The sequence below is a fragment of the Panulirus ornatus genome, chromosome 9, assembly GCF_036320965.1.
Source record: "Panulirus ornatus isolate Po-2019 chromosome 9, ASM3632096v1, whole genome shotgun sequence".
NCBI classification, from domain to species: Eukaryota; Metazoa; Arthropoda; class Malacostraca; order Decapoda; family Palinuridae; genus Panulirus; species Panulirus ornatus.
Window position 1 is genome coordinate 6,148,527 of NC_092232.1, and position 72,089 is coordinate 6,220,615.

General features: G+C 45.0%; 1 protein-coding gene across 1 annotated transcript; it reads right to left on the bottom strand.

Annotated features, from left to right (window-relative positions):
* Positions 1–1,065: 1,065 nt before the first annotated feature.
* Positions 1,066–38,606, bottom strand: LOC139750187 (uncharacterized). Its single transcript, XM_071664594.1, has 7 exons — positions 37,918–38,606; positions 18,869–19,008; positions 17,948–18,159; positions 7,516–7,651; positions 7,054–7,280; positions 3,107–3,263; positions 1,066–2,246 (listed from the first exon to the last, which is right to left on the bottom strand). Exons 2-7 carry the CDS (start codon positions 18,936–18,938, stop codon positions 2,179–2,181), a joined length of 870 nt encoding a protein of 289 aa, XP_071520695.1. The 5' UTR covers positions 18,939–19,008; positions 37,918–38,606; the 3' UTR covers positions 1,066–2,178.
* Positions 38,607–72,089: the final 33,483 nt, after the last annotated feature.

Here is a 72,089-nt window from a genome sequence, read left to right on the forward strand (position 1 = left end):
TGTGTTTGTGTAGGTGTGTGTGTGTGTGTGTGTGTTTGTGTAGGTGTGTGTGTGTGTGTGTGTTTGTGTAGGTGTGTGTGTGTGTGTGTGTGTTTGTGTAGGTGTGTGTGTGTGTGTGTGTGTGTGTGTGTGTGTGTGTAGGTGTGTGTGTGTGTGTGTGTGTGTGTGTGTGTGTGTGTTGTGTGTAGTGTGTGTGTGTGTGTGTGTGTGTGTGTGTGTGTGTGTGTGTGTGTGTGTGTGTGTGTGTGTGTGTGTGTGTGTGTGTGTGTGTGTGCTTAACTACAACTAACAAAAGTTTTCGAAATATTCACCAGAGTCTCGGTATCTTACGCACTTCGTTTTCTAAACGCGAGGAGAAAAAAAAAAATATCGAAAACAAATGGTACTCGTCTTGAGCTGGTAATGTATGCATGACCCAGCGGACAGCAACAGGTTAATAATGACGTGGCGATGACGTCATGAGATCGTTGATGACGTCGTCTCCCACTCGACGTGTGGAGAGACAGTGTTACCAACTACAAAATATTTTTTGTGTGTGTCGATACCCTGATATCCTCCGCAGTGTTGCCAGCACATGAGCGAATGTTCTATATGTGTTTATTTACTTTATATGTAGAATATCGCCTAAATCCAACTAGATATTTCCTTAATTAGGAAAATTAAAAGAGAAAAAATATCGAGTCGCTGGCCAGACGTATTTTAAGGACAATTTTTGTGGTTTTAAGAGTTAGGTTATAAAGTACGAGGACATGAGACAAAGAGATAGGATAAACGAGGACATAGAGAGATAATGGGATAAACGAGGACATAGAGAGATAATGGGATAAACGAGGACATAGAGAGATAATGGGATAAACGAGGACATAGAGAGATAATGGGATAAACGAGAACATAGAGAGATAATGGGATAAACGAGAACATAGAGAGATAATGGGACAAAAGGTGTCATTTTGAACGTAACTATATGAACATGAAATATGGCTTTGCCTATACGTAAGTGGAAGACACAAAACGAAAGAAAAAGAAAAGATATATTTTTTTCTGTGGGTGGTGGTAGGTGGGGGAGGGGGAGGGGGTGGAGAGGAGGACACTGGTATGTCAGCAGGTGGAATTAAAAAAATAAAAGAGTATCTACTGCGAGCTATGAGAGAGAGAGAGAGAGAGAGAGAGAGAGAGAGAGAGAGAGAGAGAGAGAGAGAGAGAGAGAGAGAGAGAGACTTTCTCACACTCAGACATGTCCCTGGCAGGAGATTTAATGGAGGAAAAACAGTAAAAGACAGGAGGTCGGATTCCCATGGAGATATCTCATGGAGAACTGATGGATCTTGGAGGGACGGTGGAAGGCCCTGAGAGGAGATAGATAGATAGATAGATAGATAGATAGATAGATATAAAGATAGTGAGACTGGGAGTCCCTGAAGGGAGATATAGATAGATAGATGGATAGATAGATAGAGATTGGTAGGCCCTGTGGGAAGATAGAGATAGATAGATAGATAGATAGATAGATAGAGAGAGAGAGAGAGAGAGAGAGAGAGAGAGAGAGAGAGAGAGAGAGAGAGAGTATTATTTTTTTATTCCCATGACGGCCATGGACGACGAAGGTGGTACTGGGAAAAGAACATAATACAGGAGGCGAACACGTCTTGGCTGACCCATGGTGACCTTTCTTCCCTCTGCTAAGGTCACCAGACCAAAGAAAAAAAAAAGAAGAAAATTTAATCATCTGTAGCCACACTGATAATGCACCCGTCACGCCGTCACAGCTCAGCGTCACGAGTGACCGTCACAGGCGTCACGTTTGACCACATATTTGTCGGCCCGTCGCCGTGACATTGCGTTACGGAAACGTGTTACGTTACGTTGTCATTGTCCCTTCGTAACACTAGTCCTCTCATCGTGTTACACAGCGAGAAAGCGTCACAGTAGCTGCGTCACAGCAGCTGCGTCACAGCAGCTGCGTCACAGCAGCTGCGTCACAGCAGCGACGAAGCAACAACAGCAGGAGCGGCGGTAGCAGCTGTGCGTCACAGCAGAAAGGTTGATTGCTGCAGTGTTACGGCGTCACACCAGTAGGTTCACCGCAGGGGCGTTACGGCGTCACAGCCGCAGGTTGACCGCAGGGGGCGTTACGGCGTCACATCAGCAGGTTGACCGCAGGGGCGTTACGGCGTCACATCAGCAGGAGGAGAGCAAGATGAGTGGGAGGAGGAGGAGCAGCAGCAGGGAGGCCCTCTGGCACGATCCTGCAGGAGGAGAGACGTAGGATGACCACAGGTGGGTGGTGGGTGGCCAGGCCCCACGATGGGGACCTGGCCATGGACACATGCTGGGGACCTGGACGCACGCTGGGGACCTGGACACATGCTGGGGACCTGGCCACATACTGGGGACCTGGCCACATTCACACTAGGGACCTGGCCACTTGCTAGGGACCTGGCCACATACTGGGGACCTGGCCACATACTGGGGACCTGGCCATATTCACACTAGGGACCTGGCCACTTGCTAGGGACCTGGCCACATACTGGGGACCTGGACGCACGCTGGGGACCTGGCCACATTCACACTAGGGACCTGGCCACTTGCTAGGGACCTGGCCACATACTTGGTACCTGGCCACATACAGGGTACCTGGCCACATTCACACAGGGGACCTGGCCACATACAGAGGACCATTAGATATTGTTCATATAACTTCATCAGATATATAACGTTAACACCATGATGAACAGTGAGGCAGGAACCTCCAGTGACCCTCCCAACAACCAGGGACCACCAGGTGACCCTCCAAGAGGCAGGGGTCACTAGGTGACCCTCCAGGTGGCAGCATGTGACCAGATGACCTCCCTGAGAGGCAACAGGTGAGCAGCCGACTCCCCTGAGAGGCAGCAGGTGGCCAGGTGACCCCCACAAGAGGCAGCAGGTGGCCAGGTGACCCCCACAAGAGGCAGCAGGTGACCAGGTGACCCCCACAAGAGGCAGCAGGTGGCCAGGTGACCCCCACAAGAGGCAGCAGGTGGCCAGGTGACCCCCACAAGAGGCAGCAGGTGGCCAGGGAACCTCACAAGAGGCAGCAGGTGGCCAGGGAACCTCACACACTCACCTGAGGAGAACCAGTCGAAGCCCGCGGTTCTCGGGTGGTCAGCGTGGATGAGGGTGACGTTAGCCGTCTTGTGGAAGACGGTGGAGAGGCGGGCGTGGCAGGTGAGTGTCAGGGCCCCGCCCCTGAACCACGCCTCCCGTACCTCCACCGTCACCTCCTGGAGGAAGGAAATTACGAACCTATGTCAGTAGGAGTAAGGCCCACATGTGCGGGAGCCGTAAACAACACGGGTCCTCTGTCATGTAAATGATCAAGAAGAACACATGGCTCACAGAGATAACGTAATGGGTGTAAATGAGAACGCATCTCTCTCTCTCTCTCTCTCTCTCTCTCTCTCTCTCTCTCTCTCTCCCGACCACCGAGGGAGCCGAGGTGGCCATGATGACCTGACGGCTAACTGTGGGGGTCATGACCCCGTGTCTCCCTCATGGTCATGAGTGATAGCCTTCATCATCTTCGTCTCATGGGATACCTCGCCTCACTCTGTCCTCACGTATCGCCGGGAAATGACACCCGGAAGGCTCCTCTGTGATCGTGGCCATGCGTCTGTCTTCCTGAGGAGGTCAGTCAATGGCACGATAGATGAAGCTCGTTATTCTACTGTCCATTTCTAGTTTATGAACCCCCTCCCCCCCACAGTCAGTCCAGTCACCGATGTTTCTGTAACATCTGTGTGGCGTCTTGACGTTTCAGTAGATCGTTTTTTGTATCTTTATTAAGCAAGAGTCTTCTGAGGAGACAGACACCTTCCCGTGGCGTTGATCGTGAGGGAAATTCTTTCTTTTACCGAATCACAGAATGTGTGGTAGATAGTGGTGGTGGTGTGGTAGATGGTGGTAGTGGTGTGGTACATGGTGGTGGTGGTGTGGTAGATGGTGGTGGTGGTGTGGTAGATGGTGGTAGTGGTGTGGTAGATGGTGGTGGTGGTGTGGTAGATGGTGGTGGTGGTGTGGTAGATGGTGGTAGTGGTGTGGTAGATGGTGGTGGTGGTGTGGTAGATGGTGGTGGTGGTGTGGTAGATGGTGGTAGTGGTGTGGTAGATGGTGGTGGTGGTGTGGTAGATGGTGGTGGTGGTGTGGTAGATGGTGGTAGTGGTGTGGTACATGGTGGTGGTGGTGTGGTAGATGGTGGTGGTGGTGTGGTAGATGGTGGTAGTGGTGTGGTAGATGGTGGTAGTGGTGTGGTAGATGGTGGTGGTGGTGTGGTAGATGGTGGTAGTGGTGTGGTACATGGTGGTGGTGGTGTGGTAGATGGTGGTAGTGGTGTGGTACATGGTGGTAGTGGTGTGGTAGATGGTGGTGGTGGTGTGGTAGATGGTGGTAGTGGTGTGGTACATGGTGGTGGTGGTGTGGTACATGGTGGTGGTGGTGTGGTAGATGGTGGTAGTGGTGTGGTAGATGGTGGTGGTGGTGTGGTAGATGGTGGTGGTGGTGTGGTAGATGGTGGTAGTGGTGTGGTACATGGTGGTGGTGGTGTGGTAGATGGTGGTGGTGGTGTGGTAGATGGTGGTAGTGGTGTGGTACATGGTGGTGGTGATGTGGTAGATGGTGGTGGTGGTGTGGTAGATGGTGGTAGTGGTGTGGTACATGGTGGTGGTGGTGTGGTAGATGGTGGTGGTGGTGTGGTAGATGGTGGTAGTGGTGTGGTACATGGTGGTGGTGGTGTGGTAGATGGTGGTGGTGGTGTGGTACATGGTGGTGGTGGTGTGGTAGATGGTGGTGGTGGTGTGGTAGATGGTGGTAGTGGTGTGGTACATGGTGGTGGTGGTGTGGTAGATGGTGGTGGTGGTGTGGTAGATGGTGGTAGTGGTGTGGTACATGGTGGTGGTGGTGTGGTAGATGGTGGTGGTGGTGTGGTAGATGGTGGTAGTGGTGTGGTAGATGGTGGTAGTGGTGTGGTAGATGGTGGTGGTGGTGTGGTAGATGGTGGTAGTGGTGTGGTACATGGTGGTGGTGGTGTGGTAGATGGTGGTAGTGGTGTGGTACATGGTGGTAGTGGTGTGGTAGATGGTGGTGGTGGTGTGGTAGATGGTGGCGGTGGTGTGGTAGATGGTGGTGGTGGTGTGGTAGATGGTGGTGGTGGTGTGGTAGATGGTGGTGGTGGTGTGGTAGATGGTGGTGGGTGGGTGGGTAGGTGTGGTGGGGGGTCGTATCTTAGGTACTGATTGGTTGGTTAGGTTAAGGTGGTGGTTCTAGCGTGTATAGACGTATGGTGTAGGTGTAGTAAGTATGTGAATGGTCAGCTGGACGTGTGTTTTTGCTGTCTTTATGCATCTGTGTGTGTGTGTGTGTGTGTATAGCGTGGTGTGGCAGCGTTGATCCAGAGTAGGTGTTAGGTAAGCCAAGCTGAGAGCTTTTCATTATGTATATTGAAGGATGACCGGAGCTTATCTCAGGGCTGTGAGGCTTGCACGGGAGGTAGGAGTGTTCCACCAGTGTGGTAACAATTCAAAGACATTCATATTGAAGACTGAAAAGCACCGTAGATTGTTCATGTTGCTAAGGCGATACAAAATAATGTCATTCGTGGGTTTGAGAGCAGTATTTGTCAAGTATATTCTTATACGTATGTGTGACACTTCTGGAAACACTGTGATTGCTAAATCATTCCATAGGGTAACCATCCTGTTGAGGAAAAAGTACTTTGCCTCATTCGAGATAAAACGTTTGCCCCACGAGTTTGTATCCATCACTACGAGTGGAATCAGACGAACCAAGTCTTGATTAACTTGGTAGATCAAGATTATCAAAACCTTTGATGATCGCAACGCATCGCAACGTTCGAATCCAACTGAATCCGACTTTTGCAAATATGTTCAACTGTTCGTGTCGAGATTTCTTTTCTTTCGAACAGTTGAGTCGAAAGCTTTCTGATTTATCATCTCTCCCAGTTTAACTTCCATACTCGACCCCTTTGCCCTACGCCGCAATGTTGATTCACTTTTCCTCTTCTATACTTATCAATTTGTGATTTGCTCCCTAGAGCTGGCTGCTTGTGTGCCCCCACCACTAGCTAGACCACACAATACTCGGCAAGCTGCTGCGTCACATGATTATTGTGTGGCCATTGGTAACTCAGGAGTGGGCCGTTTTGATAACTGTTTCCTTCCCTACACCTCGACGCTTTGGAATTCTCTACCTTCACATGTCTTTCCCAATAACTATGACCTGGCAGTTTTTAAAAGACAAGTTTCTCACTTCCTCCAGAATTCGTAAACATTATTCCTTGTATCTTCTTTTTTCCTTTCATTAACCTCTTTAAATTTCATGTAAGGTCCGGCTTTGATGGGGATTTTTGTCCGCGACCGGAGCCTCCAACGTAGGAAAAAGTAAATTACTGCTAATGGTCAGGTTTTGTTGAGATTAAACGTCTGTAAAGTTAGAGGGATCAAATTACTGCACGCGGTCAGGTTCTGATGTCTGTCTATGCATCTGAACTCATTGTTTACCTCTCGAACCAAATGATGCATTGCTTCCCTCCCTATTGTCCGGGCTGGCACACCCCCTCCTCACGGTCTGGGCTGGCACACCCCCTCCTCACGGTCTGGGCTGGCACACCCCCTCCCTATTTCCTGGGCTGTCACACCCCCTCCCCATTGTCTAGGCTGGCACACCCCCTCCCCACGTTCTGAGCTGTCACACTCACTTCCCCATTTTGACTGATCTGTCGTGCACCAATACAGACCACTGTTGTTTTCCTTCTGAAATGCTCAACTCCTTTATCCTCAGTTCTCAGCCTTGTTCCTTCTCTGTGCCTTTTTTGTAACCTTCATTCATCGTATCATCATACTCTTTGCCATCTACCTCTGCCTTCGTTCTCCCTATTCTAACATTACTATTGTGTTTTCCTCTTTCGTATATACTCTACGTCTATACCAGTCGTCTCTTTTGACCTGTATTCTTTTCCTCCCATCTTGACCCTCCCTCAGCCCTTCCCTCGTCACTCACCGAGACCTGAACGCGTCGGCCAAGCTTGTCTGTCTGTAGGGAGCGTTGGATGTGCGCGTGAGGCGGCGGGCCCATCGAGTTGAGGGTCCAGGTGATGTCTGCTGGTGGGTCGGACTGGCCCAGCATACAGCGGGCACCGACCTCGTCCCCGGGCCTGACCCTCGACCCCTGCGTCACCCCAACACCTTGCACTCTGCTCCTCACCTCAGGACCCCACAGGGGCACATCTGGTGGCCAGAAGGAAAAAAAGAGAATCGGAATTATTACACGACAGATAATGACTGATGTTATCTTTATATCAGGACTAGGCTTAATCTAAGATAAGAAAGGCAACCAGATAAGAAAGTCTTGAGGATTAGTCTTTGGTGCAGGATGTGTCCTGTGCCGTGGCCACGACACGACGTGGGAGAAAGAGACAGAACCTTGTCTTTCCGTCTGTCCGTCTCCTGCTGGCGCACTCACCGACCACCGTCATGTTGACGGCATGATCGTCCGTCTCGAAGTAAGGCTTGTCACCCATGACCTCACAGCGGAAGGTGCCGGAGGTGGCCCGCGTCACGCCCGTCAGCCGCACCGTGGGACCCGAACTGCCCAGCTCCTGCAGAAGGACCACACAACTGATGTTAATGCTCCTGCAGAAGGCTTGCAGGAGGTGGCCAGCCACATCGCCAACCACAACATCCATACAGTGACGACGCTCAACTCACAAATAAACAAATTACACACAACAAACACATTCGAAATCTCATCCACAGGATTTAACCCATTTTTTCCTCCCTCACTATATTCAACACTTACATATATACCTCCACCAGCTGATCTTCCAGATACATTCCCCAGATATATCTGGGGGAGTGTGCTGGTTATTTTCTATGGCTATAGAATCTAAGGGACATCTCTTCAACACCCCCGAGATGAACTCCTCATTAATCAACCTCACCCTCTAGATATCCTCATTGATCAACCTCACCCTCTAGATATCCTCATTGATCAACCTCACCCTCTAGATATCCTCATTAATCAACCTCACCCTCTAGATATCCTCATTAATCAACCTCACCCTCTAGATATCCTCATTAATCAACCTCACCCTCTAGATATCCTCATTAATCAACCTCACCCTCTAGATATCCTCATTGATCAACCTCACCCTCTAGATATCCTCATTGATCAACCTCACCCTCTAGATATCCTCATTGATCAACCTCACCCTCTAGATATCCTCATTAATCAACCTCACCCTCTAGATATCCTCATTAATCAACCTCACCCTCTAGATATCCTCATTATCAACCTCACCCTCTAGATATCCTCATTAATCAACCTCACCCTCTAGATATCCTCATTAATCAACCTCACCCTCTAGATATCCTCATTAATCAACCTCACCCTCTAGATATCCTCATTAATCAACCTCACCCTCTAGATATCCTCATGAATCAACCTCACCCTCTAGATATTCTCATTAATCAACCTCACCCTCTAGATATCCTCATTAATCAACCTCACCCTCTTGATATCCTCATTAATCAACCTCACCCTCTAGATATCCTCATTGATCAACCTCACCCTCTAGATATCCTCATTAATCAACCTCACCCTCTAGATATCCTCATTAATCAACCTCACCCTCTAGATATCCTCATTAATCAACCTCACCCTCTAGATATCCTCATTAATCAACCTCACCCTCTAGATATCCTCATTAATCAACCTCACCCTCTAGATATCCTCATTAATCAACCTCACCCTCTAGATATCCTCATTAATCAACCTCACCCTCTAGATATCCTCATGAATCAACCTCACCCTCTAGATATTCTCATTAATCAACCTCACCCTCTAGATATCCTCATTAATCAACCTCACCCTCTTGATATCCTCATTAATCAACCTCACCCTCTAGATATCCTCATTAATCAACCTCACCCTCTAGATATCCTCATTGATCAACCTCACCCTCTAGATATCCTCATTAATCAACCTCACCCTCTAGATATCCTCATTAATCAACCTCACCCTCTAGATATCCTCATTAATCAACCTCACCCTCTAGATATCCTCATGAATCAACCTCACCCTCTAGATATTCTCATTAATCAACCTCACCCTCTAGATATCCTCATTAATCAACCTCACCCTCTTGATATCCTCATTAATCAACCTCACCCTCTAGATATCCTCATTGATCAACCTCACCCTCTAGATATCCTCATTAATCAACCTCACCCTCTAGATATCCTCATTAATCAACCTCACCCTCTAGATATCCTCATTAATCAACCTCACCCTCTAGATATCCTCATTAATCAACCTCACCCTCTAGATATCCTCATTAATCAACCTCACCCTCTAGATATCCTCATTAATCAACCTCACCCTCTAGATATCCTCATTAATCAACCTCACCCTCTAGATATCCTCATGAATCATCCTCACCCTCTAGATATTCTCATTAATCAACCTCACCCTCTAGATATCCTCATTAATCAACCTCACCCTCTTGATATCCTCATTAATCAACCTCACCCTCTAGATATCCTCATTGATCAACCTCACCCTCTAGATATCCTCATTAATCAACCTCACCCTCTAGATATCCTCATTAATCAACCTCACCCTCTAGATATCCTCATTAATCAACCTCACCCTCTAGATATCCTCATTGATCAACCTCACCCTCTAGATATCCTCATTAATCAACCTCACCCTCTAGATATCCTCATTAATCAACCTCACCCTCTTGATATCCTCATTAATCAACCTCACCCTCTAGATATCCTCATTAATCAACCTCACCCTCTAGATATCCTCATTAATCAACCTCACCCTCTAGATATCCTCATTAATCAACCTCACCCTCTTGATATCCTCAACCTCCACGACAACCATATCCAGAGCAGACTCACAACCTCACCACCTTCCAACAACCAACCTCATCAGACATTACCCTGAGCACATAGCATATAAGGACGACCTGACACGGGCTGTGTGAACTGTACGTTAACCAGTTACCTGACCCGGTCACAGGTCAACTACAGCTTACAACACACACACACACACACACACACACACACACACACACACACACACACACACCATACAGTCTCACATCGCAACAACACCGTAAACCAAACCAGTTAATAAAAAAATAAAACAAGACATGGAAGGCAATTGAAGTTAAATTTTTCTCAAAGTTTGTAAACCTCATATACGCAGCAGAGAAACAGGATGGACAGCAGGAGAAACCTCAAGTGTGAAAGAACAACACCATCACTATCTTCAAACCAACAGTAACTCTCAGCACTTCCTTCCCTCACCACAGTGAACCACAACACCAGGAGCACCCGAGGCTGGCGAACGAGTTCGACATCGACACCTTCCGCGTCACACAACAGGTCCTCTCTACACGAAGGATCACTAACACCAAGCAAGAACGCCCTACCTCATGGAGGAAACATAAACATACTCGTGGAAACAGTATTTGGAATGAGTCACAAACCTGCCACATCACTTGGCGGGACAATCGTGCAAAGACCAACACAAGATCCAGCAACAGACCCTGACAATATGTCAAAGTTCCACGTAAAAAAAGAGATTCGACCTGAAGTCTCTTCACGTAACTCGCCGACATCTTCATCCCTCCTGACTATATAACAAGAACTCACGCGGCTGGAAACATGTCGACTTAATACTCTTCCTAAGATCCTCTGAACCCTTTACTTTCCCTTCCTCTTATTGCATCAGATCACTTATCCTCCGACTCCAAATTGTTCATAAAACTTTTTCGCAACACCCAACTAGCATCCCCCAAGCACAACCATATACCCAAGCACTCTTCTACCACCACACTACACACACACACACACACACACACACGCACACACACCGCACACAACCCATCATAAACGGCTTCAGCCAACTGCACCTCCCGCCCTTGCATAGTATTAGTGGCGATTGACATGAACAAAGCATTCGAAACACTCCTGTAACATATTCTCACTATCCATAAAGACAAATAAAGGGTTAACCTGCTCTATACCCGGCCACCAAGCCAAAGACTCAACCCATAAAGGCTACGTTTTTGAAATTCTAAAGCTCTACAATGGAGTTCCCCTGGGAGCTGTTTTTTCTCCAACCATTTTTTTCAGTCTCGTTGTACATGACCTCTCTCTTTCCACTGCCAACCACAGTGTGAATATAAATTCATATGCAATCGGCCTCCACTTTTAGACCAGTACCCTAGTGCTGTACTTGTGATAGTATATAGAACTATGATATATCATGCAATAAAACAATAGGTTTACTCATATTAGAATATCTGCATCCCCACAGATAATTCATTGTCACCTTCTTAAACCCTGACAGACGTGAGTTCAACCTGTGCCCTCATGCCACCTTCAGTGATCAACCATCCCATTCCAGTGTGACATACGATACACACATGACATTCACTTTTCACATTGCAAACATGAACGTAAGAGTCATAGATCAACTGCCCTGAGAACACCTAGTGGCATCCAATTCAGACAAGAGAAAGAAAATCCTTCGATATCCTATACAAACAATACATTCGCTCCATTCTAAACCAAGCCTCACCTGTATGGTTTCACCACCTTTCCAGTACAAACATAGAACACAAAACAGAATACTCAGAACAATCAAGGAGCTGTTTAGTGATCACCATTCAACACCAGCATAAAAAAAGTAGAAACACTTCCAACACAGTCCAATCTCAACGTTCTCAGCACCCAGTTCTGTGTTACCCCACATACAAGCTGCTTCATAACCACTTACCAACCTTCATGAAGAAGTGAAATATTCATCCCATCCTCACACTTTACTAAGCCTCCTGCACCCTCAGATTATCCCACTTCCAGCAAATATCATATTTGTCAAAACCTTTAACCCATGATATCCAGACAAACAATAAACAGCTGTCTCCCCAGTCCAGTTTTGAGCTTCACTCCACACGATATACACTCATCTTGAACTACACTCTCCAGACAAACACGGATTACGTTTCTTATTTATGCTCTTGACATCATCCACGTCTTCAGCGCCACAAACATCGATACAACACACTACAGAATCCCTTTGGCCAAAAATGCAACTTCCACGTCGAAGATTATAATCACGTATCCCTCATCAACTCTGCACATACCCTGCCATGGCAAACACGCAGCCCATACACTGTGACCTGTGGCCTGTGATGTGGCTGACTTTGTGAGAACTGGTTTTGATGTCTCTCACTATTCATCTCACTGGTGAAACAGAAGTTATTTTCATATTTTTTTCTATCTAATGCGCTCAGTGAAGAAATCCTTTGGATACATATAAATTATTCTACAAGAGGCAGAGCTATGAACCTCCTGTAGAGAAGGGCGAAAAGGTAGTGTAGGGCAGATAATGTAGGAAAGTAGTGTACAAAGGACGCGTGGCTGTAGAAAGAAAGAGCTAGAAGAAGTGTTGAGGAAAGTAACCAACCATTAACGAAGACGGACTATCATATCAAGTGACGTATCTTCATGCGTCAGTTTCGGGTCCTTCATGTTGGTAGATCGAGAACTCACACACACACACAGCACAGGTCGTGTGAGGGTCCCTCGCTGAGTGCCGTTATGATCTCGTTGTACACGGACATGTTAAGAGGCAGACAGTTTTCGTGAGAAGTATGGGAAGGTGTTCTGTATGGCTTCGTTATGTTGATGATGACGTGTTAATGGTGGTTCTAGAAGACACCAGAGTGGAAAAACAGACTAAGGAATGTTAAAGAGTGTGTGTAGAAACATCCAGTTCAAAGCAGAAATGGAAGAAGGGGGGTAATCTACCCTGCGTAGATACAGTAGATACGGTAGTTCATAAGTGTGAAGGACAGCTGAAATTCTCGGTGTATCTCAAACCCATAAATAGAGATAGTATCATCCATTACCTGTGTGTAGTGAAGGACCCAAGTTTAGAGTGAGTGATGGGTGTCTTTCTCCGAGCTGTGCGCGTCTGCAGTGAAGAATATGTAAATGAAGAGTTCATTTACATTACGGAGGCGTTAGAGGAGTAAACGTATCCAGTGGGACTGTTAAAAGATATTCAAAAAACAAGCCAGGGAGACAGATGGGAAGCAAAGAAACACAGAGAATGGTAAAGATGAATACGTCACGATATCAATTTCACAGTTTGCTGTAAATGAAGACGGGTTTTGGATGTTAGGTGGGAATGAGAATACCTCAAGCGTCAGACACAGAAATCAGGGACTTGGCGAACAAGATGTGTAGAACTGGTAATATGATCAATAAGAGTGTCATCTACGAGATCCCGTGCAACGGTTGCTATGGTGAAACATGAAGCGCAGAGGAAGCAAGAATTAATCATCGCAAGAACTACATAACTAACCTTATTTCAAACTCGTTAGTGTTGTACATAGACAGTCATGGCTCCTTCCCCGACTGGCGAGCTGCAGAAAATTTGCATATGGGTTTTGAACAAAAACAAAAAAGGAAAAAATGAGAAAGACGATGGAGGCTGCTGACATTGCCACACAACACATCCAACCACAGAGGAGGATCCATGAGTCAAGCCAAGGTCGTTGGGTCAGCGGTTGGTCAGCGCGGCGAAGAGGGCGGAGTCAGCGAGGGTCATCAGCCAATCAAGAAGACTTATGTATCACCAGACAACCGAAGAGATGGTCCACGAAGGGGGATGGGGAGGTTGAGGGAGAGATCGGGGGTTATATATACGAGCAGCTGTCCATCGTAATTCTGTATCATTATTAGCACCACCTTACCCACATTGATAGCAACGTATAGGTTATTCTCTATGGTTTATCTATATACCTTCTAACTTTTACCACATTCATCTGTGGGTGTCGTCTGATGGTATATCTTCCACTGTCACAAACACCCTCGAAGGCACCCAGTGGTCTGCTGCTGTGTGAGTTCCTTCCTTCCTGGCCCGTTCGAGGTGGGCGCGCGCACTGATTAGAACCACAAGCGTGTATTCATGGTTCATTCTGTGTTTCTTTCCCACTGTGTATTCCTCTCGTATATCAAAGTATTGATGTCAGTGGAATACTTCGGGAAGAAGACTCAAATATGAAAAAAAAAGGGTAAATGAGGTTGAATTAACGGTTTTGAGTAACAGATTATGATCTTCACGAACAGAACTCCTTATTGATAACTTGTAAAAGTATTTATTTACACGTGATTTTAAGTTAGTGTTTGTCTTCGCGTTGTAAAGAGACGGAGTTAGTTTATTCCAGTGTTCTGTAATGCTACACACGGAAGATCTATGGCCCAGTTCTTACTGCATCTCCTTACTTTTAGTTTCATTGTTTTCTATCTGGTCGTCGCAATATATATATATATATATATATATATATATATATATATATATATATATATATATATATATATATATATATATATATATATTATATATATATATATATATATATATATATATATATATATATATATATATATATATATATATATCGATGAGAAATCGTCTTGAGTTATCGAAATCATTTAGCATTTTACAAACTTTTATCACATCTTCGAAGTTTGTAATATTTCAGTTAAATTCACCAGATATATACGAGTTTCTTCTCTCGTCATATTTATTTCTGAGGAGAGGAAATTAGTTTTGTTGTTGTTGTGTATATTATTCATTTTATTTATAATTTTTTCCTCCAATATGATGACCAGAAATGAACGGCGTATTCTGAATGACGTCAGACTCAAGTTACGCTGTGTTATGCGTATCTTAGGTCATGGCTCAGTATCTCGCTAAAGGTTTTTCATTCTTACTCCTAATGAAGGCCTACTGAGTATCCTATAATCTGAGTATCCTATAATCTGAATATCCTATCATCTAAATATCCTATAATGAGTATCCTATCATCTGAATATCCTATGATCTGAATATCCTATAATCTGAGTATCCTATAATCTGAATATCCTATAATCTGAATATCCTATAATCTGAATATCCTATAATGAGTATCCCATAATCTGAATATCCTATGATCTGAATATCCTATTATCGTGATGAACAACATTGTTGTTGCCAGAATGCACATCTCTACATTTCAAGTGGGTACATCATTCCCCTGACCACCACTTCAACTCATCTCCATCATCTTGGAACAAGACTGAAGCCAGAGGTTACCAATCACTTCGAGGTGATTGCCCAATAGGACTTACCTGAAGGACTAGTGTCAATATTGGAATGTTGTGGGGATACACGCTTGTTGCCACACTCGAACGCACTCGACCTACATTCTGACTTTCACTTGTTTTCACTTGTTTACCAAATGGCGTCCTACCTACGTTTCTTCGTTGTATATCAATTGACTGTTATAATTCTCTCTTGTGTCTCCCCTGATGATGTGATTATTACACGAAAGTGCGCTTGGGAACTTATCTTGTTTCATTTTCCCCGTGGGCTCGTACTAATATATATATATATATATATATATATATATATATATATATATATATATATATATATATATATATATATATATATATATATCATGGTCCATTCAGACGCGATTATAGATTGACTCCCAGTGGCCCACCGGTCGGGAACCAATCTTAATCAGTCTTCCCTTTGAAGTGGGTCGTTAATTCCACAATTTCGTGTCATGGCCAAAATTCTGCTGATGGCACTTGTCTCTTGATCACCGACACACGTAGTCAAGTGTATAAGGTCGGTTGAGAGGAGGAGACACTGGAGGATGTTGCGGAACATAAGGAGTGTACGAGGACAGGAGAGAGTGGATGAGATGGGCTGGGAGGCTGGCGGCCGGCCGACACACACACACACACACACACACACACACACACACACACACACACATTCAGTTTTCTAAACCAAGAGCTTTGATTTTCCATAAGTCTTTCATGTGGTATTTTATTAAAAACCTTTTTGGAAGTTTAAATCTATGATATCTGTGGATATTTTAGAATGCCATTTGTGACAGGGATGTGTGTACAAACGACAAAGTTGAAAGCTTATTGAATGTATCTGGTAAGCATGGAATAGTAGTGATTGAGAGGGTTAAGGCATGTACAGAGCATCAGACAAGGGAAGGACAGTGTATTTTCAGAAGTGGTAGAGGATGTGTGGATCAGGTGTTTGCTTTGAAGAATGTATGTGAGAAATACTTGGAGAAACAGGTGGATTTGTATGTAGCATTTATGGATCTGGAGAAAGCCTGTGAAAGAGTTGAAAAATACTCCTTGTGGAAGGTCTTAAGAATATATCTTATGGGAGGGAAGCTGTGAGAGGCAGTGAGAAGTTTTTATCAAGGATGTAAGACGTGTACGAGTAAGAAGAGAAGACAGTGAGTGGTTCCCTGTCTGCGGCAGGGGTATGTGAAATAACCATGGCTGTTTGATTTGTTTATGGGGTGAGGGAGGTAAATGCGAGTCTTGTGGAGAGGGATGAGTATGCCGTTGGTAAGGGGTGAGGGGGACTGGGAAATGAGTCAGTTGTGTACTGTTGACACAACACTGTTGGCTGATTCGAGTGAGAAACTGCAGGAGTTAGTGACTGTGTTTGGAAGAGTGTGTGAAAGGAGGAAGTTGAGAGTGAATATAAATAAAAGTTATTAGGCTCAGCAGGGCTGAGAGACAGGTTAATTGAGATGTAAGTTTGAATGGAAAGAAATCAGAGAAAGTGAAGTGTTTTAGACACCTGGGAGCGGATATGGCGGCGAGTGGAACAATGAAAGCGGAAGTGAGTCATAGGTTAGGTGAGGGATCGAAGGTTCTGGGAGCGCTGAAGAATGTGTCGACAAAGAGGTCGTTATCTGGGAGGGTGAAAATGAGTATTTTGAAGGTATAGCAATTATAACAATGTTATATGGATAAGTAATGTAATTATCTTTGTGTCTTTTCTGGAGTCTGTATACGACCCCAGCAAATATTTTGGACGTTCATTTTATCATTTCGATGTACATATGCCTCGATATCATTCCTATGTAGCCTGGTTACAGTTAGGCTCTGCCACAAAACATAGCTCCGCCACTTGCCTTATGTAATGTGTATTTTCTGAAAACCTCACCACCTTGTGTCGCTAATTCTACTAAGTGACTGTTAGCCTTATACAGGATTCTGTTATTGCTATTCTGTTCAGCTCTGCTGCCAGCTCTTATGCTGTTGGTTCACTCTGGCGTCGGTACTATAGCGTGAGGACAGGCACTGCGTCAGAAAATGACGAGAACAAACGGGAAGAGAAAGGGGAGCTTCATGTGTCCTCCTCCTACTCCTTCTTGGTGTCTGGCTGGGAGGAATGTTGAGAAGAATATTGACTTCAGAACTCGGGTGGGAGAAAGTTTGACCTTCGAGAATCCAAGTTTTTGAGACCTCCTCCTCCTCCTTCAGGAGTTGAGAAGGAGTATGGCTCATCAGGCAGTAGGCAGAGCTGATCACCTCCACTGAGACAACGAAACAGGGTCAATAACCTGGTTTCACGTCCTATAAGCATCATGTTCCTGTTGTAATCACTTACAAAACACCCTGACGTTGAAGCACATGTATGTACATAGGTAAACATGGGTGTGAGGTGTGTAGAAGAATGAGTGGGCGTCTTCGGCAAGAATGTACTTACATCGACGCGTGTCTACGAGTTAGAAGATTGTCAGGGAAGGAGGTGACATACTCGCATAGATGTGTACATATGCAAGTGTATTTGAGTCAAAAGGTCCCCGATTTACGACAGAAGGTTCACCCTATTTACAACAGAAGGTCCCTGATTTGCTACAGAAGATCCTCGATTTGCAAGAAAAGGGTCCCCGATTTACGACAGAAGGCCCCCTAATTGCGACAGAGAAGGTCCTCACTTTGCGACGGAAGGTGCCCTTTTGGGAATGATGGGGGGACGTACTCACGTCGATGTGTATATGTGGGAGTTGGTAGACCCGGACGGGCGGGTCCCTCTTGGGGATGTACTCGTAGAACTGGTTGACGCCCCGGTACCATTTGACCGAGTAGAGCGGGTCAGGTCGGTCGGTCGTGTGCTCATAGTTACACGCCAGCTGCACAGCCGACCCCGACACCACTACAGACGGCACCAGCACCCCAGACACCCGCAGACTCCGGCCTGTAGGAGGAGGCCAGCGGTGGTCAGCTGTAAGGGGACTCCAGGAGTGGTCAGCTCTCCAGGTGCAGGGGGAAGCCAGGGGTAGTCAGCTACAGGGGGACGCCAGTGGTGGTCAGCTGCTGGATAAGAGTGGATGATGAAGCCTTTGTCTTAATATAATCCAAACTACGTGAATTACCTTCAGCAAGTTACATTCCCAGTACATCAGCGCTGGCCTTCCGTGACGACGACTGAGGATGTGAGGTTGAGCATCTGCCTGACTGCTACTGATACAGTATCTAACCTGAGACATACGACGTTGTCCTGGTTGCCATACTCACCCATTGGTGACATGCTCATCCCTCGTTGCCATACTTACTTTTGGTTGCCGTACCCGTTGTTGCCATACTCACCCCTAGTCTCCATGCTCACCTTTGGTTGCTATACTCACTCCCTGAATACAGTCGACAGTTATTTGCACAATTGGTTACTAAATTCGATTCTGGCCGTCTGTCATGTCTTCATTTAGTTGCCTCATTTACCCACGTCTGCCACACTCATTCTCCCTGACTCATTCTTGACATCCAGACTCACATAATATCCATCCAGACACCTTGAAAATTAGATTTGTCTTTTGGTAGCCGGACTCACCTCGCCAGCTATCCCCAAGCTTGACGGATGACTACATTCACATTGCCATGGAGACTCCTCCTTGAGAGCAAAAACTCACCCTTGGCGACGAGACCCAGGACCAACAGGAGTCGGAAGGCAGCAGCTGCGACAGTCTGGTCCAGCCTCATCCTGCGACACCCAGAGAGGATCCGTCCGCTCTTCAGGCACTTCGGCGTCGTACCATCACATCGCCTTCTTCTGCAGGACGTAGGAGAGAGAGAGAGACACAAAAATTTAGCTTCGACGTCCTTTCTGGTGTTTCCCTGACCGATCCACATGGCTGGGGAGGTGGAAGTGGACGTAGGAGTGGATGGATCATCGATCCACATGGCTAGGGCGGTGGGATGGTGTGGCAGTTGCTGTGGAGAATATTTACCCCTGAGACAGAGGGAAGGAAAAACACCAAGGGACAGAGATTGACGGTATGGAGTCAAGTGGGGCGGACGGGTGGCACTTAACCTTGACTCGGAGATGTATGGGCGGAGATCGTGACCGGGAAACCGATCATTTCGTATAGTTTTTGTTCGTGTAGCGTGAGACCTTCTGTCTGGCCTCGAGGGTGAGGTGGGAGACGTCTCTATGAGCTCCTTCTCTGACCCCGAGTCTTACGTTAAAGGAGACGAGGAACAGCTGGAGAGAAAGATTTCAGTTCAAAAGTACTAAAATCCGAGGATTTCCAAGAATGAATTAAACTCTTTTTCCCGCAGGATTTGCCACCTCATGAGACGTAACTAATCTATGAAAAAAAAAAAGATGAAAGAAAATTTTGTGAATGAAAATAATCCAAGTGTGTAACAGAAGGTATGGGAAAGGAGGTCATCCAACCATCCCTCCTCACCACTAATGCTGCTTCCTCTCTTCATTCCTCCCACGTCTTTCACCTGACGATTATAAGAACGAAAGAAATATGATGATAGAGTAATTCCATGATGATAGAATGATAAGACACTCGATATGAAGGACTGAAGAACCCTCATACTCATGGTCCTCTTGCTGGTGCACTTCAGTTCTGCTCAGTCCGAGTGACTGTGTGGCCACCACTGGTGCTACCCTGGAGGGGCTGCTGCTGGCTATGTCCCTGTATCTAATGACACTTTTTATGGCTCAGTCGATCCTGGTGCACTTCTTGCTCCCTGGGCCCCAAAATGTAACGTTTTCCTTAGTCACATCTGGCCTTTATACCTTTCGTATCTTAGCCCAGAATTTTTTCATTTTTTTTTCCTCATCTTTTATATTTTTTCCCCTTCGAAGTCCACAATGAGTCCTCGTGTCCCCTCGGGATTCAAGGCAACAATTCATCGTCTTTTTTTCCCCCCCTCACTCGTGGGAGTTGCCTTGGAGGCGCGCCCCGTGACACCACAATTGCTTGGAGAGGAGGAGGAGGAGGAGGAGGAGGACGACCTGGTCCCTCCGGTGCGGTCTCTGCGAGTATTTATATCGAGCTGTGTCTTTACCCTTCGCCTAAGGGAATGTCTCCTGCATCTGTCTACGGAGGCCTGGAGGAGCATCCAATTCTCGACCAGAGTCGAGTGTACTCTTCATGGTAATGGCGTAATTCAAGCCGGAAACGACCAAGGATAAAAGTCCTTTATGTAAGGGAAAGGTAATCAGATGAGTAATCTAAGGCGAGCTGGAGGGAACATTTTTTATTTCTTATTTCTATAATCTTTTTATTTTCTAAGGGGAGGGATTTTTTGTGGGTTAGGTTAGGTTAGGTTTTGTTTTTTCGGTCTGGCAGGTTGACACTGAGCTTTTGCTGGTCTTGTAGGTTGGCAGGGAACCATTGCTGCCCTGGTAGGTTGGCTGGGAACCATTGCTACTCTGGTAGGTTGGCTGGGAACCATTGCTGCTCTGGTAGGTTGGCTGGGAACCATTGCTGCTCTGGTAGGTTGCCAGGGAACCATTGCTGCTCTGGTAGGTTGCCAGGGAACCATTGCTGCTCTGGTAGGTTGGCTGGGAACCATTGCTGCTCTGGTAGGCTGGCTGGGAACCATTGCTGCTCTGGTAGGCTGGCTGGGAACCATTGCTGCTCTGGTAGGCTGGTTGGGAACCATTGCTGCTCTGGTAGGTTGCCAGGGAACCATTGCTGCTCTGGTAGGTTGCCAGGGAACCATTGCTGCTCTGGTAGGTTGGCTGGGAACCATTGCTGCTCTGGTAGGTTGCCAGGGAACCATTGCTGCTCTGGTAGGTTGGCTGGGAACCATTGCTGCTCTGGTAGGCTGGCTGGGAACCATTGCTGCTCTGGTAGGCTGGCTGGGAACCATTGCTGCTCTGGGGGGGTTGGCAGGGAACCATTGCTGCTCTGGTAGGTTGCCAGGGAATCACTGCTTTTCTGGGGAGTTTCCAGGGAATCATTGCTGCTCTGGTGGGTTCCCAGGGAACCATTGCTGCTCCGGTGGGTTGCTATGCAGCACAGTAACGAGACATGTTTTCCCAACACATGGGATACGAAAATCAGTTCTCTTTTTCCTTTTCTTCTGAGACGAGTTCATCTATACACTGTGGGTTCCCATGTGGACACACGAAACCCACAATAATAATGATAATAATGATGATAATGATGATAATGATAATAATGATGATGATGATAATAATGATGATGATGATAATAATGGTGATAATGATAATATTAACATTATTAATAATAATCAGTAACATCTGCAGCAGGAAATAAATTATGTGATAAAAGCGTTTCCTAAAGCTGGGCTTTGCCAAGGATCAGCTCATCAAACTTCAAAGCTTTAGCAGGAAAATAAGGGAGAGAGAGAGAGAGAGAGAGAGAGAGAGAGAGAGAGAGAGAGAGAGAGAGAGAGAGAGACGATGATAACGGAACTAAGAAATTGGCAAGAGACAGATTTCTACAAGTACCCAACACGGAAGAGGCACAAGTCCATAGACAACTTCTCGCAAGAGTACAGTGTCATCATTATGGGGATCTGACAAGACATTGGAGGAAGTGGGCGGTACAGCACCAGCAGCACAGCAAGCGTGGTTTACCAAATCCCGTGCAGCGGATGCCGAAGAACCTGTTTCGGTTAAGATCGTGTGGGATGAAAAAGAAGAATGACGGAAGACAGAGGAGACTTAGAGCGCCACACAACGTGGAATGCTCTCGTGGTGGATCAGATGGGGCATCCACCCAAGTAGCACTGAACCCCCGGTGTTGTATCATGGGCTATAGGTGTGAAGTGCGAGGAAAGCTCTAGATGCAGCGCACATACGAGTGGAAGAATCCATAAATACAGAGTATCAAGTTATACTGCGACACGTGAGTGGTCGACAAGGAGACGGGTGCGGCGAACTAACCAATCTAGCCAAAGATTCTTCAAAGCCACCTGAGCCACACATCAGCGGCCACACCTGGATCAACATTGTTCCTCCCCCAGTGTAATCCTCCGTGCATCTCCTCATCATTCTTCCGATTGCTATTCTCCCACACAACGTCCCAGGTGTACTCAACATGCGCACACCTCACACATTCATGTATTTCCTCCCCTGCCGTGAGACAGTGCCAGTAATACAGCCATTACGCCAGTTACTGACGAAAGAAAAAAAAAAAACCTAGTTCACAACACGGTCACCCCTTTCCTGAGAGAGTCAATTGCTGTCTCATCCACTTCAACTGTTGTCTCATCCACTTCAACTGCTGTCTCATCCACTTCAACTGTTGTCTCATCCACTTCAACTGCTGTCTCATCCACTTCATCTGCTTTGCCACACATCGTCTTAACACAAGCCTTCACGATCTCTTCTCCTTTTACTAAACGCCCCACCATAACTCGCTTCAAAACACGTACTCCATATCTTCATCTCTTATCTGCCTGTTACCAAATTTTATCTACGATTAATTACGCCAAAGTTTCATACTGGAAGGTGTCCTGGCTTTACCCACAAGGAACCATTTCCCAGGGTGTTCCTGCAACCCAAGGCTTGTGCTACAAGCAACAGCTGGGACAGGTGGATTCCTCAGAGCCGAGAATGTCTTTAAGGTGACCGAGCGCTCGTCAGCTGACGATGAGAAAACTTCGCAAAGGTGTCATTTAACTTGGAAACCTCAAGCAACCTTAGCCTGGTAATACCTTGTCACCATATATATATATATATATATATATATATATATATATATATATATATATATATATATATATATATATATATACACACACACGTTTAGTAGATAAGACGTACCCGCCTTTAGTGTGGTAAATACCCTATAGATGGTGTCAAAGTTCGCCTTTCACATTGTCAATTGTTCCCCTCTGGCTCGCGATTTCGCGCTCTATTTCCTGATAATCTCATTTAGCTGCTTCGAACCAGCGAAAGCGAACCGTTCCGAACCAGCGAATACAAATGGTTCAGCTGTGGCAACACCATCCCTAGTGAAACGAACTGCTGCAAACCAGCGACAATATCCTCCTCCGAAGCACTGAGAACGAACCCTTCCTTACCAACGAGAGTGAACCGGTTCGAGCCAGTGAAAGCAAGCCTTTTCGAGCAAGGGAGAACAAACCGCTTCGAACCAGGGGGGAGAACCGCTCGAAACCAGTGAGGGAAAAAAATTGTTATAAAGCAACGAAAATGAATTATTCCAAAGCAGTAAGAAAGAGCTGTTGCGAACCAGGAGGAGCGAACCGATACGAAGAAACGAGAGTGAACCAGTCCGAACCAGCGAGTGCGTACCATGCAGGATTCCCCTCACAGTCTCTAGCGGGACAATCTGTACCTCAGGTCTTGCCTCAGACACCGGACCATGGTAGTAGAGGATCGTACCGTCGTGCTCAAGGGTCGTACCGTCGCCCTCAAGGGTCGTACCGTCGCCCTCAAGGATCGTACCGTCGTGCAGATAATGATGTCTGTTTGTACCCCGTTATGTTCTACCTCACCCCCATGAAGCTCCAACACAGAACCCTCCTCCAACAAGAGGAAGGCATTCTTCCTCCTCCCGTCTCCAACACTAGACACACCTCTACCCCCTCGCCTCTCTCTCTCTCTCTCTCTCTCTCTCTCTCTCTCTCTCTCTCTCTCTCTCTCTCTCTCTCTCTCTCTCTCTCTCTCTCTCTCTCTCAACGCGCACGGCCGTGCAGCCGGGTTGATGGACGCGACAGGGAGTGTGTGGGGAAGTGGAACTTGTGTAAAATTGAATGAAGATTAGACGATGGAAGGCCCGCTGGCCTGGTCCTCCTCACCGCAGCCCTAGCCTGACCAGCTTCACCTGGTCCAGCTGCTCCTCCGTCGGTCAGCTGGTGATGTGGGCCTCAAGCCAATCGCCTTCCAGGGTCGTTCAGGCCTCCGTCCTAAATTTACGACCACCAATCGAAAAATCTTAATCACCTTTTTAAGGAGTTCGAGTTAATTCTAGGTCCACACACGCTCTTAGTGTATATGTATATATATATATATATATATATATATATATATATATATATATATATATATATATATATATATATATATATATGTATGTATATATATATGTATATATATATGTATATTCACACTTAATTACCATATTTCATATTCCACAGTTCAAACCAGTTATCCCAGTCACCCGTCATTTTATCATCACACATTTCCACAAACTGGTCACCATTACTGTTTACCTTACTGAATACCCCATGCTCCCCCCTAGTACCCCATGTCCCCCCAATTATACCCTCAACTGCCACATTACCCACTGTCGCATTCAAATCCCCCATCATTGATACCCGATCTCTTATTTATCACCAACTCAGCTGCTCCCTCTAAAAAAACCACCCGCTTCTCTTCGTCAATATTTACCCAGAGTCAGTGTGGATCTCACATCCTTGCACTCGCTCACACGCTACAGCAACTCCTGTTTCACTAGAAGTGCTACCTCTTCCTTACCGTAAACCTCAAGCGACCACGTTTGTCGACCAACCAAAAGATCTTCAACTCTGTCTTGACGTGTTGACGAAAAGGATGAGATCTTATATGATGCCTGTGTGGCCTTCTGTAACGTGGATTGGATAATGAATTTCAAAAATAAGATAATAGATATTTGATCCTCCTGCGTGTATAAACTTATGTAAACACTCAATCTTACAAGTTCATATATATATATATATATATATATATATATATATATATATATATATATATATATATATATATATATATATATATATATATATGTATATAGATATATTTCTTTTTTTGTCATCAACTTTTCGAATATTATAACGAACTTCTCCATAGCTCAGTTAGATTAATTTTAAACTAGATTCTAAACTGAATTTCATGCGCCAACTTTCAATACGAAAAATGCATTTGGTCTGGTGAATAGGCCCATCATTTTTGAAAAATTGCACACACTATTTTTAACTCTCGGCATGATATTTTTTTTCCACATATTTCCCATCCAGTGTATAACAATTTTATTATGAGGTACATTTTTCTGATCCCGGAGTTTTTTTTCCTTTCTTTTTTTTTTCTCTTTTCATTTTTTTAAGCTTGCGAAAATGAAAGAGGATTGGTTGGAAACACTGGGTAATAAACAAGATTATTAATTTTGTCATTTAAATGGTGCTTCTTTACGTCAAAAGACTTCGTTTTCCGCACCATATGTATATATATATATACCTGATCGTCCTTTTCCGCGTTCGCGAGGTAGCGCCAGGAACAGACGAAAAAGGCCACATTCGTTCCCGCTCAGTCTCTAGCTGCCATGTGTAATGCACCGAAACCACAGCTCCCTATCCGACATCCAGGCCCCACAGACCTTCCCATGGTTTACCCAGGACGCTTCACATGGCCGATGTATCTCCGTGGTTGTTGATGGATCAGCCTTTTCTTGACCAACAGCGGTGTCCCTCAAGGTACTCACCTGCCCCCTACACTTTTTTCTCCTTTTTATCAACGATTTCCTCCCTTACACCAGTAATCAAAAGCACTTATACACTGACCACTCAACACTGCATTTATCCACATCCTTCTCATCTGCTCCCTCCTCACTCACTCGATCACCATCTCGTCTTGACACAGCTTACTTGTTCAACTCAGACTTAGGCAGGATATCTCAGTTGGGTAGACGAAATCTGGTTAAGTTTAATGTCTCCGGGACGTAGTTTCTACCCATCGAAGACTCCTCACAACTCTCGTCTCTCCTTTGACGGTTCTGTAATTCCACCTCATGACTCAATGAACATACTTGGCATTACTGTAACATCCATTCTTTCTTGGAAACCCCACATTACGGGAATGGCTAAATCTGCCTCTAAGAAACTAGGAGTCCTGTTTAGATGCTGAAGTTTCCTTTCTTCAGAACAGTTACTCCTTTTATGGAGTACTGCTCACATCTGCATTCTTATTTGAGAGAAATGAGTCAGAAGCTGCCCGACTTATGAACTCTCCCGGAAACTAATGAAGGAAAATCAGACAGAAGCAGTGAACAAGAATGTAAAAGACTTTCTCACATTGTCATGAAATACCTTAAAGAATCACCTTAATTCTTTATCAGCAAGATAAGAATTAAGGACACCTTAACTAGTGACACTATAGAAATGGTTGCACTTGTAAACAAATATATTTCGATTTAGTATTTACCATCGACAAATCGTTTGATATACTACAAGGACAAAACATATTTCTGGCCACCGAAATTGGAAGATACAGATGGCATGAAACATACTGAATGCTACGAAGTATATGAGTACCTCAAACTAAATCTGACCTGACATGTCAGTTGGTCCTGACAATACCTCCACCAGAACACTGACAGAGATAGTCGTCAAATAGCGTCTCCAGTCACCATAAACACTCAGCAAATCACTTAAGGAAGGGAAAGTGTTAAGAACTAGTGATTAGCTAACGTAACATCAATTGAAAAGATAAGATATATCTTCTCAGGCAACCATCATATCACCCTTACTTTACTTCCAGGAAAATGGTTCGAAATAAACAGAGACAAAATCATTGAATTTATAAAGACAATAGACTGATAACTGACCATTAACGTAGATATTCGGAATAAAAGATCACATTTCGGGAATCTGACTGAGGTCCTTAGTCTTATATGCAATAACTGGGTCTCCCAAATACCCTCCGATGTTATGTGTGTAGTCTTATGTAAAGCCTTCGACAATGTACCACATAAAAGGTAATAGAATCTGCGTGTGGAGAGCCGACTGGATCTCAGATCGGAAACAACGAGCATCGGACTGGTTCCACGTGAGAAGTGGGGTGCCACAGGGATCAGTCCTCGCCTCAGTACTGTTCCACCTACATTAGTGACCCAGAGGCAAGACTCACCTGCTGAACTTTGAGAAATATGCTGACGACTCGGGATTGGGAAATACTCAGGCCCAGGCAAAGGATGGCCGTCTGAGGATTCAGAAGGATTTAAGCCAGTTGGTGGTGTGGTCAGAGACGCGGCAAGTGGATTTGAACGTCGACAAGTGCAAAGTACTGCGATCTGGCGCTAAAGATATAAATCATTGATACGAAATGTCCGATTAACTTTCATTAGATCTAACGGAAGAACAAGACCTTCAAGTGACTACCCCGTCTCTTGCCTCAACACTTCATCTTGCGTGTCTCCCTTCTTATCTCTACCTTTGTTCTTGCCTTTACATCTCCTCTTACATCTGCCCCTGCTCTTAGCCTCCATCCCTCCTCCTCCTCTTATCCCTAAATCACGAAGAACAACAACACACGGACGCCATCTCGCCCAAGTTTTCAAAACGTTGGATGATTTCTATAACTCGACATACGAAAATGTCTCCTCGTAAGACGGACTTAATGACCAAAAATAATGGTATAAAGATTACCCAACAACGTGGGCGGAAGTTTCTTCGGCTGCAGAGTGGTAGAAAACGGAATTAGACTACCAGCAGCTATAGTAAACGGGAAGACTGTGTATATATATATATATATATATATATATATATATATATATATATATATATATATATAACTGTCAGTACCTTTAAATCAAGACTAGACAAATACATCAGTGATGTCTGTTGTAAGTAACCAATCCTGCTTCAAGAAAACATACTTCAAAATTTTTTTCTCTCTTTCTTTTCCAGAGTCCAGCTCTACTGCAGGCATTCGTAAAATTGTTGGGGGAAATTTTTCCCATTCTCACTCTCCTGTAAAATTTCCATGACAGTATAATTTTTCCATACTGCTTGGTGTTGCCTTTCCTCGCTTTCCCCCCCCCCCCCCCTCCCCCTGTCGGCAGAGTTGAGCCAGAGGGAGAGGTGGGTGGGAAGGTGCTCACTACTTTACTATCCTGTTTCTGCCACAGTGAAGGTCATGAATCCATGTATCTCGTCATGGACCACCAGGTATCCCGTTGTCTTGCCCCTTCCCCTCCTCTTACACCCAGCCCTCCTGTGGTCTCCACCCCTCATCTCCCCTCTACCCCTTCCTTTACTCCTCTGATAACTACCCCTCTTCTTCCTCTAACCCTCTCTTGCTTTTCTTCCCCTCCTCTTGCCTTTCTTCCCCTCCTCTTGCCTTCCTACTCCTCCTCTTGCCTTCCCACCCTTCCTCCTGCCTTCCTTTCCCCTCCTCTTGCCTTCCTTTCCCCTCCTCTTGCCTTGCTACCCCTCCTCTTGCCTTCCTACCCTCCTCTTGCCTTCCTTCCCCCTCCTCTTGCCCCTACCCCTCCTCCAGCGGCTGAAAACTCCAGCAGGCAATATTAGCCGCATACAAATCCAGAGAATACTGAAGCCCAGATGATCCAGCCAGGGGTTCACACGATGCCCCTGGGTGTTATAGAGTCCGCCATGCTCCTCTCCCTCCCTGGGATCTAACCAACCCTCCTCTCCCTCCCTGGGATCTAACCAAGCCTCCTCTCCCTCCCTGGGATCTAACCAACCCTCCTCTCCCTCCCTGGGATCTAACCAACCCTCCTCTCCCTCTCCCTTTTCCAAAGCCGTGTTCTACTCCCCTCACTCTCCTTAACACGTACTCCTCTCCCTCATCGTCCTTCTAACTAGTGCTCCTCTTCCTCCCATACTCCTCTCCCTTCCCTCTCTCTCTGATCCATGCTCCTCTCCCTCCGCAGAGTCATCACATGTCCCTCTTCCCTTCTACTTGCATGCTCATTCTCCTCCTATACTCCATCCTCCTCACCGCCTCACGCTGGACGCTCTCAACTTCCCCACCCTCCCCATTAATGCTCCCCCCCTCCCCCCCTTCTCACTCATCCCACAGTATCCCAGCGGAAGCAGGAGGAGGAGGACGAGGCAGTGCCACCAGTAAACACTGGACATCAAGCAGTTGGCCCTCACCACGTCCCTCTAACGTAGCCCTGAGGGAGGTATATGTTAATAAGCTTTACCATGGCTCTGAGGGAGGTGTGTATGCCAGTAATCTATATCGTGGCCCTGAAGGAGGAGGTATTTGCTGTTGAACCTCACCAAGGTCCAGAAGGAGGCACCATACACTTATAACCTCCTACCAAGTCCCCTGAGAGAGGAGCGTACACTAGTGACCCCTCCCATGACCGTGAAATCAAGAACATTTTCTTTTTTACGAAAGGGGATGACATGTGTTCGTGAAAGCTACAGAAACGGGCCTGATTAGTACAGTCCTCGGCTCTAAACACATATGAGGCCACTGGAAAAACGACCACAGCTCATCCGGATCATCTGTAATGATCGTTCTTTTAGCTTTCTTGTCGTCCATAACTTGTTTTGTTGTTGGCATCATCTGCTCCGTCCCTCACAAAGACACAGGAAAAATATGTCTTGCTACTTGACTGGTGAGAGCGTTTTTTGAGAGCCATTCCAAGAGTTTTTCTCTTTACATCTGTCTAATTATTTATCATATTATTCTTAGTCATTTACTTCTTTATATCTGTTTAGATTCTGAAGGCGTATATCTAAATGCCACGATCACAGAATGGACACAGTAAGAATGCTGTACACACTCAATGTATTGGTTATCAAGGAGAATTCATTTGATGTGAAATTTGCGCCTACCATACATTGAATTCTCTGTGTCTCACATGGATCTGTGTCTCACAATAACGGGGAAAATATTGATAAGGAATTAAAATACAATAACATACAATAACATGATAAAAAAAATGGGTATTCCCATGTTTCTGTTATATGAATAGGGTAAACTCTCATTCAAAACGGGACTTTGGCGGACATTAAACAAAATCATTGAATGGTCGTCAGAAATAGAGATATGCTATATGCTATAACTCCCATGATCAGGGAAAAGAATACGCGAACATATCTATATCAGGTGAAAATTATATGAAATCTATATATGCGATATCTGTACACCTGGATGATATTTATTGGGTGTTGTGACGTCCCACGCTTCCAGCACATCACAGTATGAGGGTCCTCTCATGTACAGACGACCTAACAATCACATCACAACACCCACATCTCACAACACCTCGACACCACAACAACATTAACAACACACATACAGCACCACGCGACACAGACAGACCAGTAGCTCACCCTGGTCAGAGGTTCTGCGTATCTACAGAAGTTTTCAGTTACTTCAGTTCCTCTTTTAACCTCAGACAGATACAGATCCAGTCTACAGCCTCCAGTCATTTTGAACAGGCAGTCACTCCCACTGAACAAAACACCTAGCCTAACCTAACCTAACCTAACCTAACCTAACCTAACCTAACCTAACCTAACCTGACCTAACCTAACCTAACCACCACCTCTCAAGTACAACTCAAAAGCTTACCCTTGCCTCACGCTTGAGCAACCTCTACTCACAGTTGCCCCCCACACCCCACCCTCAACTAGTGCAACACTGACAACACATACACATCTCAGTCGTATTCCCCAACCCACCTGGCATACAACCATCCGAGGCAACACTCCCCAGACAGACACGAGTCACACTCTGCCGTCGACTCTCTGGACGACACCCATCACTTAGTGCTACAAACACCGATTCAACTTACCCCAAGACCTCTCATTCCCACGATGACAACTACCACAGCCAAGACACCGAACATATACCGCTCAGGTGTCCACTCTCTCCACATACACATCACAACACATTTTATTACCTATGTCTCCGCCCGGTGGACGTGGCCGCCTTCCTGAGCTTTGCGCGAGACCCATAAACATAGAAAGGACTTCTGTGGTAGGAAGTAATATATATATATATATATATATATATATATATATATATATATATATATATATATATATATATATATATATATATATATATATATATACAAGCAGATAGAAGCACAGAAAAAAAGTATAATTGTAAGATCTTTTTGTTTATCACATCTTCAGGTAGACAGAAAGGTGAGGTAAGGAGTAATATACATACTATAGAGGCTCAGGTCATTGTGGGGTCAATTAAGCATGATTGACATTTCAGGTCATGACTGGTCGACTGGGCGGGAGCCCTTTACATACCTAATTGACACATCAAAGGGATCATAAGAGTTCAACTGGAGTTTAACAGAGCAAATCTGACAGTACTGGATCCCATTGAAAGTGGCGATAGGACATATCGATGCTTTGATCATAAGTTTTAGAGAATTAGACAGGATTCTGTTGTCTTTCTCTCTACAGGGGTTTAGCTTTAGCAATGTGTCATACACTATTACAGTCAGGATAATGGTCCGTCTTAGCTTTATGGTGAAATATAACGTGTTTCTGGCCTGTTGAATCTGTCATTCATGAGTTTTTGAATAAATTGAATAATCTAATTCCTGCAATTAAATTTACCATTGAAGAAGAAAGTAGTTGTTATGTACCTTATCTGGAGGTTGAAAATTGTTAGATTTCACAATGATATCAAATATATGTACTTATGTTTATTGCTGTTCAAATCATCACATAAATGTTAAGAAATCAGTATTCATGTCCATGTATCTCAGAGCTTACACGATTGTAGACCCAGGACTTATAGACCAAGAGGTCAGTGATAGAATAAGTACAGATAGAGAAATTCTATACCCAAGACATCTTGAATAGATGCCACAACATAGCAAGGAAGGATTTTCATGATGTTCCACAGATTAAACAGGAAAGTGATAGACAAACACCTGGTTCTTGCTTGCAGTGACAAATTAATTGACATCATACCAGGTTTAGAAGAACTTGATATCATGCTTTTTCATCTACTATAAAAACCAGCCTGATCAAGTACAGCCCTAAAGACATTCCTGGATGTGTATATCAGATTAAATGTAGAGATTGTGAAATGTACTGCAAAGGTCAGAGAGTTGAAGCTTAAACATCAGAGTTCACCAGCGTAAACATAGTGTCAGGAGGAGTGGGTCAGGATGACAGTGCCTTGTTTCAACATAAAGCTGAGGAAGATCATCACATTGACTAAAGCAGTACTTGACGTATCATCGTAGTGAGATGTTCTTTAGAAAATCTATACGACTCGCATCCTCACAACGCGGCGCCGTTGGGGTTACCACACCGTCAAACATACCCATTTTTGTCCTCAGCTGAGAGTGACTTCGCTTTCCACACGTTCCTCATTACGTCTTATGACCATAGGCCTCTAGCCAGCCATGTGGCATGCTTCGGCTCCCATGGCTACATCCTCTGTCATGTCCACTCCCAGGTATCTAAAACTCTTCACTTCCTCTACGTTCTCTCTATTCAAACTCACTCTCTACCCAGCCTGTCTCACTCCCATGTTGATCTAAATAACTTTACTTTTCCTCATGTGAACTTTTAACTTTGTGTTTCCACACACTATCCTAAGTTCAGAAACCATCTGCGAAGTCTCTCATCTGTGTCTGCCACCAGAACCGTACCATTAGCAAACAACAATTGATTCACTTCCTCCCTTCCCGAGCAAACTCTAGGCCTACCCCTCTCTCCAAGACCCTTGCATTCACCCCAACATCACCCCACCCGTAAACGCATTAAATATCCATGGTGACATTGTACACCCTTGACGTATACCGTACCTTCACCTGAAACCAGTCACCCTTCTCTCATCCGACTCGCACACACGCCTTACTGTTTCTAATAGCTTTATATATATTTTTTTTTCTTTCTTTTTCTTTCATACTATTCGCCATTTCCCGCGTTAGCGAGGTAGCGTTAAGAACAGAGGACTGGACCTTTGAGGGAATATCTTCACCTGGCCCCCTTCTCTGTTCCCTCATTTGGAAAATTAAAAAAACCGAGAGGGGAGTATTTCCAGTCCTCCGTCGATTCATATACAGAGTTATTAATGTTAAACAGTCTAAGGAATCAAGTACCCAGAGTTAAGTTACTTTATGCTCCCCAAGAAATTAACTACATACAGCAGTACAAATGACATCTGTTTGAAGCATGTATGTGTTGAACTTAGACAGACAGATGATTGGTTCAGTAAATGATGTCACACAGTAATACAGCCTCGACTTTTGGCATAGAGAAACTATGATAGCCAGGCAGCATTTGTAAGCTATAAGAGAACAAAGAAGACTCTTCCCAATAATTCATCAGAAGTGAATTGTTAGAAAGCAGCTAATGAGACCCCAGAATCAAGAGGAATGTTGTCGAGGATGATGTATGGTGGGAGGAGAAAGGAAGAGCAATGATGCTTGGCAGATGTGGGCGAGGAAGAGGTAGTCAGGATTGCCATACCTTCATCAGATTCATCAAGAGTGACTTGGCACTTGTATAGCTAATCAGGCTCAGGGATTCAGAGGGAAGAGTTGTAGAGGATGAGATGAGATATATGTGAAGAGCTGAATGACGAGTTTAAAAGCATTTTCACTATGGAAGATACCATAGCCTCAGCACCAGCCAGGTGCAACGGGAAGGTGCTCTTGGAAAAGCAGTAAAATGTTTAGAAAACTTATGGACAGAATACTAAAGGGTCTGGGCCCATATAAGGCTCATGGTCTCGCTTAAGTTTCTCCATGTAGAACTGGACAGACATGGATGACAGGCCACTTCAAATGTTGTTCAAATATGGCTGGATGAAGGTTGAATGCCAAGGTAAAGGACAAATGTCATAACACACTTTAAAATAGATGCCGGAAATTTGCATTTGAGCTACAAACCAGTTTCAGCTACGAGCGTCGTGTGTAGAATACTGGAAATGATGACAAGAAGGAAATGAATGACCACTTGCCAAGAAGGAAGTACCTAAGCGAGAGACACCACAGATTCAGGGAAAGGACGTCATGCGAATTAGAGCTCTCAGAATTCTATGAGAGACTAAGCTCCGCTTTGAACAGGAGAGAAGGTTGGGTGATTTGTGTGTGCCTGGTCTGACAGAGAGCATTTGACGCTGTACAACATAGGGAACTGGTAAAGAAGTTGGATCTTTAGGCAGGAATAAGGGGAAGACTCCTTCATTGTTGATGAAAATTACCTTATTAGAAGGGAACATAAGACTCATGTCAGGGGAGCTTTCTCAAATTAGGTTGGGGACACCAGTGGTGTGCCGCAAGGGTAGGTCCTGGAGCCAATGCTCTTCTTGATCTGTATAAATGACTCGGACGTAAATACATTTGTGGAAGATGCTGAGGTCGTGTGGGTAGCAGCGGGTAAAAGAAAGGATTTGCATCAACTTATAAAGGGATCTAAACAAACGTCACAGCTGGTCTGATACATGGGTGATGAAATGTAACCAGAGTGAATGCAAAGTATTAAGGATAAGAGACAGTTAATAAGTACATCGATATGGGTGCCATCTTGCAGGAAATAAGGTACAGAAATGTGTGTGCGTGTGTGTGTGTGTGTGTGTGTGTGGTGTGTGTGTGTGTGTGTGTGTGTATGAAATATGGTTAAAACATGGTATAAAAGGTTAAAGAGATAGGGCAACACGAGTGTAAAACTCTCTCCATGTACGAATACATATATACACTAACAGATTTTTTCTTATTACGTTGGCTTGTAATTAAGAAAAGAAAATGGAAAACAGGCTGGCACGCAACCCCCACCCCCCTTTACCCCCCCCAAAAAAAAAATAAAAAAAATATCAATGATAAAACACCAGTATATTCCACAACAACGTATTTACAGTTTACGCTCCACAGAAGTTACGAAATTTTTGTTATATGCGATCGATAGATCTATTTTTTTTTTTTAGAATCACCCTGACAGAAACACACATCCCCTAGGTTAGGTTAGGTTAGGTTAGGTTAGGTAGGTTAGGTTAGGTTAGGTTAGGTTAGCTTAGGTAAGGTTAGGTTAGCTTAGGTAAGGTTAGGTTAGGTTAGGTTAGGTTAGCTTAGGTAAGGTTAGGTTAGGTTAGGTCAGGTCTAGTAAGGTTAGGTTGGGCTGGGTTGGGCTCATCAGAACATGACGTATATCATCGTTCATCAAAAAAAAAAAGAAAAATGTCTATACCTCTGTAGATCGGTAAGTGTCAAATGTCCCATTGTTGTCACAGCTCGCTCACAGAGGGAGGCGTTAGCTTCGTCCTCAGCTGTCTTGTGCTGGCTGGATGCGTCACTTAAATCAGTTCTCGTTTCACTCGCCTTCTCAGAACTACTACTACTGCTAACTACTACTACTACTACTACTACTACTACTACCACTACTACTACTACTACTACCACTACCACTACTACTACTACTAATACCACTACTACTACTACTACCACTACTACTACTACTACTACTACTACTACTACTACTACTTATAATTACTATTACTCCTAATACTCCTACTAATGTTAATTATTATGATAACTGTAACGATAACATTAATGATGATAATCATGATCATGCTAAAGATATGGACAGTAACATTGTAATATGTTTATGATGAACATTAAGGATGATTATTATGATAATAATGATAATAATAATGATAATAATAACGATAATCATCATCATTATCATCATCAGAATAATGATAATAATTACGTTGATAATAATGATAATGATGATATGATGATGATAATCAAAGCAGTGCTTGCAATAATTACCCATACATAGCACGTGTGTGTGTGTGTGTGTGTGTGTGTGTGTGTGTGTGTGTGTGTGTGTGTGTGTGTGTCTGTCACGACAAATCCAAAAACACTACACATACACATCCTTCCTCAAGCGACAGGTGCAGCGTCTGAACCTTATATAATCTTATATGAACTGAACCTTATATCATTATACATGTGTAGTGTTTCTGTGTGGCTGTGTCGTCGTCCCCCCCCCCCCCCACCACCACCACCACACACCTGTGGAAATTTAGGTCTGTTCATCTCGTTTGTTCTGACCGAGAACAAGTGGATACATCTGGGCTACGCTGATTGGATGACTCAGGGGGGGTAAACACTATTTGTGGGTGATTACTTGCAAGTAGTTCAAGATGGAGGAATTAATGTTATTACGATTACCATTGTAGGTCAAGGTGATCGGAGGTCACTATTGTCTATTAAGGTGGAGATAAGAGGGAAATAATCATCTTTCTAAAGAAATGGAATTACATTAGAATTACGAGACCAATCATATCATGTAATCATTACATGAGGTGATTATATAATGTCGTGATTACATTATTTCGTGATTACATGAGGTGATTACATTATTTCGTGATTACATGAGGTGATTACATTATTTCGTGATTACATGAGGTGATTACATTATTTCGTGGATTTTCCTGCCTCATTGTGATGTAGAATCCTGCGCAGAAGGGCAAGAATTGGCTGTATTAATCCCTGGCTGATTTATGATTAAGGTTTAACCAAAATAGTTGGACATATAAGAGGGATTTTTCTTCAATTACTTTTGCCCTAAAGATAATTGGGATCTAATTATTCTCGAAGCAAAATTATAGTGAATTTAAATTACATAATTTCTTATATATATATATATATATATATATATATATATATATATATATATATATATATATATATATATATATATATATATATATATATATTACAAGATCTGCTCGAGGTTACACCACGAATGATGTCATCTTTACAGAGGCATTATCACTTGGGAGTACCATCTCGCCAAAGAACGTCTCTCCAAAGGAGTCTTCATTTCCCTGCTACTGAAAGTAGTGCAACCTTGAATGGTAGGAGCCTCCAGAAAGAGGTCATGGTTAATTCGGGACTCTTTCATATATATATATATATATATATATATATATATATATATATATATATATATATATATATATATATATATATATATAGATAGATAGATAGATAGATAGATAGATAGATAGATAGATAGATAGAAAGATAGATAGATAGATAGATGGATAGGTAGATACAAGAAAGCAATTTGTCATCACTAGATATAGTATTTCCTTCATTCGAAATTCAGTTGACACTCTTGCCTTCCTTCAATTTGAAGTCGATTGACACCCTCAACTCTTCCTTCAATTTGAAGTCCGTCGATAACCCGAGATTTTCTTTGAGTTTGAAGACATTGATTTTGAAGTCATTTGTCATCCTGGGGCCATCAGTATGAGTGTGGACTGACCTGTTTTCGTATGAGGCTAATTACTCATTAGCAACAGCCCTTCGGATCTGGGATATTCCTGTCCTAGATGGTATTCTATCTGGGTTATGGGACATCCCTTTTCTGGTTAGTTTATAATTTGGGATGGTGTTTTGTTTGGGATCTGGGTTATTTCTTTTCCGTTTTCTGTTCCTTGTCCCATTTTTACTTCGTTTGGGACTTTGGATTGGCCCTGTCCCAGTTAGCACTTCGTTGGGTCCCGGGATAGTTCTGTACCAGTTAGCCCTTCCTTTGGGACCTGGGATGGCCCTGTCCCAGTTAACACTTCGTTTGGGACCTGGGATATCCCAGATCCATTTCCTACCTCACCAACAGAGGCACAGTCACTTCCCTTACCATTTCCTGTTCTCTGATTGATTTTATCATCTTTGGTTTCTTATTAAAAAAAGTTCTTTGTATATCTTTTGGTCTTATATACATACTAACATTTCTTTATATTAGTTTATTGTATTGTGACATATGTTGTTAATCTTTTGAATCTGGTGGCAGTATATATATATATATATATATATATATATATATATATATATATATATATATATATACTGGAATTAATGAGACTGAAGGATTATATGGTACTATCCAGTTATATATGTCTGTAATCACTCAACTCATGAGATTGTTAGTATAAGAAAATCTATTAATTAACGAGCTTAAAGAAGAAGAAAATATTAAGAGTTCTTACCAGTTGTCTATCGCCCTCACTGCACGCAATCCCGTAGGAGGAGACAGCATTTCCAGGGGTTGGGCCTTCCAGGGGAACGTTCCAGTCATCCTCCAGGAGGGGAGAGGCAAGTTACCCACTCTTTCCAGTAGGTCGAGAGAGCCCCTCACGTTCCAGCATAGGAAAGCTGTGTCAACGTAGGAGGGAGGGGAGGCTAGGCAGCCGTGTGCACTACTGTGGCCAAAGATTTTGTTTTTTTTTGGAGGGTTTCTTGATCAGTTCATAACCTGAAGAACTTCGACCACAACGAAAATCCAGTACTAGTCTCAACCACTGAAAAAAAAAATATGTATGAAACTATCTCTCTTCTGGAGTCTCTTTCAGAAGACGTTCAGTGTCCAGCAGGGAAGCGAGACGTTTGTTTTCTCCGTCTCGAGCAAATCCAAAATGTCTCTTGTAGTCTCTCAAAGTCCGATCGCGTCACGTTAACAGTAAGTTCCTACAGGGTTAGATACATGGGTTGTTTATATGTCCTTAGAGCCAGGCAGGTATCTTGAGGGGCGTGAACGAGGTAGGCAAGGAGTCCAGGGAACCACAACGGGAGGAGCGCAACAGGAGGAGCTGGGGTGTGTGTGAGCGGTCACATGGCCCGCCAACGGGAGTGGCTGAAGGAAGAGCGGGAACGACCCGTCGCCTTCGACGTCCCAGCCAGCACTGATTCCCCTTCCCTCCCTCATGCCAGAGCCTCCCTGCTTACCCTTGCCTCTCCTCCCCCTCCTTCCCTCCTACCTCCTACCCCTCCTCTTCTTCCTCCTGCCCCACTAGCCTATAGCCACCACCACCAACACCACCACCACCACCACCATCACCACCACCACCACCACCACCACCATCACCACCATCACCACCACCACCACCATCACCACCACCACCACCACCACCAGCTTGCAAATCTGTGGAAGATCTGCCTTCAACTATTCCCTGATCACCACCATCATCATCATCATCTCTCTCTCTCTCTCTCTCTCTCTCTCTCTCTCTCTCTCTCTCTCTCTCTCTCTCTCTCTCTCTCTCTCTCTCTATCTATCTATCTATCTATCTATCTATCTATCTATCTCTCTTTCTATCTATCTATCTATCAATCTGTTTATCTATCTTTCCATCTCTCTCATGACAGGTTTGTTGCTGATAGTAGTGATGATGATGGTGATGATGAGGCCGCTTCCGGAGGCACTGGGAACCGAGTCTTTTTGATAAAAACGATACAAATCGTAGATGTTGGGAAAGAAACACGAGAGGGGCACAGAGTTCCAAAGCTTATCCGTGTAGGGAAAGAAAGAGACGTCACAACGGGTCAAACCTACAGAAGCAGCCAGTTGTCAGGAGCAGAAACCGAAGTAATATGTATCTAAAACAGGGAGAGAGAGAATCAACTTTGAGGTGTAGGTCGAGTGCGTCAGATGTAGAGGTCAGGGTGGCAGAGTTGATATGATGGACCTGCTGTGAACTAGACACTGTCATTTTCCAAACTCCCTAGATAGGAGAGCAGCGCCTCCTTCAAGGACGGATCAATCCTTTCATGCATTCAGAGCAAATGATCTGCAGGGAATTTTATGCATCTGAACGGGACGGGACGTTCATCATTATCTGATTGAGGTGAGTCAGATGGCGTTGACCAGATACATCACAATGTTTTGGTGATGCCACACATATGTTTATGTAGTTCTTACTGGTGGAATTACAAAGTCATCAAAGGAGATGAGGAAATTGTGAGGAGGTTTTCAAACAGAGAAGAGGAAAGAAAGTGTGTTTTGGACGCGTCAAACTTAAATAGGGTGCGTCTGCCCCAGTGGAAAAATCCGGTCCAAATCTGAGTTTATGGAGGTAGGTGTGACGAGGCAGGACGTAAGACAGGCAAGAGGAGATAAAGTGGATCTGAGGGATGTGGAGAAGTGTTGGGTCGTCAGGGTAGGAGCGTATCTGGTTCATTGTCAAAGAAAGAGACTCGTTGACAGAAAGGAGGAAGAGCGTAGGAGAGAGAGAGAGAGAGAGAGAGAGAGAGAGAGAGAGAGAGAGAGAGAGAGAGAGAGAGAGAGAGAGAGTCAGATCCCCGAGAGACAGTTCTGTAGACGGAGAGGTTGATTCATCAACAATTACGGCGATGGATCGGCCAGAGAGGACGCTAGATGTTAGAACACAGAGGGAGAGAGGACAAGCGTAATGAAGGGATGCACGTTGATCACCTCCTGGCGATACACCTTATCGTAAGCTGTCAGTACATCAAGGGTTACAATATAAGGTTTCCTAACGTCTCTCACAGTTGGTATCCAGACATAAGCGACATAGGAAAGGAGATCACTCGTAGATCCAGCCTTGCGAAATCCACGTTAATGATCAGAGAGAAAACTGTGATATTCAAGATCCTGAAGGATAAAGGGAGATGAGGGGGAGAGATTCGAGGACTTTGGAAAATGGTAGAAGTCAGAGGAACAGGACGATGATAGTTGGGAGGAGCTAGAGCGGCCACCTTACCTTTGTGATGAGCTGTGCCAATGCATGTTTCCAAGAAGGCAAAAGTTGAGGGTGTTTTTTTGAAGCACAGGCGAAACAGAGGAGCAAGTACAAACGCTTGTTACGACGTATGCTCGTTAAGAACACGTTGATGGTTGCCATCTCCTCCACAGGCTTTGTTTTGGTCCAGAGAGAGAAATGCTTCTTGGACTACGTGAGGAGGTGTTGTCGGGAATGGCATAGTGATAATAAGGTGTGTGTCTAGGGATGAGGAAGTGTTTGAGTCGTCCAAAGTGGAGTTAGAGGAGAAGCAAGTACTAAGATTGGGGTTAGTTTTTGTAGTGAGGAGAGAGAGAGAGAGAGAGAGAGAGAGAGAGAGAGAGAGAGAGAGAGAGAGAGAGAGAGAGAGAGAGAGAGAGAGAGAAAGAGAATATCGCTGGTGCAGTCAACCCAAGGAAATGTAGAATGAAAATTGTACAAGATATTCTAGGTCGAAAAAGCAACGACCATTTAGCGGATGGAGATGAGAAGTTGTCTCACTTCATGTGAATGAGTGGACGATCCACCTCAGGAATAACACATTGCAGTGATTTCGTGCAGAGTTAAAAGGTGAAGGTGGGTCTTGGAAAAAGGAAAGGTTCTCCCATGTCTGATATGCCGGTACCCTTTGCGCCAATGGCCTCAGAACTCGGCAAGTGTCTAACTGAACATAGACTTGGAGGGATAACTCTTGAGGAAGGGAGGATATGTGCCTCTATTCCTGCCACCACAACCCCTGCTCTACCCTCGGCAGAGACAGATCCATCACCGGAGGAGAGACAGTGATCTTCACATGGCAAATCGAAAGATAGATCTCGTGAAGTGAGTCCACTCATCATCAGTGAGACGCCTGTAATGACGCCGATGAAGGCAGGTGAAGGTGGAGGTGCGGTGAGTAAAGAAATGATCAAATGAACCAGCTGGGGTACGAGATGATGTTGCCATAGTGTCAAGGTGAACAGATCCCAGAGTGCTGGGAGAGTGGTTCAGACTGACCTGAGTATAGTTACGGTGGGTACTGACCTGCATCAGATCAGTGAGAATTGAAGACACTGTTGGGTTTCAGCAGGTCCCCTACTCCCTCATTCCTGCTGGGAGATTTCAGTTATTTCTTACGTTGCACTTTGAAATGTAATTAGAAGGATAACTGCTGAGGGATGCCAGGATGTCGCGGCTTCGTGGCAGAAATTTAGATAATGGAAGAGACTCATAAAGTTCGTAGAGTTAGGAGAGCAGTAAATGAAATAGGAAAGATAATAATAGGAGTTGTATAGCAGGAGTTGTTGGGAGACATACCCTCAGCCACATGACGTCAAAGTCTTCACGTTCAAGATGCACAAGGAGCGCCACGTAAGTGTTAAGTGTTGGAATACGTAAAGAGTTTCCCTCTGGGGTTGAATCGTAAGCGAACGTTGTACTTCGAAATGTGAAAAAAAAGTAGAAGAAAAGAAACAAGGAAAACCTCGTGATATAAGGTAATAAGAAAGAGACGTCAGATAATAGGAAATGTAAGAGCCAGAGAATGTTTAACAGAGGAAAGGGAAATAAAAGACCCCGAATATTGTTGTGATGAACTGAAGAGAGGACGTCATGTCTGTCAGAGGGGCACGGCTCTTGAGAGGGTAAGGGACCGATACCGCTTAAGCCCACCTCCCTCGCGTTGGCACCAGAGACAGGCGAGGTCTTCGCAGAATCTCCGAACCTCAGGTGGTCGATATGATGCCGGATTATATGCCGGATTAATGGTCCAGCTGAAGAATGCTAACGAAGGAGGTGGATGACGGTACATGATGAAGGTCGGAAAGAATGGTAATAATGAAAACTGATAATGATGATGATATAGTGAGATGATAATAGGGATGATAATAATGATGGTAGTGATGATGTTGATGATGATGAAGATATAGAGATGATGATGGTGAGAGAGAATATTTTGATCAAGACGATGAGGGCGAAGATGATGATGATGATGGTGATGGAGAAAGGAGGAGATTGTCAAGGAGTCGCGGGAGACGAGTCATTTGCTCTTAGTACGACGATCGTGCGGGAGGAAGTAAGGAGATGTACAAGTTGCAGCAGCAGTACGTGTTCTTTTTTCTTTTTTTTACGGTGGAGAGAGAGAGAGAGAGAGAGAGAGAGAGAGAGAGAGAGAGAGAGAGAGAGAGAGAGAGAGAGTATGTGTGTGTGTGTGTGTGCCCAACACTCTCACTCGTCCAGAGCGGAAATTAGACCCACCTCTGGAACCACCCACCCACCCACCCGGCCCTTCTCCTACCGCGCTAACAAGCAAGACCAATGGTTCCTGGGAGGCTGGCGGGGGGTGTGTGTGTTGGGGGAGGGATGTCCGGGGAGGTCATCCATCACAACCCTCCCCAGGCGAGGTCAATAGACCACTGGAGTCATCTCCTTCACCTCAGACATTGGGAGGCAGTCCTCCGTCGTCCCGCGAGTCTCCCCGTAACACCAGGGGTTGGGCGACCTGCACACCCCCCACCACCACCACCAGGTCTAACCTGTGTTCTAGTGACGCCCTGAAGCACAATGGTTCATTTGCCTTTCTTGGGAACGTAAGAAGACACGGCCTCGGGTGCAGTGTGAGGGGAGAAAGGACCAAGATCCCAAACAGAATGGGAGGCGAGAGCTGGTAATGGTGTAGATGGAGTCACCCGGAGTGAGAAAGAGAGAGACAGAGAGAGAAAGAGGGAAGGGGGAAAAAAAAAAGAATACTATGACAAAGGTTTAAAAAGAGGAGCCGCAGGGACGCGACAAAGGCCCCCGGAAGCTGTGAAAGAACTCACTGATATGCACCTTACATCCACGTCCCTCCCTCCCTCCGCCAGGCCCTGCGTCAGGAGGAGGAGGTCGGGGTCTTCGCCGCTGCCGCCACCACCGCCTCAAGGGGGGAACCTCTCCTTTTTCCAACATTATCTTATAACGTATTAGATCTTCTTAACCACCCCGCCCCCCCCCCCTTCCCCCCCGCCGACGGAGCATTAACGCAATTAGCGTCATAATGCTCGCGACGCTTCACAAGGGACGCAATCATTAAGTGCTCCAAAACCGGCTTGTGCCAGTCGGAGTCCAGAGGGGGAGGGGTTAAAAAGGTGAAGATTCTCCTCTGAAAAAAGTCCTTTTAGGTCATCCAAGCGACTTTAACTCTTTATACCTGGACCTACTGGCTGGCTGGCCGCGGGGGGAGAGGCAGGCGCAGTGAGGAGGAGGAGGAGGAGGAGGAGGAGGACTAAGGAGAGAGGGAGGGAGGGACGGAGAAGGCGGGAGAGCCCCAGTCATTAATTAACAGGCACTAGGGACCACACGAGGCTAAACGACTTGGTGGAATGATTTCTGGTGACCTGTGGATGATACACGAGCAGGGGGGGGGGGAGGGGGGAAGGTGGTGCAAGTGCCGCGCGGGGTTAGGGGGAGGAATAGGAGAGGGGTGAGAAGGAAGACGAGGATGTGTACGGGGAAATGGAGGGAAAGGTGAGGTGTACGGGGAAGTGGAGGGAGAGTGGAAGTGTACGGGGAAGTGGAAAGAGAGAGAGAGAGAGAGAGAGAGAGAGAGAGAGAGAGAGAGAGAGAGAGAGAGAGAGAGAGAGAGAGAGGAAGTGTACGGGGGGAGGGAAGGGAAGGGGAAGTGTACGTAGGGAAGAGAGTTGGAGTTTCCCCTCTAACACACAGCCAGAAGGAGGGGAGGGGAGAGGAGGCATCCGGGGCATCACCAGCCTCCTCAGGCCGGTGTGAGGGGCGGGCGGGCGAGGAAGCTGGTGGCGGTGGTGTCCTTTTGTGGGACGGGCGCGGAGTGGCGAGGTCCTCCCTCACCCCGCCACAGGCCAGGAGAGACGTCTCCCCAGAATGATGGAGATCATTAGAACATCTGTCCAGAATGATGGAGATCACTAGAACATCTGTCCAGAATGATGGAGATCACTAGAACATCTGTCCAGAATGATGGAGATCATTAGAACATCTGTCCAGAATGATGGAGATCACTAGAACATCTGTGCAGAATAACGGAGATCATTAGAAAATATGTCCAGAATGATGGAGATAATTAAGAAAAAAGAGAGAGATGCATAAGTAAGATACCTTTGACCGCCTAATAAATAGCTACATTAAGAAAAGATACGAGGAAGGGGCGTAGGGAGGAGGGAGGGGGGGAGAGTCAGGTGGGAGGAGGCGGGAGAGGAGAGGCGGACGTGTAAGTAGCAAGGGTGAGCACTCCTGGGGGGTGTGGAGACGTCACATAATGTTGTATCCTGCCTATCTATCCACAGGCCAGACCTCTTAGGCTTATAATTACTTTCCCCCGAGGCGAGAATGTTCCCGGGACTATTAAAGGTTTCGCTTCCATTACGAAGATTGCTCGGGGGATAGAGAGAGAGAGAGAGAGAGAGAGAGAGAGAGAGAGAGAGAGAGAGAGAGAGAGAGGAGAGACGCCACCACTTCGACTAGCGTCATTCTGGAGGTCCTCAGCGGGACGTCAGTTCTTCGTGGCCCGGGCGGTGTTGTCTGCGCGTCGTGAGTTCCGGTCTTGGCGGGTACGGGTCTAGCCGGCCGCTGCTCCTGGCGCTCGGGATCGTAGGCTGTGTCCAGAGCGGACCGCTAGGACGGTCCGCGGTGAGAGAGAGAGAGAGAGAGAGAGAGAGAGAGAGAGAGAGAGAGAGAGAGAGAGAGACTGGACGACCTCTGCTATACGGTCAGCACAGCTGAGGATATCCCCCGACCACGAAGCAGGGCTGGTTCTAAGAGAAGTCTCCAGGAGGGGGTATCAGTGAAGTCTGGCATTGTGCTGAGGTTGACGTGGATGGACCGTGCCCAGGTGGACGTGAGGGAGAGAGGACTGTGATGTGAAGACCCCGAGGTCATGCCAGGGGTAATGTGTGTGTCGTGGGAAGGTTCACAAGCAGAAACAGAGGCTGAGTGTGAGGGTAATGATCAAGGAGTACGTGTTGGGTGTTGGAGTGTCTGTTTCAGGGTGTTGAGGAGGAGGTGGGGTGTAAGGAAAGGACGACCTCGACGCCACTGGCACTTGGCCCACCACTGTGGCACTCAACCCACCTCCGTGGCACTTAACCCACAACCGTGACACTTGACCTACCATCGTGACCCTTAACCCACCACCGTAACACTTAACCCACCACCGTAACACTTAACCCACCACCGTAACACTTAACCCACCACCGTAACACTTAACCCACCACCGTAACACTTAACCCACCACCGTAGCAACTCGCCCACCACCGTGACTCCAGCAGCAGCCAGCCCTCCTGAGGGCACTTTGTCACACCTCACACCTCCACACTGCCTCCTCCTCCCTCCTCCTCCTCCCTCCTCCCTCCCTGGTTCTCACCTCATTAAACCCCTTCCCTCCCTCCCTAACCCCATTCCCTCCCCACCCCTCCACTCCTTCCACTGCTGGTACAGGTTCCCTCTCTCCCAACATAAACGCCCCCCCACTCATCTACTCCCCCCCTCCCTCCTTCCCCCCCCCCCCCCCCCCCCACCCTCAGCCGCTCTGGTTTAGTTAGTCCAACATAACTTAACGTCTACGACTTGAGAAGGACTTGGGGTTGCCTCCTTACCCTCCTCCCCCCCACCCCCTCCTGACGACTGAGTAAGATGAGAAAAGAAGAAAAAAAAAATAGTGAAGATTAAAAAAAAAAAAAGAAATCACTTTTAGGTAAAGAAATTTTTCTTCCGTTGTAAAACCTTTTTTTTTCTTCTTAAAACTTTCAACCAAAAAAGTATATATATATATATATATATATATATATATATATATATATATATATATATATATATATTTATATATATATATATTCCTATGAGTCCACGGGGAAAATGAAACAGGAAAAGTTCCCAAGTGCACTTTCGTGCACTTTCGTGTTTACCAAATGGCGTCCTAGCTTCGTCTCTTCGATGTGTATCAACTGACTGTTATATTCCTCTCTTGTGTCTCCCCTGATGATGTGATTATTACACGAAAGTGCACTTGGGAACTTTTCGTATTTCATTTTCCCCGTGGACTCATAGCAATATCTTGATCACGCGCAAAATTGTGATCCTTTCCAATATATATATATATATATATATATATATATATATATATATATATATATATATATATATATATATATATAAATATATAAATATATAAATATATATATGTCTCCATGGTTGTTTAATTTGTTTATGGATGGGGTTGTTAGGGAGGTAAATGCAAGAGTCTTGGAAAGAGGGGCAAGTATGAAGTCTGTTGGGGATGAGAGAGCTTGGGAAGTGAGTCAGTTGTTGTTCGCTGATGATACAGCGCTGGTGGCGGATTCATGTGAGAAACTGCAGAAGCTGGTGACGGAGTTTGGTAAAGTGTGTGGAAGAAGAAAGTTAAGAGTAAATGTGAATAAGAGCAAGGTTATTAGGTACAGTAGGGTTGAGGGTCAAGTCAATTGGGAGGTGAGTTTGAATGGAGAAAAACTGGAGGAAGTGAAGTGTTTTAGATATCTGGGAGTGGATCTGTCAGCGGATGGAACCATGGAAGCGGAAGTGGATCATAGGGTGGGGGAGGGGGCAAAAATTTTGGGAGCCTTGAAAAATGTGTGGAAGTCGAGAACATTATCCCGGAAAGCAAAAATGGGTATGTTTGAAGGAATAGTGGTTCCAGCAATGTTGTATGGTTGCGAGGCGTGGGCTATGGATAGAGTTGTGCGCAGGAGGATGGATGTGCTGGAAATGAGATGTTTGAGGACAATGTGTGGTGTGAGGTGGTTTGATCGAGTAAGTAACGTAAGGGTAAGAGAGATGTGTGGAAATAAAAAGAGCGTGGTTGAGAGAGCAGAAGAGGGTGTTTTGAAGTGGTTTGGGCACATGGAGAGAATGAGTGAGGAAAGATTGACCAAGAGGATATATGTGTCGGAGGTGGAGGGAACGAGGAGAAGAGGGAGACCAAATTGGAGGTGGAAAGATGGAGTGAAAAGGATTTTGTGTGATCGGGGCCTGAACATGCAGGAGGGTGAAAGGAGGGCAAGGAATAGAGTGAATTGGAGCGATGTGGTATACAGGGGTTGACGTGCTGTCAGTGGATTGAATCAAGGCATGTGAAGCGTCCGGGGTAAACCATGGAAAGCTGTGTAGGTATGTATATTTGCGTGTGTGGACGTATGTATGTACATGTGTATGGGGGGGGTTGGGCCATTTCTTTCGTCTGTTTCCTTGCGCTACCTCGCAAACGCGGGAGACAGCGACGAGGTATAAAAAAAAAAAAAAAAATATATATATATATATATATATATATATATATATATATTATCCCTGGGGATAGGGGATTAAGAATACTTCCCACGTATTCCCTGCGTGTCGTAGAAGGCGACTAAAAGGGGAGGGAGCGGGGGACTGGAAATCCTCCCCTCTCGGTTTTTTTTTAATTTTCCAAAAGAAGGAACAGAGAATTGGGCCAGGTGAGGGTATTCCCTCAAAGGCCCAGTCCTCTGTTCTTAACGCTACCTCGCTAATGCGGGAAATGGCGAATAGTTTGAAAAAAAAAAAAAAAAAAAAAAAAATATATATATATATATATATATATATATATATATATATATATATATATATATATATATATATATATATATATATATATATACACTCATTCCCTCATGAGGGTAGAGATACATATATATATATACATATATAACTCCCTCCTTATCTACCGTTGTCCTATACAACATAATTTCTATTTATCATCTTATTACAAGAAGTATATTAAATTCTTTATAGCCGTCCCTGGCCGTGTTTTTACCCCTGGCCGGGGCCATGGTAAGTTTGCAATAAATGGAAGTTAAGAACTTTACGACCAGGGATACAGTGTGGGGGGGCCCGCCACTTTTATGGAAATATGCACAAGCTAAGTGCCTCTGCCCGCACAACACCGGTGCCTCCCCTCCCCCCAGAATTCTATCCGACGACGCGGTATTTTGATTATATATATATATATATATATATATATATATATATATATATATATATATATATATATATATATATATTATATATGTGTGTGTGTGTGTGTGTGTGTGTGTGTCCGTGTGTCTGTATATATGTATGTATACGTATATTCCTTTTTCTCTCGTGTCGTTTCTCTGATACAACTTCCTTAAGAAAACTGTATAACAACAGTTGGGAGCGGTACGATAGTTCGGCCGTGGGGCGTGAGTGGCGTACGATGTTCGTGGGTGTTACCTAAATGATATCGGATGATTAATGTTGGCTGGAACGTAGCAGGGATTAATACTCGATACAGGTTTATACTTCAGGCGTTGTGTGATTATTTTTTTGTGATTACAATGTGTGATTACTACTTGTGTGTTACGGGGAGGGAGTTTTACACTCACTCGTGTTGCCTCGTCTCTTAATCTTCTATTGTCTTTACTCACATATATATATATATATATATATATATATATATATATATATATATATATATATATATATATATATTATCCCTGTGGATAAGGGAGAAAGGATACTTCCCACGTATTCCCTGCGTGTCGTAGAAGGCGACTGAAAGGAGTGGGAGCTGGGGGGACTGGAAATTCTCCCCTCCTGTTTTACTTCTCCAGAAGAAGGAACAGAGAAGTTGGCCGAGTGAGGAGTTTTCCCTCTAAGGCTCAGTTATCTGTTCTTGACGCTATCGACTTTAACGCTACCTCGCTGTTGCGGGAAATGGCGAATATTTATGAAAAAAGAAAGAAAAATACACACACACACACACACACACACACACACACACACACATCCTAGCAACTAAACTGAGTCGGAAGAGATTTAATATAGAAGTACGACTATGTGGAGGATCCTAATATAGCTGGAAGGATGAGCACAGTAGCTTCTATAGAAATGAAAATATTATAGGAAGAGACTTTCTTATATTATGTGAACAAAGATAGTATAGCACAAACTATCTATAACAAAGATAGTATAGCACAAACTATCTATAACAAAGATAGTATAGCACAAACTATCTATAACAAAGATAATATAGCAGATAAACTATCTATAACAAAGATAATATAGCAGATAAACTATCTATAACAAAGATAATATAGCAGATAAACTATCTATAACAAAGATAATATAGCAGATAAACTATCTGTAACAAAGATAGTATAGTAGATAAACTATCTATAACAAAGATAGTATAGCACAAACTATCTATAACAAAGATAGTATAGCACAAACTATCTATAACAAAGATAGTATAGCAGATAAACTATCTATAACAAAGATAATATAGCAGATAAACTATCTATAACAAAGATAATATAGCAGATAAACTATCTATAACAAAGATAATATAGCAGATAAACTATCTATAACAAAGATAATATAGCAGATAAACTATCTATAACAAAGATAGTATAGCACAAACTATCTATAACAAAGATAGTATAGCACAAACTATCTATAACAAAGATAGTATAGCACAAACTATCTATAACAAAGATAGTATAGCACAAACTATCTATAACAAAGATAGTATAGCAGATAAACTATCTATAACAAAGATAATATAGCAGATAAACTATCTATAACAAAGATAATATAGCAGATAAACTATCTATAACAAAGATAGTATAGCAGATAAACTATCAAAACTGCGGATCATGTGGCACCACAATGTCACGATTCATTGATATTTTACTGTGAGATCTAATATGTCCCACCGTCCTGACGACATTATGGGATCAAATATATCCCTGTGCTATAACATACTCATGTCACTTTGGGATCTAGTATGTCCTCATGTCCCATTGTGATGTCCCTGTACAGTTTCCTCTTGTGTCTTCCTCATCCTTATGTCATTGTGGGATCTAATATGTCCCTCCTCCCACGCACCTCCCTCCTCATGTCACTGCAGGACCTGATATACCCTCACATGCCATCCCATATCATGTCAGTCCACGGTTGGTTTTGCTTACCCACACACACACACACACACACACACACACACACACACACACACACACACATTCACTGTCGTGTGTGTTGTAAATCAGACTGAAGGAAAAGTCCAGCTCCACGCAACAATGAATGCAGATGGAGGCAGCAGGCCAGTGCTGAACCAAAGGAGGAGAATCTCTGTACCATTGTCTGATTCAGAGGGAGGGGGGGGGGGAAGAATCCTGTTTATTTAAACAGACCTCGACAGTTCAGGAGAGAGAGAGAGAGAGAGAGAGAGAGAGAGAGAGAGAGAGAGAGAGAGAGAGAGAGAGACCTCTCTTTCCCTCCCTCTCTCAGAATGAACATTTTCATAAAATGTGTTTTGTGTGAGGAAGGGGCCGTCCTTTTCTCTTCCTCGCCCTCACACGCCCTCTTCTGTATGACCTGGTATACGTACACTGCAAGAAAAAGTACAACTGATGTACATCAGAAGTGTACATTGAAATGGCATATTAATGTGACGCTGTACACAGAAAGCAGTGTAGGTGGGTGATTGGTTGTCTCCCTCCAGTCACACACACACACACACACACACACACACACACACACACACACACACACACACACACACACATATATTTGAGGCAAACGAGCTCATGTCATTGAAACAGTTTTTTGTTTGTTTGTTTCGTGCACTCAGTTAATAAGTTGCTTTGTCAAACAGACAGTTCGTTGTTATGTGGCTGAGGGAGTCGGTCAACCATTCAGGCAATTAACTGTTTAGCCAATCGAGTGCAGAGCCAATCAGCCAGTCAGGTAATGAACCAGTAACCTAGAAAACATCCAGTGACCGTTAACTAACTAGCCCTTTGATTAGCCAATCGGCCAGTTAGTACGTCAACCACTTCTTCAGTGTGTCGTCTGCTTCGTCAGCCGAGTTAAGTCAACTAAATTGTTGTTTGATCCTGCAAGTGAGTCGTGAGAATCGTCCACAGTCGAACCTGCTGCTGTGTCAGGGTCCTCCACACTCGTGCTGGGGAAGTCAGCGACTCACTGGTCGGGCGGAGGAACAGCACGGGCTGGAGACTTCAGCAGGAGACCACTAGGTCCTGTGTAGACTTGTTCGTGACAACGGGAGAGATAAGAGACATTAAGATTAGTGTAGCAGGGGTGGAGGAGACAAATGTCTCACAACTGTAGAGAGATGGCTGTAGACTTCATGTGGAGGTAAGGGGAGACAAGTGATGTCCCAATCGTGGACTTGACCCGGAGTTAGTTGTCAAGTTGGTTACGGTATTTTGTCTCATTTGCAGTAAAACGCCGACGTAAGGATTCACGTCCCTTACGAAGGGTGGACGATGGCTGTTCTAGCTTTAAACATCTGCTTACATCTAGAATGTCGGAGGGGGTGGTTTGATATTTCTAAACTCCTGCCTTACATCATCACCTCATGACCTTCTCTTCTTATAATCTAATATAAATTGAGATCATGGTAACAGTTTCTATGATATTTGATTTTCTTAGTCTGGGAGTCGTCTTGGTAGTCCTCCTCTGTACTCTGTCTATCATATCTACTTGCCTTTTTTTTTCCCCAAGTGGGTTGACCTTAAGGAGAACACAGTATACAAGGTGGGGGTGGCCACCAGGGATCATGAATTCATAAGCTTAAATCAAAACCTCCTTCCCGGGCAGTCTTAAAGTTTTCCGTGTTTTTATTGCTTCTCTCCACCACATATTGGACTTTACTGGAGATTATCACACCTCTATTTCATACTGTTTATCCCAGCTTTTCATTTTTCGTTGCCAGAGAGTAAAAAATTGTACTTACTGATATCCATTTTCAGTTGTCGCCTGTGGGCACAGTCTCTGTATCAGCTTGTGCCTGTACGTTTCTGTTGTTGTATTACACATTAGTTTACCATTGTCTGCGGCAAAGTTGGTATCCTACAGTACAGTCCACTGACTCCGCCATTGACGTATAACTGGTAGAAAACAGGTTCCATGACAGATCCCTGTGCCACACCACTTTTCACGTCCAACCATTGTGAGGCTTGATGATCAATCACTACTTGTTTTACTGACAGTCAACCAGTTTTCTAACCACAGAAGAGCAGCGATATCTATACCATTTGATTAATCTTGTGCGAGTAATCACTGATGGTAGACTGTATCTTGTGCGAGTAATTACTGATGGTAGACTGTATCTTGTGCGAGTAATCACTGATGGTAGACTGTATCTTGTGCGTGTAATTACTGATGGTAGACTGTATCGAATACTTTCTGAAAAACTCAAAATGAATATGCCATTAGTCAATTTCCTTTAATCATGGTTGATCATTGGTGACTATATCAAGTCTACTTCTCAGACATGAGTCCAATTGATTTGTCGTTAGACGATGGATCATCAGACCATCCAGCTGGGTAATCAGGTGGTGATGGGAGGTCCGCACGTGCAGATGTGACCTGATGGGAGGTCCGCGCGTGCAGATGTGACCTGATGGGAGGTCCGCGCGTGCAGATGTGACCTGATGGGAGGTCCGCGCATGCAGACGTGACCTGAAGACTCTTCCCGTTACTGGGTGGAGGGTCTGATATTCCCCCCCTCCGCCCATGCACGAGGAACTGCCTACCCTCCACAATGCACTGGACCCCTTCAAGCCCCATGCCTTGAGGTGGGTGGGTGGGAGCGTGTGGTGGTGGTCCCCACCCGCCCATGACTCTGGACCTGCCTACCTTCGACAATACAGCGAGGATCGTCTGACCACAAAACCCTTTTAGCAGACCCTCCTCTCTCCCTCTCTCCCCCCACCCGCCATTTATCTGAGTGACGTGGTATTAGCATGAGGTAGGCAGGTTGATGTGCGGAGATGAGGGAGAGAGAAACGCGAGGGGGAGATTGAAGGCGGTAAAGAAGAGGGAGATTAAAGAAAGGGGAGTGAGGGGTGGTTGTGAGGTGGTGTTGTAGCGTTTCCTGGATGTTGTGGTGGTAGTGAACTTGCAGGTGGTGTTGTGGTGGTAGTGAACTTGTAGGTGGTGTTGTGGTGGTAGTGAACTTGTAGGTGGTGTTGTGGTGGTTGTGAACTTGTAGGTGGTGTTGTGGTGGAGGTGATGTGAGTCTTCACTGGCGTTCATGTGGCGAAATTCCTCAATACCCAGTGATTAACATGAATGATGATGATGATGATGATGATGATGAAAGAAGAAAGAAAACAAAATATGATGGAAATGGTAATACAGAGGAGACCTAGCTTTAAGCATTATTCTTTCTTCACTTCTTTCTTTTCCTTCACCTTGTACTTCATATCAGCAGGGTACGCAGCGGGGTTGAATTCCCTCCTCCTCCTCCTCTCTCCTGCGATCCCCTCCTCCCTCTATCTTACTTCTTGCTCCTCCTCCTCCTGCGATCCGCTCCTCCCTCCTCTTACTTCCTGCTCCTCCTCCTCCTGCGATCCTCTCCTCCCTCCCTCTTACTTCCTGCTCCTCCTCCTGCGATCCCCTCCTCCCTCCCTCTTACTTCCTGCTCCTCCTCCTGCGATCCCCTCCTCCCTCCTCCTTACTTCCTGCTCCTCCTCCTCCTGCGATCCCTCCATCTCACCATCGTAAGCAACTAGATTACTCCATCACGCAGGCCAACGAACTCACGCACCGTGCCATCTGTTAACACTCGGAAAGTGAGTTTGAAAACCTCTTTCATAAACCTCGTAACAAAGACAGACAAATACCTTTATTGGAGCAAAATGAAGGTCTTTTGTTTTTCCGTAAAGTGAAGTATTAGTGGGATTACAAGTTACCCTGAAAGGTGTCTGATCACATAGAAAATAACGGGCAGTAAGTGTTGTCTGAGACGGCGCCATCGAAGTGTTCACTACACGATTTACCGTTGTGTCGTCAGTGTGTCGTCAGTGTGTTGTCAGTATGTCGTCAGTGTGTTGTCAGTGTGTCGTCGGTGTGTTGTCAGTATGTCGTCGGTGTGTTGTCAGTATGTCGTCAGTGTGTTGTCAGTATGTCGTCAGTGTGTTGTCAGTGTGTCGTCAGTGTGTCGTCGGTGTGTTGTCAGTGTGTTGTCAGTATGTCGTCAGTGTGTTGTCAGTATGTCGTCAGTGTGTTGTCAGTGTGTTGTCAGTGTGTCGTCAGTGTGTTGTCAGTATGTTTTCAGTATGTTGTCAGTTTGTTGTCAGTGTGTTGTCAGTGTGTTGTCAGTATGTCGTCAGTGTGTTGCGCCCACGTAATACATTTCTCCTCCAGATGAAGAGAGGTCCTGGAGTGTCCGTGTGGGAGGAGTGTGACGTGCCGACAATAGAGGAGTTAAGGCTGGCTGTGTACTGCACAACTCGCCACCAACACCTGAATGAGAGACGATTCTTGTGATACCATCTCGGGTGAGGCTGGCAGGTCAGGGTGGGAAGTTGGGGCGGCTGGAGAAGGTACGAATTATCCTTAACTTTTACGATGATAAAGAACTCGGCTTTATATATATATATATATATATATATATATATATATATATATATATATATATATATATATATATATATATATATATATATATATATACGCCATTTCCCTAGTTAGCGAGTTAGTCAAAAACAGAGGACTGAGCCTTAGAGGGAATAACCTTACTTGGCCCCCTTCTGTATATGTGTGTGTGTGTGTGTGTGTGTGTGTGTGTGTGTGTGTGTGTGTCTGTGTGTGCGTGTGCAGGTAAAATTATAGGAAGAACGCTAGTGTCACATCTTCGGACAAAGGTGAAGTAACAGGTAATATGTAGAGGAGACAATGCCGTCAGTGTGGGGTTGATCTAGCACAGTTAACAATTTAGGTCACAACAGGTCGACTGGTCAGGACCCTCTGCATACCTGACTGACAACACATCAAGTGAGGAGATGCCTTTCATCTTTTGTCTTGCCTCCTTCATATCACCTTTCTTCATCTAAGAGTCGAGTCTAACAAATACTTGCGGAGGTTTGAATAATTTCTAATTTCTTTCCCTTTTACTTTTTTTTTCCACTACGTCATTCTATGACATAGATATGAGATGGAATTCTAATCATAAAACACTAGAATTGAATATCAACTGAACTTGTATTCAGCCTGAGGGCTTAAAGTAACGGTTCTTAACTATATCAAAGACGTGAGGAAAATACTAGGCTTGGAGAGGAGTACCAGAAGTGAGTCGCTCAGGAGATAAGATCACCAGATAACCTAGCCAGGCAAAAGTAGTTTTTTTGGTCTCTTTGAAAGAAAATGAGATTCTGAGTGTGTGGCAATGAGTGTTATGGAGATTTTTCGAGAAAAATAGACCTTTGGAGATAGCAGAAGTGAGGACGATGAGACATTAGTCTCTTCGTTGTATATCAACTGACTGTTACATTTCCTTCTTGTGTCTCCCCTGATGATGTGATTATGACACGAAAGTGCACTTGGGAACTTATTGTGTTTCATTTTCCCCGTGGACTCAAAGGAATATACTTGATCACACGCTCAATTGTGATCTTTTCCAATATGTATATATATATATATATATATATATATATATATATATATATATATATATATATATATATATATATATATATATATAAAGCAGGAAGCCCGCCATCAGGAGGAGTGAGGTACTTCACTCCCAGACAACTAAATTCGCTAAGGAGGTCTCGCTTCTCACTCGCGATGAAGACGTTTTCCTAATTCTCCACGGACGCGAGAGAGCCTCGCCCGCCGGCGCCCTGCCCTCCCTACCCCCCCGCGCTGTGCTGTAGGCTCCGGGGGGCGGCTCCTTAAACCCCTTTTGACCACACTAATGGGGTTTCGATGTTGGCGATCTCTCGACACTGAGGGCGCGGCTCCACACGCCCGACACAGGTGAAGGTGACGGAGACGAAGCGGCAGGACGGGCGGGTGAGGGTGAGGAGGCATTAGTCAGATGAGAGGAAGCGGAGAAGACAGACGAAAAGAGGGAAAATGATTTAGAAAGATGTATATATATAGAGAGATGTGGAAGTCGAGAAGATAGCTATAGGAATATAGATAAGAGAGAGAGAGAGAGAGAGAGAGAGAGAGAGAGAGAGAGAGAGAGAGAGAGAGAGAGAGAGAGAGAGAGGCAGTGAGATCACAGAGGTAATAAGACTCGAGGCAGAATGAATGGCGGATTTCCAGGAGATGGGTCACAATGGTCAGCCAGGGGCAGCAGACAAAGGACCATAAACAATGCCTCTTAAACTACGTTGTTGTCGTCGTGTGATCCTGAGCCACAGCTGGTGCTGCGCCCCCACCTCCTCAACCCCCAGCTGTGCCGCGGGAGGAGGAGGAGGCGGAGGCCCTCCGGTGGGTGACCTGGTGTTAAAGGCAGGTCATGGAGATTTATGTCCCCTCCTGCCGTCGCATGACTCCTTCAACGACAAGACCAACACCGCCGCCTGACGGACGAGGGAAGAACTACGAAAAAAAACAAGAAAATGTCCCACGAGAACTGTGACCAGATTGTGTCCTTGTTCGCTTCTACGGACGTCTCCACCACGGACACGTCATCGTCACCACGGACACGTCAACGTCATCCACCTCCAAGACGTCAACGTACTCGTATCCATAGACAGGACAGGACCGTACACTACGTACCCATCACAACAACAAAGAGACAGACGCTTGAGCACCACGCAATTAACGAAGTGAAACTCTTACAACATGTACAGAAGACTACGTTAATTACCCCAGCGGACGACACTGTAAAAGAGGAAGAGCGTGAGTGAGAAGAACGTCCCTTTGAAACGATAAAATGGAAGATGAAATTAAGATGAAATATGGAGTGGAAATTCCGAACCAGGACTTAAAAAAAAAAAAAAAGAGGAGACGAAAAGAATCAATATGAAGATCTGGACATTTTCTGAGAATTAATGGAGTGGAATCACCTTGTAAACAGGACAGAGATGATAGTGTGTGAGGCTTTCCATTACGCACGAGAGGAAGTGTGAAAATGTGATCGAGAAATTTCTTTTAGGTCTGTTGAAATAATCATGAAATCTGGAATATATATATATATATATATATATATATATATATATATATATATATATATATATATATATATATATATATAATACCCTCCAGCAGCCAGGACTGGAATCCAGGACATTTGCATGGGAGTTGGGACCAGTAACCGCTCGGTTCGAGTCCTGACTGTTGGAAGATATTATGTGTTCTGTGAAAGTGCGCGTTCATATGCACTATATCCCTATGTATATATATATATATATATATATATATATATATATATATATATATATATATATAGCGGGGGGCTGGAAATCCTCCCCTCTCAATTTTTTTTTAATTTTCCAAAAGAAGGAACAGAGAAGGGGGCCAGGTGAGGATATTCCCTCAGTGGCCCAGTTCTCTGTTCTTAACGCTACCTCGCTGATGCGGGAAATGGCGAATAGTTTGAAAAAAAAAAAAGAAATATATATATATATATATATATATATATATATATATATATATATATATATATATATATATATATATATATATATATCATATGCCCTGGAATAACGTGCTGTGTCCTGGAGGGAAGAATAGAATGGTCAGGTTGCGCCGTGATTCGTCTTCTCCGCCGTGGTTAGGTTAGGTTAGGTTAGGTTAGGTTAGGTTAGGTTAGGTTAGGTTAGGTTAGCAATCGCAAGATGGAAAGAGAGCCAACTGTTGACTGTTGACTTGCCAAGTGTTCCCAGTTCCCAGTCCTCACCGAGGCTGATGGCCACCTCGGCCCAGTTCGCCGAGTCTGATCGTGTGAGGTTAATTATACCGCTCATCAGGGCGTCAGGAAACTGGCCTCCAGGGGAAGTGTCCGGAACGCCCATTGGTCTCCTCAGGATCGAGGACGTGTGGCGATTTACGTCGGTCAGGACGTGGGGGCCATCGAGGAGGTGCTGCCCTGAGCAAGTATCTCCTTCGTCGCCTCCATCAGTTCAGTGCCAGAGTTGACGTAAACCAACGACCATCGGTCTTAGAGAGAGAGAGAGAGAGAGAGAGAGAGAGAGAGAGAGAGAGAGAGAGAGAGAGAGAGAGAGAGAGAGAGAGAGAGAGAGCAGAGAGGCAGAGAGCAGATCCTGATGGCGCGAGGGGATGCAGACCGTATCCTGTTGTCTCGACTGGTTGATACAGTCGCGGGTGTTATGACTGTCATGAGGAAGCCACTCAGCGAGCAGCGGGTGACTGTATGCACAATAAACCACAATAAAACAAGGTTGTAGTTGACGACACCTCAGGCAGGGCGCTCTCGCTCCGCCCCCTCACCCTCACCTCACCCTCCCCTTTTACCAACAGGGTGGACGAGGAGTTACGACCTGGTGATGGCTTACTCAATGGCGGGCGTGCGTCACTGCCCGCCTGGCGTCCAGCTGGGTTTGGATGCCGTGCTCCTCCCGCCCACCACCTCGGGGGAGAGGAGGTGTCGCCGCCACACTGCTTGAGGCGTGGCTGACCTAGACGGTACTGGCCTGACCTGGGCGGTACTGGCCTGACCTGGGCGGTACTGGCCTGACCTGGGCGGTACTGGCCTGACCTGGGCGGTACTGGCCTGACCTGGGAAACAGAAGATGATCCTTTGTTTCCTTGCTCTTAGATTGACCTGGTTGTCCCATTTGGCCTATTAGTGAGGGCCATGTCCACGGGGCATAGACACACCTGGTTGGCCCATTTGGCCTGTTAGTGAGGGCCATGTTCACGGGGCATAGACACACCTGGTTGGCCCATTTGGCCTGTTAGTGAGGGCCATGTCCACGGGGCATAGACACACCTGGTTGGCCCATTTGGCCTGTTAGTGAAGGCCCTGTCCCCGGCTCACCAGGGCTGTCAGTGAGGGCCATGCCTCTTGTCGCAATCTCGAGCCGAGTTACAGACTGTCACCCGTCACACCTGTGGTGCTGTACCCCTAGCCCAGGCTCGAACCCGTTCATCTCCCCACCAGAGGAAGGATGAATAGCTTGGTGAGTTGAGAGCCGTCTAAAGCAACGAACATCGAACTTGGGTCATTGGATGAGAAATCGACAATGCAAACCGCTACACCACTGAGGCACAGAGTACGTATTTGTTGCACACACACACACACACACACACACACACACACACACACTCACATACAGGTTGCCTGTTCGTTGCCTGAGAGATGCACGAACATGGGCAAAGGCCGCTGGATGGCAGATCGGAGCCGGGGTTCGAACCCGGAACAGTTCGGAACTTTATCGAAACTTTCTCAGTCAGAGTCGCAAATGGCGGGACCCCGAGGAAGTTAATTTCCGGCCCCGGGAACCGGTCAGAAGCTGCTAGAATATATCCCCCTCAACTGACCGAGGTTAAATAAGAAGTGTTAGTGTTGAAACGGAATATCGGAAGAAAGTTCGGGATCACGACAGTGTAGCCAGTGGAGACAGGCATTACACAGTGTTGCCATCTGCTGGTGACGGGTCTGACCCTGTGTGTTGTATGGCACGAGACAAAGTAATGAAGATATCGGCTTTATGGACAGTATACCAGTGATACATGATGTGATTAGGAGGTACTTAAAACACACACACACACACACACACACACACACACACACACACACACACACACACACACACACACACACACACACACACACACACACTTCAGTAATCAATATATCCCACTCAACAAAATGGAATCCCATAAACCCATTTTGATTACATTTCTTCGATGCACGACTTGCTAATTTCTCCTCGAGAACAATATACTAACCCCAGCTGATAGCCACAATGCAAACTTCTCTCTTACGTAATCTTCCGTCACGAAAGATACTGAACGTTGAACACTCACATCTCGTGAGTTCACACACTACACACATCCGTGTAACATATGTTCCACGAAACTGTTTTATAGGCCATCTTCATAAACACACACACACACACACACACACACACACACACACACACACACACACGTTATGGATCATCTTTTATACACACTCACACACGCACATTCCTCAGTGCTTATATAGTGCGTCTCATCTCAGATCCAGGGAGGGAGGGAAGGAGGGAGGGACAGAGAGAGAGAAAAAAAAAAAAGTGAGCATCGAGGGTGGAAGATGCGACGGTGTGGGAGGGGGAGTGAGAGAGTAAATCCTCGGGACGTGAGGAGGTTCTGATCCTGCGCTGGACGATCCGACACCCGAGTTTCATCTTTTATTTATTTTTGATTGGCGCGGATGCATGGGCCGGCCGGGACACTTATAGCCTGGGCTGGTATCGCCCGCGAGACCGCATACCAAGTTGCGGAAATATTCAGGCGCTGTGTGCGATCGTATGACGTCACAGACCGTGTGAACGGGTGTGACATCATCAGCTAGTGTGAACGGGTGTGACATCAGGCAATGTTAGTTAGTGTGACGTCAACCAGTGTGAGGTGATGTGTTACCAGGCAGTGTGTCCCTGCGTTACGTGCAGCCATGATGCATGGACTGAGTCTCAGACTTACCCCCACCTCACCTTCCCTCCCTCACTGTGTGGTCTGACGAGACATCGAGTTCTCCATGTTTACATCAACTTGCTTATTCGCTTTACTTTCTCAACTTATCCAGTAATTCCATCGCGATCTTGATGTTAGATATTGACGCTTTGGAAAAATATATTTCATGGAAATGACACACTCACACACACACACACACACACACACACACACACACACACAGAGCAAACTGCTCAGTACTGCGTATTCAGAACGATGGACATTCGTTTATGTTTTTTGGTGTTTGGGGTAAATTTGTTCCCTGATGGGACTAGTCACTTATATTCCTCTAAGACAAATATAACAAAGCAGCAAACCACACAAAATAGTTGCACTCAGAACAGTCACCGGCTGACTAGAAACCTCAAGGACTCAAAACCTTCACAATGAAACAAAGATCCTCCTGATACAGACCCACCTCAACATGCCTGGCAATCAGTTCTATGCGACAGCACTAGACCACCTCCTACCTACACCATTCCATAACTAACCCTCGACCCTCCACGTAGATATAAAAAGCTTACCCTTGCCTCACACTTCAGTCCCCTCTCCTAACAGATCTTACCACTCTTAGCAAATATAATACCGACGGAAATACACACTGAAATATCTCGAAAAAGCAATCGACAATCGACCTTCTACCCCGGTCTTAAACTCCAACCTTCCGGATATACACCCATCAGACGCCACACTTCCCAGACAAACACGGGTCAAACCCTCCCGCTTGCGCTGTGGACATCACTCATCACTACATCACTACAAGCACCGTTTCAACTTATCCCAGGACCCTTCCTGCACACGATACAAGTGTCATAAAGCCGACACCGAACATTCACTTCTCGATTGCTAAGATGTCTCTTCCTTGTATATCAACTGACTGTTCTGCGTCTTCTATACCATTCTTGCATCTCCCCTGATGTGCGATCATTACACGAAAGTGCACTTGGGATCTTACCGAGTTTGATTTTCCTCGTTGTTACTTATATCCAGGCCCCACAAAACTTTCCCTGGTTTACCCCAGACGCTTCACATGCCTTGGTTCGATCCATTGACAGCACGTCAACCCCGGTATACCACATCGTTCCAATTCACTCTATCCTTACACGCCTTTCACCCTCCTGCATGTTCAGGCCCCGATTGCTCAAAATCTTTTTCACTCCATCCTTCCACCTCCAATTTGGTCTCCCACTTCCTCGTTCCCTCCACCTCCGACACATATACCCTCTTTGTCAATCTTTCCTCACTCATTCTCTCCATGTGACCACACCATTTCAGTACATCCTCTTCTGCTCTCTCAACCACACTTTTCTTTTTTTATTACCACACATCTCTCTTACCCTTTCATTACTTACTCGATCAAACCACCTCACACCACATATTGTCCTCAAACATTTCATTTTCAACACATCTGCCCTCCTCCGCACAACCTTTATATAACCCATGCTTCACAACCGTGCACGCACATATTACTAAATATACAAATACATGCATATACATACACATGCATAGACATATACGTGTATCTACACATGTACATATTTAGACTTGCTTGCCTTCATCCATTCATGGCGCTACCCCGCCCTACAGGAAACAGCATCGCTATTCCCTGCTTCAGCGAGGTAGCGCCAGGAAAACAGGCAAAAAAGGCCACCACATTCGTTCAGTCTCTAGTTGTCATGTGTAATGCACCGAAGCCACAGCTCCCTATCCCACATCCAGGCCCTAAAGATCTTTCCATGGTTTACCCCAGACGTTTTACATGTCCTGGTTCAGTCCATTGACAGCACGTCGACCCCGGTATACCATATCGTTCCAATTTACTTTGTTCCTTGCAGAAGAAATTGGAGGTGAAAGGATGGAGTGAAAATGATTTTGAGCGATCGGGGCCTGAATATATATATATATATATATATATATATATATATATATATATATATATATATATATATTATATATATATATATATATATATATATATATATATATATATATATATTTATATATATATATATATATATATATATATATATATATATATATATATATATATATATATATATATATATATAGTAAAATTATATTAGCAAATCCTGTATTTGGGGTGGGATGTATCCTGCTCAGGGCGCGGTGCCGTGGGCGTAACAATCCTCGCCTGGCGGCCATTCGCACCTCCTCCCGGCAATGGTCATTCCTCATCCTAGACGCAACACCTCGTTTTTCACCAGAGGTAATTGTGGGTGGCGGCTCTCGCCCGCCTCCCGACGCCTGAGATAGCAACATACAAAGGAGAAACAAACGGCAGGCTGCGATAAAACGGCTGCGGAAGGAAATGAAAGAAGAGGAAAACTTTAAAATATAAAAAGGGGAATTTCCATCGTCTTGTCCCGCGCGAGGGTTTGAAGAGTGGAGGCTGCGGTGTTGCCACATCTGTGATGTTACCACCATACAGTGGTCAACGGAGCCACGTCGCGGAAGCTGGGCTGGTTTAGTGGTGGGGGATGGTGTTGCATGTGATAATAAAGGAGTAACCTCCAGAATAGTTTAGAGAATGACGCATCTGGTGAATGGGATTTTCTTTTAATGAATTATTCGTAATGCACGACGCTTGATCGTCAATACGCTGTTGATGTCTGGACCCTACCCATTGTTGCTGCTCCATCAGCGTTGGAAAATCATATCATTCATTGCTTCCCCAGTGGAATAAGCAATGAGTATTATGATTCATATGGACTACGAACACATATTACCCACTTTAAAGATACGTACACGCACTTTTTAGTAACAGAACTGAGAAAATGATGTATGTGAACGGCTTCAGAAAAATCGTACTTCTCGAGCCATGAACGACAACTTCTCCCGCAGCGACGACACATCTCGTTGCAGAGTTGCAGGATTGTTGTTATATCTTAGATATAATCTGTTACGATCGCCCGCGACCCGTGGACGGTCGTAACGGGTGAAATTAGAATCATATAAAGAGCAAATACACCGACGTAGTTCCAGAAGAGAGGCAGACATATATTTTACTAGAATATGAATGTTTGAAGTGTGTTCAGGTTGGGTGTGAGTCTTTGGTATATGACCTGGGTTCCAGAGAGAGAGAGAGAGAGAGAGAGAGAGAGAGAGAGAGAGAGAGAGAGAGAGAGAGAGAGAGAGAGAGAGAGAGAGTTGCCGCTCTGATGTTAGCTGGAAAAGCTTTTGTAGCTTTTTGTTCTTGGGTGGTCTGTGATACTGAGACCTCACAAGGGCAGATGGGAGTGCTGCTGCTCTGTGGAACCAGAAATAGCTGAGAATACAATCTGTTTATAAGAGATTTTCACCCGAAAAGAAGAATAGAAAAATATATCAGAAATCAGCCGTTGTCATTCTCTGCCCCACCACAGCAGGAATTCATGCCAGGACCCAAGTCTCAGGTACATATGAGGTTAGGGTTTCCCCAGGACGAGTTTGTAAGTCAACTCTTAAAAATTCAGCTTAGGACCTCCTGAAATATGCGTCCACTTGCCCCACCCAGATGTAAGGAAAGGAATGAGGTAAATAAGGTGGATTCAAGAAAATGATAAGTGATAATAAAATAAGCATATATATATATATATATATATATATATATATATATATATATATATATATATATATATATATATATATATATATATATATTGGAAAGGATCACAATTTTGGCGTGATCAAGTATATTCCTATGAGTCCATGGGGAAATTAAAACACGATAAGTTCCCAAGTGCACTTCTGTATAATAATCACATCATCAGGGGAGATACAAGAGAGAAATATAGCAGTCAGTTGATATACAAAGAAGAGACGTAGCTAGGACGCCATTCGGTAAACAAGTGATTGTCCAAGACAACGTTCGTTGTCTGTGATTGGTTCTTCTGTATGCTAGAGTGGATGATACAACAATGCAGAGTATGATTGAGGGACTTGGGGTACCCATTGTGTAGCTGTTTGCTGATGACACGGTTCTGGTGGCAGACTCGACTAAGAAATTGCAGAAGCTGAGACTGAGTTTGGCAAAGTGCTTTAAAGGAGAAAGTTATGAGTAAATGTGGATAACAGCAAGGTTATTAAGTTTAACAAGGAAGAGAGAAAGGTTGGTTGGAGAGTGAGTTTAAATGGAGTGTTTTAGATACTTGAAGTGGACATATTAGCAGAGGGAACCATATATGGTAGCTGAAGTAAGTTATGATTTGAGTTAGAAGGGGTTGAGGTCCTGTATGTACTGAGGAATGAGCGGAAAGAGATCACACTGTCTGTAACGGTGTTGTATGAATGCAAGGCAAAGGTCCTGATTGAAGGAGTACGAAACACGGTGGATGTGATGGAGTAAGGACAAAATGTGGTGTGAGGAGGGTTAGGGTTGGTCGAGTATGACGAAAGCGTAAGAGAGAAGTGTGGAAGAATGAAAAGTATATTTGAGTGAGGTGAAGAGAGAGTGTAGAAATTGTTTCGGTGTATGGAGAGGATAAGTGGAGGAAGGATGACTATGAGTTTACGTGTCAGAACTGGAGGAGGCAAGGAAGAGAGGGAGACCAAACTCGAGATGGAAGGACGGAGTGAAAGATTCTCCGAGTGATCAGGGCCTAACCATGGAAGGTGTGAAGCGTGCATGGAATAGTGTGAATTGGAGTGATAAAGTATACTGGAGGCGACGTGCTGCCAGTCATAGAACAGAGCGATATCGGAAGGATGTGGTATGCGGGGGGCGACGTGCTGTCAATCATGGAACAGAGCACTGCTGGAGGGATGTGGCATGCAGGGAGCGACGTACTATCCGGAACTTCTGGGTAAACCTCAGAAACTTTTTTCAGGCTTGGCTGTGGACAGAAGGCTCTGGTTTCGACGAAGTTGTATAATTAAACTGCATGTCCCCCCATATACCATGTCGATCCAGATCATTCTATCCAATGCACGCATCTCACCTTCTTGAATGTTCAGGCTCTGATACCCCACAGCCTCCTGCACTCTCTCTTTTATCTCCTTCGTTGGTCTCCCCTTACCCTCAACTACATCCATATTCAACACGCAAATCCTCTCTGCCAATATCTTATTTTTTGATCATTCTTTCCATATGTCCACACCATCTGTCTCAGCTCACCATGGCCAGCTGTCTCTCTTAATCGCTTGGCGCTAATTACCTCACCCCGCTCTCACACAGTCATTCCTTGCACGATCAGCCCCGCCTGATACGACGTGTTGCCCTCCAGCATTGCGTTTCCAGCACGTCCAACGTCTCCCATTCTTTCGCGTTCCAGTCCCAAGACACATCGTACAACACACTCCCGGCACCTTCCCCAGCATACCTACCTTTGCCCTAGTAAACATTAACCTTTCCTCCCACACGCTCCTTAACGCACTCAGGACATTAACCCTCCTCCTCCCACACTTTAACCCTCTGGGGATATGAGAGAAGGAATTCTACCCGCGTGTTGTGGTTAGCACCTAAGAGGAGCGAGAGGAAAGTGAGGATGTATCCTCGTAGGCCCATTTCCTGATGCTGCCTTTCTAAGGCGGGTGAGGCGAGTACGTATATGTCAAGGTGTGTGAGGCCTGGTTGTGGATGTAGGAAAACTTTGAGACGCAACGTCACATCTGACCAGTAAGAATAGGTTTGACTTCATCTGCTGCGCGTTTTAGAATATCCGACACTTTACCCATTAAATGATAAATTCTGCATTTCACAATTATGTATATATATATATATATATATATATATATATATATATATATATATATATATATATATATATATATATACACCTAAGCCTGAGCCTGGAACCCTGGTTGAACAGCTGTGTTGACTGTGGGCCGACCGCTGCGACCAGTATTCAAACCTACGCTCGACCCTGGGTGGCCGGCGAATGCGTCAAGGTCAAGAACGCTGACCGCTACACCACGGAAGTTCACAGATTGATGCAATCCTTATCTTCCTCTACTTCCCTCACGACTCTAGCACCATCCACAGACATATATAGCCACGAGTCCAATCTCTCTGGTGAGTCATATACGTAGATCAAGAAGAGCAGCGGCTCCAGGACCGCACCTTGCGGCACACCACTCGCCTCCCTAAACAATTTCGCAAAAGCTCTCACTTAACATCTATTCCCTTCCACTCAGATGATTTGCTGTCCATCGTGGGAGTCTTCCCTCTTTAGTCTCGCCTGGAGATCCAGCTTCATTTCCAGCCTCCTACGTGGTACAGAGTTACATGCTTTCTGGCAGTGCAGGAAAATACACTTCGCTCATACTTCTCTTTTGGTTTAAAACGGAGCTTACTTTCTCGTAGAAGTCTAAGATAAATTGAACGCTGGACTTCCTTTCCCTGAATTCGTGTTGTTCTTTACATCGATAGTTTCTCCTGTGCAAGCAGCCACCTACACTTGCTTTCTAATTCTCTTTTCCATCATCTCACAAACCGCACTCCTCACACACACACTCACACACTGATCTGTATTGCATCACAGCTTCGCGATCTTCTTTCTTAAAAGATGGGTACGATATTTGCCCTTATCCCACCACTCTCTCGTCGCTGTTCCTTCCTCCAGAAGTATACTGAAGTGTATTTGAAGCCGCCTGTTAGCTGCGTCTTCGTTTTTCTGTAGCACATGTGGAGACGTTTCATCAGGACCGCTTGCTTTATACATGGGTCAAGAACCAAAGGAATCTATTCATTTTTTTTCCATTTCGCTACTTTCCAAAGCCTCGTCTCCCATCCCAACTGACTAGTGTCGGTGCTATTGTGTCTTGTAGTGTAAGAAGACTTTCCGACTTATCATTATGATCCTCGTATATCTTCACAACTCTTCCCTGTGGTTCCCCTTAGCCTGATGAACTGCTTAATAACTGGCAGGTAACCTCTCATGAATATTTGGGAAGGTGTCTCATGGTCTGCCATCTTGTCCATAGCGTTTTCCTTGAGTTACTCTGCTCCTCTTTTCTTATCTTGCTGTACGCATTCCTTCCTGTGCGATTGCATGTTTATGTGTTGCGAGGAGAGAGTTTTACACTCGTGTTGCTCCGTCTCTTGACCTTGTATGCATGCATCATGTCTTTACTGCTATGTATACACACACACACACACACACACACACACACACACACACACACACACACACACACAGGTGCCCATTTCTTGCACAGCCCCAAGAGGAGGATGAACGCCTTGGTTGGCAGTGGGCTTCATGACATGCCCCAGGATTCGAACTCGTGCGGGTCCGATCCCGTGCCGACTCGAGCTGACTCATGGTCAGTAACGGTAAACCTCTACACCACGGAGGCCCGTGCATGTGTGTGTGTGCGTGCATGTGTGTGTGTGTGTGTGTGTGTGTGTGTGTGTGTGTGTGTCTGTGTGTGTGTGTGTGTGTGTAGTCAAATGATAACGACATAATCGTGAAAAGTCAGAGGTAATTGCCAAACGTCTTGCACAGCGAGACATAACAGGAGTTGTGCCCTTATATACCAGAGCGATCGTGCTACAACGGCGGACGCCAGCGAGGGGAGGGAACCATGCCAACACAAAAGCCCCATTGGAACGTAAGCACCAACCCACACACCGAGGCAGACACACGTGGGGCGCACGGAACAATGGAGAGAGAGAGAGAGAGAGAGAGAGAGAGAGAGAGAGAGAGAGAGAGAGAGAGAGAGAGAGAGAGAGAGAGAGAGAGAGAGAACCTCCCCTCCCCTTCAAAATGCAGTAGTTTCTTCACGTTATCAGTTGGTCGTGGTGACGTGAGCGGATGGTTGTGAGATGATCAGGGAACCAGCGTACTAGGGAGAGAGAGTGAGAGCCGCCTCGTATATCATCTTAACTGACACCAAAAAGCGAAATCTGTCGGTGATCATTGTGTACCACAGGTGCTGAACACCACCCGAGATACTGTGACTGACTGTGATTACGTGAGTAAAGAAGAGGATGAAGTGGAGAGATTATAGAGGGGTTGGGAGGGGGTTCAAGAAGTGAATAAGAAGGAGTCTTTTGAATGGTCTCGGGTAACACCGGGTCTCATTCATCCATACATCAAAACTGTCTGATTGTAGGTAAGAGAATGGCACTCAGGTACATGGAAACATTCAGTAAGCTGTTCACAAATTCCTATGTTGGGTCACCATGGCTGAAAAGAAAAAACAACACAATTGTCTAATAGAGAAGATACGAGACAGATCAAGAATGATTGTACCAGAGTTCAGATGACTGAGTAACTGTGCGAGGTTAGAGACCTTATGTATTTGTCCACCATGGAAGAGAGAGGAGCAAAGGGTGACCTGATGACAGCCTTAGAAAGTTTAAACCAACTGGACGATGTCTACAACGAAGAGTTCAGTGACTGATGCCATAATCGACCAACCAGAGGCCACAACATGAAGGGAATATCTTACGTATATGTTTAAAAGAAGTAATCATGCAGTGTACGAGTGGTGGATGTGTGGAATGAGGAATGACACTGTCAGTGTGGAGTACGAGTGGTATATAACTCCCTCCTGGCTACCTTACACGATAACGCGGAGGTAATTACTGATACAGCGAGTGAAAGGAAGAGAGACAGAGATGGACCTAGTGAGGGAGGGAGTCTACAGAGCGCTACAGATGATGGGTGGGTGGGTGGATGAATGGGTGGGTGGGTGGGTGGTGGAGGTTGAAGGTAGCTAATTAAGCCATCAAGTGTCATCATAAATCAGAGGTAATAAAGCTCGCGTCCTCCATGTACACAACTTTACCATAACTCACAACCTTCGCCTGATGTCGCGACACACACACACACACACACCCAGTCAAGCATCGTCGACCAACAACGTCCACGCTCCCACCTCCCGCTCGGGGCTCCGTCGGCCTTACGGACGCCCAGGGCTATTGTCTCTCTCTCTCTCTCTCTCTCTCTCTCTCTCTCTCTCTCTCTCTCTCTCTCTCTCTCTCTCTCTCTCTCTCTCTCTCTCCGTTGCTGCCAGCTGCGGCATCTGGTCCAGCTGTTAATAGCACGGAGTGATAGATCATCCTGGAGGAAAATTCAATAATTCTCTCTCTCTCTCTCTCTCTCTCTCTCTCTCTCTCTCTCTCTCTCTCTCTCTCTCTCTCTCTCTCTCTCTCTCTCTCTCTCCGTCAGCGGAGGGCGGGCCACGTGCACGCGGTGTGTGATCCTCGGGGGCGGGACGTCTTCCTCCAGAGTGCCTGGGGAAGTGGAGGGAGAACTACTCAAGCTGTAGAGTGTGTGAGGAGGTGCTCAGAGTGTTGTAGAGTGTGTGCACAGGTGCTTAGAGTGTTATAGAGTATGTGCACAGGTGCTTAGAGTGTTATAGAGTATGTGCACAGGTGCTCAGGGTGTTGTATAGTATGTATACAGATGCTCAAAGTGTTGCAGAGTGTGTGTGGAGCCACGTAAAGTGTTGCTGGGTGTGTGTGGAGGCATTGATAGTGTTGTAGGGTGCGTCTGACGGTACTTGTGTAAGTGTTGTAGAGTGTGTGTGGAGGTACTCGAGGCGTTGTAGAGTGTGTGTGGAGATAGTCAAAGTGTTGTAGTGGATCCTGAGTACTTGTACACACACACACACACACACATACACTTATAATTCAAAATAGTTTCCGTTGAAATAGAAAAGAAACTTGTGTTGTCTTTATAAAGATGTGTCACACATTAATGTGGAAAGAAAATGGGAGAAAAGATTAATTACAGTCACTGGTGAACATCCACACAGGTATAATGTATGTAGGAAGAGGAACGTGGACTCGTCCCACATTACCATGGCTAGCTAGATGTTTATTGAGATAGATAGATAGATAGATATAGTAGTTGATAAATAGATACATAGATAGACAAATAGATTGGTTGAGAGATAGGCAAATAGGTGACTAGATAGATAGATAGATAGACGGATACGTAAATAGATAAATATACAGATGAATATATAAGCAAATAGATGGATAGATAGATAGATAGATAGAGAGAGAGAGAGAGAGAGAGAGAGAGAGAGAGAGAGAGAGAGAGAGAGAGAGAGAGAGAGAGAGAGAGAGAGAGAGAGAGAGAGAGAACGCTGATGGCTCTCACGTGACTCACTGTCAGTCAGAATAAATGAAGGAAATGAGTATCACTATTAAACTTGAGCAAGATGGTTCGACTCTTGGGTATGATGGCCCGTGGCCTTAGACCTTGCCCTTAAGGGCACAGTCAAACATCACAGGCCAACATAGCCAAGGGTCGTACCTTCCTGTCGTGGACAAGGGTCGCACCATTTTGTTCAAGGTTCGCACCCTCGTGTCCAAGGGTCGAACCATCATGTTGAAGGGTCGTAGAGTCGTGCCTAAGGGTCGCACAATCGTCCTGACCAGTCGTACTATCGTGCTCAAGTGTCGTATCGTCGTGCTCAAGTGTCGTACCGTCGTGCTCAAGGGTCGCACTATCGTGCTCAAGGGTCGTACTAAGGGTCGTACCGTTGTGATCTAAACACTCAAGGTATAATACTCGCTGTTTACCTAATATAATGCCAGGTGTTCCCCCAGAGTATAATGACATGATTATCAAGTCATTATACCAAGTATTTCAACATATTATTATGGTCAATTCCAAGACATGATGAGACATATCTTCCAATTATATGTTCCCCGAGGTATAATGACATTGTCCTACGAACTATACCAAGAATATAATGACATATCTAGGAAATGGATTGAGTGTTTCCAAGTACGATGAACTGTATTCCTGAAGTACAATGCTACTTGTGTTTCCAAGTTGTAAATAAACCTGTTTCAAGGTATGATGGTGGGTGTTGCAAATAGACCAGCATCATTATGTAATTACCATAATTACTGTTGGCTCTTTCGGGATTATATGATGACAGACGTTCCTAGCGAATAATGACTGGCCTCGTTATCATTACAACGACACTTGTGTCCCACAGATACAATGAAGATAGAAAACTACGACCAAGAATTCGTTTTTGCTTTCCAATATTAGACGCTTCTTCTGTACCCATAAAAGCTGCTTGTAAATGCATTTTGTTTCGTGTTGTTCCTTAGGACTGAACCTTACACTGGCTCTCTAAGAAGGATAATCTGGTCTCCAGAATGTTCTTTTCCTTTTGTGTCCATTTTCGTCGTAACTCAACACCCTCCACCTCCCTTGGAAGGAGAGTCCTTCCTACTGAACAAAACACTAATCATTCCAGCCATCACATACGACACTCACGTG

Bases quoted from the DNA above. Each gene is read 5' to 3' on its own strand.
- LOC139750187 (XM_071664594.1), bottom strand. From the start codon at position 18,938: ATGAGGCTGGACCAGACTGTCGCAGCTGCTGCCTTCCGACTCCTGTTG. The intron at 18,160-18,868 runs GTGAGTTTTTGC...CTCCTCCTACAG, and splicing joins CCTGGGTCTCGTCGCCAAGG to GCCGGAGTCTGCGGGTGTCT. The intron at 7,281-7,515 runs GTGAGTGCGCCA...TCTGGCCACCAG, and splicing joins CGTCAACATGACGGTGGTCG to ATGTGCCCCTGTGGGGTCCT.